Source organism: Uloborus diversus, unplaced genomic scaffold (assembly GCF_026930045.1).
Source record: "Uloborus diversus isolate 005 unplaced genomic scaffold, Udiv.v.3.1 scaffold_519, whole genome shotgun sequence".
Classification (NCBI taxonomy): domain Eukaryota; kingdom Metazoa; phylum Arthropoda; class Arachnida; order Araneae; family Uloboridae; genus Uloborus; species Uloborus diversus.
Genome location: NW_026558702.1, coordinates 8,389 through 80,477, shown reverse-complemented (window position 1 = coordinate 80,477; position 72,089 = coordinate 8,389). Strand labels below are relative to the sequence as shown.

The following is a 72,089-nucleotide window of genomic DNA, read 5'->3' as shown; positions in this document are numbered from 1 at the left end:
TCCTATATCACAAAAAAGTATATTTTTGATATGTCATTTTTATTTCAGAAAATAAATTATTCATCATTACAATAAAGTCATATTTTAAATGTTTTTGTTGTGTATAAAAGATCAAATAATGTATGGCGAGATATGAGAAGATTAAGAGAAGTTCAATATGAAATTCCAAAAAATCACGAAAACATTGTTGGGCTGAAGTGTCTTGTCCTACAATCCTTTTATCAGAAACAGCGTGACATTGCAACCCCCATCCCAAAATTCTGAGGAAGTCAGTAGACTATTTCTGAATTGGAAAGATTTTTTTTCACTTTCTACACGAATTTCCCAATCCAAAGCGAAATAAAAGTATACATAAATCTATGCTGGAGCTCTCAGTGGCTAAGAGATCAAAAACATGCTCCCGCAGCTATTTTTGCCCCAGTTTTCTATTTAATTTTGTAGCTTTTTATCCTAGATAATTTTTTAATTTAGCATTTTATTTTCAAGCATTCCTTTTTGCTAATGCAAAGTAAATCTTTCCACTAATCTAATGCTGGTCTTCCTTGCAGACAACTTTTTAGTTTTCTTAATCTCTATCGCAAACTACTTTAAAAAGTTCTGCTACTGGGTATAATGAATTCCTTTTTTTTTAAAAAATCCTAATTGACTTGGAAAGCGATTACAAATAGAAATCTGTTACAAAGTATTTTTGAAATATGTAGTTACAAAAACTATTGTGGGGACATTGGAAGCTAACTCCAGTACATCCGCCATACTTAATCTGTCCTGACAGACCAGAACAAGTCAGAGTAACGGCATGCTGAACTTAAAATAAAATTTCTCCTTGTTGCATTTTATTACATTCTGATTGAAAGTGTAAATACCATGCAACTACTCAAAATTTCATCTGCCTGATGATGTGCATTTATTCAGTTACAATTGTATTATACAATGTGAATTTTGTATGACTAAAGATAATTGAGTTTATTAATGTAGAAAATACAAATGATAGATAATGTGGATTGTCTTTGTATTCATATATTGATGTGTACTGCTTTTTTTTTGTGCTTTTTATCATGTAGTATAGCTTTCGCTGTGGATTATAAAAAAGACCAAAAGGTAGTGTGCAGTATTTAAAAATGTACTTTAAATTTTCTAATCAAAGCTTTGAAATTAAATATTCAGTTCTACATGATAACAATAAGGCATAATTCTTGTCCTAAATTATAATAAATGATGGATGTGAATAAATTATTGTGTCTGTGCATATTTATCTATTTACTACACGAATTTTAAATGTGTATATACTTTCATGTTATTTATTGTGAAGTCGATTGAACTGAGTGCAACCTGTGAAGTAATAGGGAATTTCAGCTAGATGCTTTCCTAAAAACTTACTCCACAATCTTATTTTAGTTTCTGTTGATTTCAATGTGCATGTACCTTTAAATGTGAATTTTTAAAAAAGTTTTTGTGTAATATAAAGCAACTAAATGTTTATTTCCTATACATTATTACTTGTGAGGCTTAACACTTTATTGAAAATTCACTCAATTGAATTATTTTTCACTTTCAAATTAGTCACCAGACTTACTTTCCAGGGAAGTAAATCTTATCTTACCCCCGCCAAGTTTTGATCAATTTCTGACAGCCAATTTCTGATGTTTTGAATTTTTCAAATTTGTTTCTTTAGTTGCCAATCCTACCCCTTGCTCTTAAAATTTTATCTCCTTACTAGATATTTTCTGAAATCTAGAGAAAATGTGGAGGGTGCAATTCCTTCCTCTTTTGCTCAAAGTTTTGCCACTATGCTGTATTCATGGGAAAGATAGATTGGATAAATACAAAGAAATGTGCCATTTGTCTGCATCAATCTCATATTTGGTTTGGACAGGAACAAATTTGGAGCTAAGAAGGTGGCATATGCATATAGAATTGGTTTACTTTTTTTTTATTCTGGAGAAGATCCCCAAAAGTGGCCAAGTAGCAAACATGCTGGCAACATCTTTGTTTGCATTTGGTCTAACAGAGTAGAGTTTTGTGGGGTCTAATGGTATAATTTTGAACAAGGTATAGTCTGATTGTTATGAGTTGGTACTCGGTCACATCTGGTTTGAGAAGAGAATATTTTATGAAAGGTTTATGCAATAGAGGGAGAAAAATGAGTGCGAAAGGGCCTGAAAACATGTGTTGTACTTTTGATATTCTTCTCTTTCTGAGACGGCAGCTTCGCTTGTTTGCCTGCCATTGGCAAATGAAAAGAAAAATTGATGACCCATTAAAATCTGGGGAGACGCTCCTGGCAAAGGCACCTATGGCAGGGTGCTAACCAAATAGGCTCGTTTATGACCCTTGTTTACAAACAGCTATTAATGGCCATTTAAATAGTAGATTGACTAAAAAACTTCATCTCCTCCATTTGCAGAATCGCAACTTAAAAGTTTTCAATTTCAACAAGTCAGGATCACACGATTACAAGTCAAAACTGCAATTAATTAAATTTGGTTACAATTACAATCATGCAAGAAACACTTGATTATCATTACAATTACAAGATTATGAGCATACCATTGCCAGATTATGATTACATAAAAATGTAATTGATTACACCGATTAAGATTACGTTATCCACGATTAGTCCAAGCCTGGTTGCAATGATACAATAGGACAAGTTATCTGCATAAAATAATGAAGCATTAAAATTTCAATTTTTTTAAAAACTAGTCTGAAAACTCTTCTTAAACTTGAATGCAGTTATACCTATTTATGATTTATGATATATATATATCAGTAGCTAGTCATAAGTAACTTGTAAATATTGTTGTTAACCAAATGTGTAGAAACTATAAATTCTTTGTTTTTTTTCAAACGTCTACAGGTATCATCGTGGTCAACAAGTGTACTACGAAGAAAAGGAAGCAGGATCTAAAAAGAGTGGCTCAATTTGTACTATAAGTTCATCTGAAGTAAGTATTTTAAAATTTGAATCATTAGATAGTACAAAATTCAAAAGTGAATACATTTCAGATTTTTTTTTTCGTCTTCTTCTGGCGTTATTATGATGAAGGATAATTCTTAATGCTGCGACAATTATTGAATGATGATTGATTGTTTTCTTTAGTTTCAATGTCTTATTTGACATATTTATTTATTTGTATTATTATTTCAGATTTGGATCAGGAGGACATCTGATTGTAATAAAGTTCGTATTCATATTAACCAACTGCAAAAAGGAAAATTCACAATTCGAAGGAGATCAGCCTAAGTTCATCCAACACCAGATGTGTATTTTGTATATAGAATGTAATGAATATATTATCATACTTACAAATTATGTTAAATGTAAATCTTGATAATATTTTGTTTTATTTATTAAATGTCATATCGTTGAGTTTAGTTTTCTGTTTTGCGGCTGGTCATATTTCAGGGTTCCCATGCCCTTTCAATAAGGGGGCTGATGCATAAATAAATAAGTCCTGAACTCAAAATAAATGTATTACAAATTAGAACTTTGAGTTTTTGAAGGTGACAAACAACATTTCCCCCCTCCAAAATTACATATTAGTTTTAAATAATACTCTGTATTTGCCTTATAACTTTTTAAAATTCCTTTGAAAGTTTTGCATAAATGTGTCTGTATTAAATAGTACATTTTTTAAATTTACACTGATATCACTTTATTACGAATTGTTGCATTCATATTGAGGAAAATAATTGTAAGACTTTGGAATACATGCATACAATGGCTCAGTGGTCAGAAGTAGCCAGCTACAAGTAGCAACTAAACTGTAGTACCTACATTTTTAGTAGTTTGTAGCATAGCACACTACTTTAAAAACAAAATAGAGTAACAAGTAGTTCAATACAAAAAAAAAGTAGTTTGCAGCGATTCTGGAAGTTACAATTACTTTTAAATTAAGTTGAAAAAAAATATATCCATAGCGTAAGAAAAGCGATGGTTACCAGACCCATAGCTTAAAGTTCAAATTTTTTTTTCTGTGATCCTACAAAATATAAGTTCCCATAAAATTAATTCCAATATAGAAAATTAAAATTTTTCTCCTCTGATTTTCCTTATCTAATCAATTTTATGTATATGTATATCGTTGTAAAATTCAAATCAAACTTGACAACTTCTATTTATGTTTTTCAAGTAGCCGAATTGTAAAAATTTGAATCTTACAACTTTTTAAGCTTTTCTTGCAGCTAATATTTGTAAACGTTTATGTGCTATAATTTATTATAGCAATAATGTTCAGCAAAAAATTTTCTACTAGTCTTTAAAAAAAAAAAAACCTGTATTTCACTTAAGAATTCAAAAAATTCCCCTAGTTTCTACAAAAAAAAAAAAAAAAAACTTTGATCAAAATAATTATTTTTCCCTTTATTGGAAATTTAAAACAAACCACAATTTAATATTCAGCAACCAGTAACAAAAATTATGTTGACCTGTTTTATTGTTCCCCAGATTTCTCGTCTTTTGAAACGCTGAAATTTAATTCCACTAATAAATTGCAATGAAGACGCACTTATCAGTTGAATGTTTCTACAATACATGAAAAAAAGTAGATGCATACAACCTAATCCATCAATAGTAACTTATCAGCACTCAAGTTGTAAGCCTAAACCATATGCGCATTTTCTATTGAACTGGTCACAATGCCCCGTTTCCTGTCAGTTTTTTTCTTTTATTCTGGTGCATTTAAAAGAATCACAAGGACCTGCTCTGTCACTTAATGATTTACTTACAATGATTTGATAGTGAACAACTTTCCCCAAGCATCCATTTTACTGTAGCAGAAGCATTCATTTAAATTTGAAATGGTCTAACTAAAGTATTGAATGAAGACATCCTATGTGTAGAAAGAAGGCATGCTTGGAAGAAACCATACTTTGAAAACAAAATCAAACAATTATCCCTCATCTGTCATTGAACCGATGTTTGATTATAAAACACTAAAATTTTCATACACATTATTTGATCTCTGGCTTTGATTATCAAAAATATTCATGAAAGCGAGCATTGCAAAACATACGCTTAAAGAAACATACATATGAAAAATTGCTTTAAAATAAAATGAAAATACTTATCATTAAGCAATAATTTTAATCTTAGCATTATTTATTATTTAAGTATTCGCAATTACATTTGAATATGAACGATAAGAGATTTTGAGATAATATTTCAATAACAATTTTAAATGCTCGATTTAGATCAAAAAAGACAAAACATCAAAAAAAAAATCAGAAAAATGAGGCAATAGTTTAACCTTCTGAAATGCAAATAAATTAATTACATATGATAAAAAAAGTAGCTTGGATTTTAAGAAAATACATATCCTCAAGCTGCAAAATATACTCAAAAAAAAAAAAAAAGATCTAAAAATAAAAAATATCTAAGTGAGGCCATTTAAAAAAGAAAAAAACACAGTAATTTTGTGTTCGACCTGTGTTTTTTTAGCCTATACGGTTTATTATCCAAGAGTTTTGGAACACACACAGAAGCGTTCTTTAACATATAATTCTAAAAAGCATTTTTATTAAAGGTGCACTGCTGGCTGCTTTCGTTTGAGAACATAAGCTGTTTCTTTAAAACCAAGAAGTTCGACTTTTCATTCCGATTTTGAACAGGTGGAAATAGCCGCTTAAATCATTTATAATTAGTGCCAAAGGCGTTAGAAGAATGAAATATTTAAAAAGTAGGATTTCTAACGTCTGGTGAAAAATATATAACAGCATTAAGTCGAATGAAAACTGACATTAATTCATAATCACCCTCTGATATTCTTATATTCAAACTAGCGTTTACATTACGTTAGATTTATCACAATTGTGCCATTCCGCAGCTGCCTTTTTATCCATAATATATATTTTTTACTTTACTTGCAGAGCCCGATCATTCTGATAGTGGACATGAGGCTCATTTGTATCTCAGGGCCCCCTAAGGCCCGACTAAGATTTTCAAAGACACTGGGCATAAAATTCATTCTGCCCCCCCCCCCCCCCCGGCTTCCTATATTTCAGCTTATTCTGAAGTTATAAAATATTTTGATACTTGCGTATTATCACAACCATGCTAAATTTGGTGGTAAACTTTTAATCACAAAGTTCAAAAAGTAGAAAAGTTATAGTATACGATAATTATATAATATGAGGTTAAACTTTGTCAGTTTAAAATAAATATCAAAGGTATTATGATATAACTTTTAATATTAAATACAGACTAAACTTGGAGTGGTTTTGAGATTTGCAAATAGATCAATTTTTTAAGGGGAATTTTTATCAATAAATAAAGAGATTTTTTCCTCGTCTTAGCATTTGCGGAAATATCAATGATAACATTGTACTCTAGATTCTGAGTGAAATCATTATTTATTTTTATTTTGCATGATATATTAAGGATATTCTGTCACCCTCCCCTGATATGTAAGAGGAGGGGCCTGTGCCCCGCATGCCCCTGCGGTAATCAGGCTCTGTTTACTTGATTAAAGAATAGGCTCTTTGGAATGCTGAAACATGTGTCTGCTGCTCTTTATTACTATTTTTTCATTTTTAACATCACTTATCGCATTATTATTTCACTTATCGCACGAATGAAAACATTTTATTTATAATGTGATGGTTTTTGTTTTCTGTAATTTAGTTTCTTTACGAGTGAAAACTAACATGAATATTTTCCAAAAACTTCCAGCTGCGTAAAAAAACGTGAAGTTTCACAACGTTTGAATTTAAGGTATATATATATATATATATATATATATATATATATATATATATATATATATATATATATATATATGTATGGTTATATACCTTTTTTACATTTTATTTATTTTTTGTTGTCAAAATTAAGCTTTTAAAAACGTATGGCGTAAAAAGGCATTTGAAGGCCTTGAAAATTAATCGCGCTAGCTCATAACATAAGCTGTCGAGACAATACATATTATGTGAGTATGTAGTGTGGTTACTCACACAATTTTTTAGACCAATTTTCTGATCATTTTGAAGATACTAGTGAAGTGTATGGAATAAAGTAAAAAGAGTGCCGGTATTATTATATAAGCATTATCCAGGACAGAACAGTATAAAAAGACATTTCTGATCTTTTCAAAGAGACTATTAAACAAAAGGTTACTCAAAACAGTCAAACATTGGAAACTTTCTGAATGGAACAAAAAAAAAAAAAAAAAATTAATTTGAATTCTGAAATTTTGAATCCAAATTATGTTTTTCGCAATCACGAACTGAGACAGGACCCTACTCATTGGAGTTATTGTTTCTAGAAACGGCTCCTGTCGTCCCCCCCCCCCCCCAAGCCTGCCTCTCCTCCTGGGCGGTTACGTGTGCATAGTTGTGTGTGTGCATAGACCTGTGTGTATGCACGTAGGCGTGTGCGAGTGTATGTGTGTGAACGTGCGTGTGTGTAGGACATGGACGCCTCCGACCAGGAGATCGGATAGCTCAAAACCGGAGCAGCCGCGCCGCGCCGACAGCAGAGGACGGTGAGCGGTGGTGCTGCAAAGGCTTCTGGTCCAAGTTGAAAAAGGCACGGATACCAAAAACTGTCAATGAGAACAATAAGCAATCGTGATTGCTCAAAAAAAAAAACTTGATTTATTAAAAATAACTATTGAATATTATTTTTTTGTCAATTGTTTGAGGTATTTCAGAGAAGTTAGTCATCAAATGTTTTTAATTTAAGCCAGTTTAAGTCTAGTTAAAGATATTGAAGTTAAAAAAAAGTCACTTATATCGTACAAATAAACCTAATGGACAGAAATTAAAGTCATATTTGTTCTCAATACATAAATATATGTACGATCAGTTCAATAAAATGTTGCGTCAAAATATGTGTTCCCTTGTCTCATTATTTTGGAGATATACATTCCATAATTTAGAAGAAAAACGAACTATCCTTATGCTTTCAAATAAGATCCATATTATGTCTCCTTTTTTGTTGAGCTAACAGGTTTTAAGTTGCAACTAGCAGGAAACTACTTTCCACAGATTCTCTTTTGTACTAGCTTTGATGAGCAGGTAGGCTGTCGCTCAGTGTCACGCGTCCCTAATGAAGCAGAAGGAACTCCTCACCCACTGCGGATTACGAGGGGGGTAAAATTCGTTTGAGAAAAGACTGACTCTTCATGGGTCCACCTGGTATTTCGGTGGTGACACGAATCAGAAATTCTAGAAAAACATGGCCGCCGCTTGGAAGGTTAATTCCGTCATGCATCATCAATAAAGTTCTCACGGATACATGGTGATAGTTTTCTTTTTAATTGATCTTCCATTATTTCTTTAAACTTATGGAATTCTGTTAATCTTTCTACCATTTTAGTTCACACATGATAAAAAATAAAAATGGTTTACAACTGACATGCGAAATCTCACCAAGGGTTCTTTGTCTATAATCGCACTATTTTGGCGATAAAAATTTTCAGCGTTAAACATTTTTCATTTTGTTCTACGATAATATATTCAAGAAAATATTTTGCATACTGTCCATTCCAACTAAATGCTGCAGTAAAATAAGGTTAATTAAATAGATTATTTTTAAACTATGCAGAGATAAAAGCTCAAATTTTTTTGCTAATGTCATCAAATCCTTCTTTCGAGCTTAAGATGAAAAAAAAAAAAAACCCATACTCTTACAAATTCACGCTAAACAATAAAAAAATAAAAATAAATAAAACCTGGTATAACGTTATCCTCTTTCAAAAAAAAAAAAAGCATTCCGAATACATAGCATATTTGTTGTTAATTGCTTGCAAAGGGTTAATAAATACTCATAACAAACTGCCTATGTTTACCAACAGACACACGTGGAATGCAATGTTTTACCTTTTTCTTTAGTTTTGTAAATCATCGCAAGGTAGCATATTCGAGCGCTGGAGTTGCGAATAATACTGTTCAGCTTTTCTTCAAGCAAAAATTAATCTCGTGCAAAAATGGAGGAAGAAATTTCTTTTTGAAATAAATTTTTTTACTTCAAGCGCTTATAACTTTTTGTAGTCATTTGTCTACGCCCACAGCTGCAGTTCGTGCGGATATTTTTGAAATGATTATATTTTTTATAGGCTTTCCAACGGTACAAAAACCGAAAAAATCGAGCCATTTCTTAGCATAGACGTATGTTCAAGTGGACGTAAAATTGAGTTTTCAATTAATATCTCTGGACAAGCTATTTTATATGTAGATAAACGTTCATTTATTTTTCGATTTGGAAGGTATCTTTTAACCATGCAGAAGTCCCATTCTTTACAGTATTTAGCCATTCCCAGACAATAGAAGATTATAAAATGTTTCGCAAAATTTCTATCAGCCAGTACACAAGTCTTATTGTTTTAAGTGTTACTTGTTGGACCTAATTTAAAATCAGATTTTTTGGAAACTTGGACCTAAATTGATCTGGATTTCAATGTTGCTCTTAGGTAGCCATTTCTTGATTTTAATTCACAAACTTAAAGCGAAGCCTTTGTTACTAACTTCATGTATCTTTCGACGGCTTGCTTAATAGCAGGGGAATAATTTTACATCCAAGTCTGGTGTAGTACCTGTTTTAATAAAATATTTACTGTCTTCATTAGTAACTTTTCAAAGAAATATGATGGAAGAGATAACTTTGTCGTGCTCCAAGCAATATTTTCTGTGTAACCGGTGGCGTCGAAATTTAGGGATGGAATGACAAAGTTTCTGATATTTTTGCCTTTAGAGGCAGACTCTGGCTTTTAAAACCTTTTAAAAACTCTAGTTCTCATATGTGACTCCTTTTCTAGAAAAATCATAGCCATCAATAAGTTTACGAAATGCACAAAGAAGGAGTTTCTTTCAATGACAGGGTAAACAACTTGGCTCAGGTTCTCAGGAAAGTATTCACATGTTTAAATTGTTTTGTAAACATGAATGAGGCCGTTCGTGAAGTTTTTTACAGTTCTTTATTTCAAACCATACTGAGACTGGCATGTAACATTTCAAGATAAAAGTAGCAAGGTGTTTTAACGCATCTGATTGGATCGTTACATTTACGTTAAGTCTGTCCATTTGTACAAGTGAGCCATTTGAAATGTGAGAGTGGGCTGGGGTCAAGATTTGACAAATCATTTGGACAATTGCAACTCTTTATGGCTTGAGATCTATGCAAAAGATACCTTTGATCTTTACTTAAGCATTTTCTGTTTACACTTCTATAGTTGTATAGTCACCTGAAAACCTATTACCGGTAGTTTTCCACAACCCCTGAGACGTTTTCTTATTGGTAATGATTAGTAAAATAAACTTGGATCTGTTGTTTCACCATTCAAATGCCGAAAAAATGATGATAAGCAACTTGATGAAATGGAATCCGGTTGTAATGGTCGTCCGACATAAATTTCGAATTGACGAATCGCGCCACTTTTACTCCTGATATAAATTTTAGTGCCATCATAAATAATGTCTAAGTCATTGAGTAAAATTTGTTGTTCATTTAGATATGAAACAATGCTATTCCCTATGTCTTTGGTTGATCCGGAGTTTGGAGACACATATGGCTTCGCTTAAAGTTTGAATTTAAATGAAAGGAAGTCTACATAAGAGCAACATTGAAATTCAGATCCATTATGCCGAGTTTTCCAAAAAATCTGATTAATTAGATTCAACAAGGCACACTTAAAACAATAAGACTTGTGTATCGGATTCTAGAAATTATGCTAAATATTTCATAATCTATTATCTGAAAGTGGCTCATTGTTGTAAAGAATGGGAGTTCTGCATAATTAGAAGATACCTTCAAAATCCAGAAAAAAATATGTGTAATATAGTTCTTTTTAAAAGGCTTTTCCCTATAATGTTTAAAAAAAAAGAAAAAATTAAAATCATAACAAAAAGATGAAAATTCTCAGTTTTTTCGATTTTTCAGGCCATAGGCGGATTTATGGGGGTGCGCCGCACCCCCTACATTTTTGATTATGTTTTGAAAAAATTTAGTACATATTTTACCCAGAAACGCAGTTGGATTTTTTTTTTCTTTTCATAGTACAATGCAAGTAAATTTACTTGAAACAAATCCAGTGTATCACCACAAGTCACCAGTGTGAGAATACAGTTATATATCATAACTGAGCTCATATTAAGAATCTAAGTAATTTTATCCATTTGAAAAAAAGAAAAACTTAATAAATAATTTCATGCAAATAAAGAAATTTCTATTATTGACTATTTTTTGTTCAGTGCAGTGTTATAGAATCATTGTACGCTTTGTAAATTGGGTATTATTGGTATATCATTACAATTTCTTCTATTTTAAAACAACCATGGCTGATCAAGTTGAAAAAAGAAAAACATGAGTATTGTAACAAACTTAATCAATAAAATCTTCTCCATAATCAACTAAAAACCAAAGTTTTTAAGGCAAATTTTCAAACTTTTTCGAAGGAAGACTCCCGGACTTCTTGCTGCATTCAGGGGGGGCACAATACCAGTGCCCCCCCCCTCCCGCAGAATGATGAGTATATGTTTTTTAAAATATATTCTTTATCATTGCAGAGAAGAAAAGAACGCATCCTGTGAAAACGCAATGATTTTAAGAAAAAAAAATAATGTTGGGAAAAAACCTTTTTCTTTCAAAAGGAGAGAAATTTCGACAATTAAATTTTTCAACATCTTCAGATTATTGGCGGTAAATTGTGTGCATCATCCCCCTTCTCCCTCTTTCTTTAATTTCCCCCCTTTTTCCTTCGTCTGAAAGTAAGCAAGTCTTCGAAATTTTTCTTCTCCGAAGCCCTCTCCTCATCCAAAGTTATTAAGGAGTATCTCAAATTTCGTTTCCTGGGTTTTAACTTCAAATTTTCCAAGGAAAATCCCCCAATCATCTAAAAACATCAAAAATCGTTTAAAATAGCGTTTTTGGAGCTTCCGTTTTGAACAACTGCAGTGTCTCTAACGTTACCAAATATGGCCTTACACTCATGCGTTTGAGATTTTAATTTTGGAAAATATTCGAACAAAGAGCCTTCGACCCCCTTTCTCTAATACCGTCAAAGATTGTTAATATTTGGTTTTCAAAACTACAATTTCGTAATATTTAGGGGGAGAACCTTTTGGGACATCAGCCTTTGAAATCCTCTTCCTAATATAATGGGATGTTGCATAAGAACTTCATTTTTAGAACTTCAATTTCGATAATTTTCAAGGGGAGAGCTCCAGAACTCCCTTTTCGGTAACAGCATCAAAAATTATCTACATTGCGATTTTGGAACTTCAATTATGAATAATTAAAGAGGTAGTGGGGGGATATATTTCTATTTGTTTTTCAAAAAATCGATTGGTGACAATCCCCGAGTCTCATTCCTTACCCAAGCTATAAATATGGACTACAATCACATTTATAAGACTTAAATTTCTAAATATAGCCATGGAGCCCCTCGTACCTTTCTTCCCCCTATCACCCATTCTAAAACTGCGATTTCAAAACTACTTCTTCAAATTTATTTCGGGGGGGGGGTGAACCCCTCTCCAGGCTCCTTCCAAACCTGAAGCTGGATCTTTGCTTCTAACAACATCGAAAATAATTTAAAACTTTTTCTGCAGTTTCAAATGTTAAGAACTGCCGAGCCCCTAATGTTACTAAGCACGGTCTACATCGCGTTTTTAAGACTTAAATTTCGAAAAATTTTCGGGAAAGAGTCTCAATACCCTTTCCTCTAATATAATCTAAGATTGTCAAAAACTTTTTTTAAGACAAAAATTGGATGAGACGCTTAGCACACCGTCCTCTTGAAATTAAGCGAGCGGACGCTTCCATATAACCCTAACGTCAACAAATATGGCCTATAATCGCGTTTTTAAGTCTTCAATTCCTAAAACTTTTCGTAGTAGTCTCCGAGAACTTTTCTTTCCCCTATATCACCAGACACACCATAAAACTGCGTTTTCAGGATCACAATATCAAAATTTTTCCGGGGAGAGAACCACCTGGAGCCGGTTATTTGATGGGGGGGGGGACAGTTTTAATAGTGCTCCCCCATTCCAAAAATATTTTCTGATTTTGCCACTGCCTTGTTGTCCTAGAAATCCCCCCCCTCCCAAGATCCCTGTTATTGTTGCACCCCCAAAATTTTTTGCCTAAATCCGCTTATGTTTCAGGCTTGTTTCTGAATCAGAAGGTAGTATTCGATTTCAATATATCTTTTTGATTTTTCAAGGCTTCCCCAATCGTAGCTTTCTCGTCTTGGAGAATTAAAAAAAACATTGAAACAAAATTTTTAACAAATCAGTAAAAAAACATAAAATTTTCCATTTTTTTAACGAATTTTCAGGCTTGTTGCGCGATTGGAAGATATTATCCGATTTCAATGTCTATATTTTATTTTTTTCGTCTTCACCAATCGCAACTTTTCCGCGCTATAGCAACACGCAAAAGAATTTTTTTTTCGCTCCATCCTAATATACATGCTACTTTCTGCTATATAACACGTTCGGATAAATCTGCAACGGTCTACCTCTGACGTCACAAGAATGGGTGGAGCTACGTAACCTTCTGACGTCACATCGTTTCTTTTGCTAGTTGATTTTCGCGTTTGATAATTTTTCTTTTCGCTTTTCGACCCCATTTTTTTTTATTTCTCTTTTTTATCTTTATTTCCTTTTTGTTATTGTTATAAAACAGAAAGGGAATTTATTTTTTAAAGCAATAACGGTTTTACTTCATATTTAATTAAAATATTATTTTTTTTAAGCTATAAATTTGGAGTTCTAAAAGATATGATTATTTTATTCGAAAAATGGGAGGGGGGGGGGAGGAAGTATCAAGATTAGTTTTTCAAGTTATTTACCAAAATATGTTTTATTTTAGCTGTTTAAGGGAAACATTTTATGGGGGAAAATAGGTTTTACGTTTCTGTAAAATAAAACGGTATACGAAAGAAGAATGGAAAAAAAGTTCGAATTTTTTTGTTAAGAAATATTTTAATTCCTGTGAGCCGAAAAATAACAGGAAATATCTAACGTTTATTAGCACAAATAAATAGATTGTTAAATACACGTGTTTCGGGGTTTCCAGGAACCCCTTTTTCAATAGGGAAGTATTCGATTTTCTAATTTTCTTTTTATATGATAGAGTAACATACATGGACATCATCTGCAAAAAAAATTTTACGATACGACTAATACTTTTTTTTAAAATAATTTTTTAAAGTTCACGCGCGAGTGACGTCATTTGCTTGTAAGTCCTTTGACTGACGTCACTGCCGCGCTGCGAGGCGGCGGGGTTGGCTAGGACAAAGAAGTGCTTGGCGATCTTTGGGGGAAGGCGCGGGAAAACAAGAGCCTTCTAACAGCAGCGCGCATAAAAGGCTAGTGAAAATCCTTTGCTGTCTGTAGGGTTTAATGCATTCTGCGATTGTTTTTAATTTGATTTTCTTTTTCATGACTAGCAGAATCAATTACAAGTATTGCTTCGTTCCTGGATGCGTATCTACATCTAAAAAAACTCCTCACAAGCGATTTGTTATTGTTCCGTCCCAGCAGGATCTTCGAAAGAAGTGTTTTCAAGTGTGTTTATTAATTAAAATTTGAAAATGAAAATTTGCACTGCATTTTAATTAAAAACTATGTCAAGTGAGAAATACAGTTTGAAATATATGTTCACAGCTGTTCGTAAATAAATGTTTAATAAGCATTTGAGATATTTTTTAAAAAATGCAAGTAAACAAAGGAATTTAAACCCTGCACAATAAACTTAAATAGAAAGTAATAGATGCATTACTATTTCCATTTTAATAACAGTGCAAAAACTATTAATACTTTCTTTTTAACATTCAAACTATCTTAAAATTTTAACTATTACAAATTGATAATTTAAAAATACATTTTCAGTTTATCACCAGAAGCGTTTCTATATATACAAGACCTTTCTCACATGCAAAATGGTACTTATTTTATGAAATGAACACCATTTTCAAATTTATTATTTTTATCAAAAGAGCAAAAAAAATATATTTTTCCTTTTTTTGCTAAGTTGCACAAAAACTCAAGGATAATTAACATGTATTAATGGATTTAAAACAATTTTCCACAAAAAAAAAAAAAAAAAAAAAGCAGATCATATTGAAAACAAAGGGAAAAAATTTCATGCAAAAACTACTCTAAAACTTAGTACTGGAATCACTTGCAGTAGGGTTGTTACAAAATGCGCGCCTCATTAAAAGCCGCCAAGTAAGAACTGGAATAGCGCTCTTACATTGTAATTTATATATTCAGATAAAAAAACCATCGACACACAAATGGAAATGATCAATCTTGATAAGGGAAACTAATGCGAATAATATGAACTGCAAATATAGACAGATATGTACGTACAATTTTAAAGACTAACAATGGTGAAACTTTGTTGTTTCACTCCCCGTACTTCTAGGACATTAAATCTCTCTTCCTTTCGAAAAAATTCAAACACCATGAATGACTTTACTTGAGGAAGGTTATTGGATTGACCTTTCGTGAATCCTAGCTCCATGATGGAAAAAATACTGGTTAAAGGCTTTAAAAAGGCTGAAAACGACAGTGCTATTCACCTCCTGGTAGGCGTAACACGGCATGGAAATGGAGCTCTGATCGGAACAGGGAAATGACGTCAGTTGCTGACGTTTTAGGCCACACCTCTTTTTTGCGCATCGCTCTTTAAAAAATTCATAAAAAATCAATCGTTGGTTTTAAAAATCCGGCCATGGTGAATTTTTGTGTTTTGTAAGCCTGTCAACAATGTGCAATAGTTAAAATTGGAATATTTGATAGGTTGATACTTCCCTATTCAAAGTTGTGAACTTTTGGATGTAAAGACATCCGGTAAAAATATGTTTATTTGTATTAAAAAACATTGGTTATTTCTTGTTAATATTATCATTAAAGTTTAAAATAGGGGGGTGGCGATTGTCGAAATAAGTTTATCAAGTTACTCAACCATTATATTTTTATTTTAGCTATTAAATAAAATTTAATAGTTAAATGGGATAATTTAAAGCTAAGTTTATGGGGAACAATAGGTTTTAATAGCCCGTGAAATAAAACGGCTGACAAAAAAAAAAAAAAAAACAATGAAAATGGAAGAGCAGGGGGGGGGAGGGCAATATTGTTATACAAAATCCAAATTATTTCTAATGAGGAATAAGAGGAAACAGAGGTATGGATTAAAACGAAAAATATACATTATTGAAGTTTAGTGCATTTGTGCTCAGGCATCCTAACTTCTTTAAATGACCGCTTTTGACAAAGTTTCGTTTCTTCTGTATTATTTTATGGAATAAACTAGGATGACTTGAATAAGAGTCCCCTGCTCGTTTCGTACGCCGCAGACCCGGGTTCTATGCTAAGGTTGGACACGGTCAACTCGGCCTTTCATTTCTTCAGTGGATCGATAAAACGAGTACCAAGCGTGCTTGGAAACTAAACTCTGGGGCTCCGCGTTCGGCTGAACGGAACGTCTGATTTTAGCACCCCAGTGCCAAATGTTAGTCCATAAGTTTTGGTGATTTTTATTTCAAGGATGTAAAGCTAGCAATACGTTTTTTAAATAAATAAACTTGTAAATATAGGATCGAATTGAAAAAGTTTAAAATTTCGGGGGAGGGGGAATGAAATGAAATGGAAGTGTAACTTTTTTTCTCTAGCAAATACTTGGTAATAGGTTAATAGCAGATTAAAGTAGCAGAAATAACAACACCTCCGTAGTCAACATGTTAAATAACACTAGCCTACACTCCAGGGTCCCCCGTCAAGGGCGCCATATAGGGGCAACTGGGAGCTCAAGCCCCCCCTCCCTAGATATTAGAACCTCCTTGCTATTAGTACTTTTTTCTTTGCAAAAGTGTAAAAACATTTCTTCTCTAGCCATCAATAAATAATTTATTGAAAATGTCACACTTCCCTAAGTCTAATCTGCACTGAAATCGGTTTCTATGGGGAAAATATCCTGCTGAACCACGAAGAAAATATCTGAGCCCCCCTCCCCTTAAAATTATGCATATGGGTGCCCATGTTCCCGTACCTACCGCTTACACATGGTTTCATTGGTCAGATGGGACCCTGAAAACAGTTAAGTTTTTTGATCCAGACCAGGAGCCGGACAATCCCTGATCCAGCACCCTCGGAGATATCGATTTGGAATGGAAACTTTGGAATGGAAAATGGAGGTCTTCGTGATCACGACTGATTAAACGTGACGTGAACCTGTCACCATTAGCATACACGGAGGATCTCCGACCAGCTGCATCGAACCCGCGACGCTGCAGTTGCGACTCCAACGCCCTACTGATCAGGCGAATACGGCCCGGTGTTGAGAACATGCAAAAAGGTAGCTGTATCATTTACCTGGGGACCCTACTCAATGGGCTTCTTTTTTCCTACCAATGGATTTTACCGCAACGCTGTAATGTGAATTCTTGACGTCAAAATTCAAATGAATGCCTGGGGCTGGATACTGGATGTTATGTGTTGGATGTTGCGTGCTGGATACTGTTTTCGCTTAAAAAAGATGTGTGAAGTCGAAAAGGTCGTTAATAAATAATTCGATTTCGAGGTGCACGGACGCTACCATCCAATGGAAGGAACATGCTAGCGGGGGCCCGTGGATCAGAGGACATGGACGTGCTACCACCTAAGGAGGAGGGACATGCTCGCGGAGGCCCGAGGACATGGGTGCCACCTATGAAGAAGATGGACACGCTCATGGAGGCCCGTGCACCAGAGAAGTTCGCATCATAAGCATAGAAAAATGAAATCAAAGGAAATCAACTATTGTCAAGTAAAAACAATAAACAACCGCGATTGCGAAAACATGTTTATATTATATTAACTTTTTTATTTTGCATTTTTTTTTATTCAGCAATTGCGAATTGCTTATCGTTCTCACTTGACCGTTTTGGGCGTCCGTCCGTCCTTTGATTTTATTTTTGCCACCACCGGAGGATTTTTGGAGGGATTCCACCTTGGCCACCTCCTCCCTATACTGCTACTCCAGCGGGCACCGTCTCCAGATTGCACCCAAATCCTACACACGCACAGATATCTACACACACGCGCCTGCATACAAGCTCACACACCTACATATACACGCCTGCACACAACTACATGCCTGCAGATAGGCTTACACGCGCACACCTACATACACACACACACAAACTCGTGATTGCGAAAGAAATAGTCAAAATTGAAATTAATTTTTATTTATTTATTTATTTATTGATTTTCCAATTTTTAAAAAACTATGTGAATAATTATTTATTCATTTAATTCTATTCAATTATTAAGTTCAAAAGTTACATTTTTCTGATCACAGTTTTTCTTGCAGTTTTGTATTTGCCCTTGGCTTAAAATGCAGTTATTTTTACGTTCTTTCTTATTTAGTATTAATAATCATTAAAAACATGTTTAAAAATATTTTAAAAGTATTAAAAAGTTTTTGTTTTTAAATTATTGCAATTTTATTTTTTAAAGTCGACGGGGTGGGGGGGGGGGGGGGGGGGGCACCTTCTTGCCAATTCAGGTAAACATAAGCGAAAGAATAATACTAATCGTGATGTATTTTGCCGTTCTTTAAGATATTTTGTAATTTTTCAATATGTTTAACTAATCCAATTTAGTTTTTAAAAGTCAAGGATGAAGAATGCCCCTAAAAATAATATAAACACCTAAATATAAAAGAAAACCTAGTGATCCTTGCCGGCACCCTTTTGCACATCTCTTACTTCCTGTGGAAATAATAGGTATCACATCATTGTCGTATTATTAAAATTACAAAAGTATAAGAAAAAGAAGAAAAAGAATAAGTAAAAAAATAGCGAGAAAAACAACTTAAATCTACTTATTTCAGACCGGCTGAAGAAAACGTAGCTCCACCCATTCCGATGACATCAGGAGGCAACGTAGCTGTGACGTCAGTGGTAGACCGTTGCAGATTTATCCGAACGTCTATATAACAACCACATTTGTCGTTTTTTTTTTTTTTTTTTGCAAAGTAATTATCGTGATTTAATGGTTTGTGTCTCTCGTTTTCAAAACCCTACCTCAGATCTTGGTTTTTCAATCGTTCAGTCTCTGCTGGCTGCCCAATAATATCTTAAACGAAATATAAAGTTAGCCTCCTTCGCATTTCTACCTATGACGTTAATAAATGTTGTGCAGGTGTGACCAATCTTGATAGAAGTGTCTGAGTACAGAAAAAAATCAATACGCCATCAGAAAGAGCAAACAATAAATCATTAAATCGAAGTCCGTATTGAATTTCTTGCTTATTTTTTAGAATTTTGTTCTTTGTTTTCTTTGAACGTTTTTAAAAGTATAAACTAACATTTTTGCCGCAAAAAATATAATATTTTTTGTTTCTGAAAATTTTTAGAGAAAGGAATGCGGTTATTTAACCCCCGTTTTATATAAGAAAAGTTTAATAACCTCATGAAAAAAAAAAAAAAAAAAAAATCCGTCCTTTATCCCGCACGTGACGGTTCATTTATTTCATTAAAAAGTTCTAATTTTAAAAGGTAATAACGAAATTATTTGCATAAGAAATCACACATAAGTTTGTAATTTGTTAAGCAGAAAAAACATTAATATTTTAAAGTATTATTTTTAATGAAATATACAAGGCGTCACGTGCGGGACAAAATGACCGTTTTCTGTGAAATGGCCCCATACATTATACATGAACTTAATGCAGTGCTTAATTTCTAACGAGGAAGCCATACGTTAGTGTCATAATGAATTTTTTTCAAACAAGTTACAATTGAAAGAGCACAGTGATGCGTGTTTTAGAGGCATAAACCATTTTCCCCCTCCCTTATTGAAATCATATATTTAAAATAAACCAAAAAAAGAAAAAAAAATGTATCTCAAACAGTTGAAGAATAGTAGGGAGGGGGGGATACCCAAACCGATTTTTTTTTACTTCACCAAAGGGTCTAAAGTCTAATTGCGTTTTAAGAACTTCAATTTCGAAAACAATTCAGTCTTGTCCATCTAACTTCATCGAAGACAGCCTGATATTTCATTTTTAAAATTCAGTCCTGAAAAATTTCCCGAGAGATTCCACGAACATTATCTCTTTTCTCAAACGTCATCAACTGCGTTTTTAGGGTTTAAGCTTTGAAAAATTTCAAAGAGATCACTCCTGAACCAACCTACCCTGTATCATTGAATATTGTCTTTAACTTATTTGTAGGTCTTTAATTTCATAAAAGTTTGGGGGAGAGCTCACATTTTCCGACCATCACCAAAGGTAGCTTCATTTCAATAAATTTCTGCCAAATTCAATAAATTTCCATGGGAGCTCCCTCCCGGTTCATCATTACAAAATGACGAAAGCTTCACTTTTAGGAGTCAAATTTCAAAAAATTTACAAGAGAAAGTTCGGAATCTCCCCTCAGCCTAAAGCTTGTTTCAAATTGCAGTTTTAGAACTTCGATTTCGAAAAGATTCCCGAAGTAGCCCCGAATGCCATCTTTTCCCTTTGTGTCATCAAAAATGGCCTACATTTGCGCATTTAGGACTTGAATTTCAAAACAAAAAGGTATATATTGAACTTTATTCTTTCTCCTGTCATCAAAGATGTTCTGCAAATGCGCCTTAGGACTTTAATTTCGTAAGTTTTTTTTGGGAACAGCCTTGAATCCTTCCCTTCCCCCCGATATCATTAAAGATATACATTTCATTTATAGGACTTCAATTTCGAAAATATTTTGTTGGAGAGCTACTAAACCCCATTTCTCCCCGAGCCCTACCTCCCTCATCCAAACCACCTTCTCTAACATCATCGAAACTCATCTAAATTTGCGTATTTGGAGATTGAATTTGGAAAAGTAGTTGGGGAGAGGCCGTGAACCCCATCTTTTCTCCAGCATTCAAATTTGATTTTAAAAAAACAGCATTCAGTTTTATTGAGCAATCCCGATTGCTTATTGTTCTCATTTGACCGTTTTTGGCGTCCGTGCCTTTTTCAACTTGGATCAGAAGCCACTGCAGCACCACCGCCCACCGTCCTCTGCTGGCGGTGCGGCGCGGCTGCTCCGGTTTTGAGCTATCCGCTTCTCCTGGTCGGAGGCGTCCATGTCCTACACACACGCACGTTCACACACATACACTCACACACGCCTACGTGCATACACACAGGTCTACGCACACACACAAGCCTACACACTTACACACACGACTATGCCCACGAAACCGCCCAGGAGGAGAGGCAGGCTTGGGGGGGGGGGGACAAGAGCCGTTTCTAGAAAAAATAACTCCAATGAGTAGGGTCCTGTCTCAGTTCGTGATTGCGAAAAACATATTTTGAATTCAAAATTTCAGAATTCAAATTAATTTTTTTTTTTTTTTAATTAATACTTATTACTTTTTACCAAAGTTTTGAACTTTGCCATTAACGTCACCGATAAGCGATATGTTTCAAACTTTACGCTGTTGAAATCAAAGAATTTTGTTCAGTCAAGCAAATGTAATGAATTGGATTTTTGAAATAATTTGCCATAGCAGGTCAAGTATGCTCTAAACCTTACACGATAAAAACACCGACAAGAAGTTGTTTAAATATACAGCAGATAATTTATGAGCTAAGATTTTAGGGTGTGAGCAAATGTTAACCTTTGCTCAGATAGGATCATGTGTTGAAATTGAAAACAATTTCCTAATTATGCTTTCCTGTAAAAAAAAAAAAAGTCTTTGATTTTGAAGAAGTGCAATATTGTATGTATATGTATCCTTACATCTATATATATAAAAATGGACTTTGGTAAATTTGTTCCCTAAGATCTCAGAAACTACCCGGCAGATTTGGTTGAAACTTTCGCCGTTTGTTCTTTTCGGTACTGGGGAGGTTTGTAGACTAGTTCGATAAAATTCCGATTGATAGTTAATTTTTTATTCTAATTTGTCCAAATTTTCGCATAAATGCCCCAATATGACGGTAAAAAAATACGTGCACATATTAAAATTATGTGTCCATCGAAAGCGCTTATTTTTCTGCTGAAGATGGCATCTGTTAGAAAGTTAAGTTGTATGAAAAACGAGTTACGGGCTTTTTTTGTTCCATGTTCGAAGGCTTTCCTCAACCCAATTCATTATTTAGTGTATCATCTCAACTCCCAGTTCATAGTTAGAATTCTTGAATGTTTTTGTGCTTCGTCTGACTGTTTGAGGCTTTTCTCAAGTCGAATCTTAAAGTAACATTTTCCCCCCAAGATTGGCTAATAATAACTATAGATTTGGTTGATTATTTTCCATTCAAACGGAACTTTAGTGTAATTAATGGTTTTTTTAAATTATTTGTACTGATTAGATTTTTTAATCATTATCCAATCTGACAGCAGAAACCTCGCCAAAATTTATGCAGCAAGATTTCAGTAGCGGATGCATTTGGCAGTTTTTCAACTGTCACGGTTTTTGAAGTCAAAGACTACGTAATAATGTTTATCAGCTTTCACCATGTAAACAAAATATCGTAAATCAAAGAATTTTTAAAAACTTTTTTTACTGTAAAATAATCCAACAACTAAATTAGGCAAATCCATAAACAGCACAAAATCTTAAATTAATGAGACTTTGTGCACAAATTCAAACCATCGCCAAATTTTACTACTTATTTTGGAAACATTACAGATGAAATTGTTTAGCGCCATTTTATGGTGACCAAAAGTATTTTAGCATATGGCGACAATATCTCTTTAACAAAAATTAGTAACATACCGTTTCACAAAGTAAAGAGGGGGAGCATTATCCAAGGTATCCCAAAACGATTCCCGCAAAATTCGGTAACATTTTAAATCGCACCAAGAGCCCACAATAATTAAAAATTTCCAAAATAACTAAAGCAAGTTTAAGAGGATCACCTGCGCGCGGCTACATTTTGTTTAAACAGTTCGTTCTTCAATAGACATACAGAGAAGGTAAGATTCCATGTAAAAAAAAAAAAGTATTAACTGATAAATCTTTAAATCTTTTTAAGCATGTGAAGTTTACTTTCATATTTCGGAAATTCTTCAAATTTGTATACGCTTAAATTTCGTGTTTTCGTTTCTAAATGAATACTATTTCGCTCTTTTTACTTACTGCTACTTTAGTTTTATGAGTAAGGAAGAAGCTAGATTTTAAATCACGTCAAAAAGGTGTGTTTTAAGTTCTTTCACTTAAAACAGAAAACAAATGCAAGTAACGATTGTTTCTCATAATTATTGCTAACCCAGGCAACGCCGGGTAATTTTGCTAGTATGTGATATAAAATCTTTATACTGTAGTCTGTAACGATATCTCTTTCTCATTAATATTTGGCCCCCCTGATAATGCATACCCACTTGTACGTCAATATATTTTCTCATGCTTATGTTTTATTCTTCAAATACAATATCAAAATATTTAAAAGTATGCAATCAAATATGTTTATTTCCCTGAAACACAGTTGAATTTGCTTCAGATTGTTGATTCTTGTCGTTTCTCGGTAATTTATCTTCATTTTCCACCGATATCTGTACTCAGTTCCGGAGTAGTTGTCATAGCACCCTGAGTTGTCTCTGAGCTCGTGCATCTTCTTACGTTGTCTCCAGTCTAGAAAGTGATTGTGAAAGTTTTTATAGTATTTGACGTATTTTATATATTTGGTCCTTTTAGATTATAAAAACTTTATGAATGCCTTTGTCTGTCTACTAAATGTCTTGAATGACGGATTTTAAGCACTCCTAACATTCATCGATTATAAAGGTATTTTATCAAAATTTATGAATGGCAGTTGATTTTTTTATTCTTTACTAACAATAAAGCTGAAAGTCTGTGTCTGGATGTCTGGATCTCTGTGACTCACATAGCGCCTAGACTGTTCGGCCGATTTTCTTGAAATTTGGCACAGAATTAGTTTGTAGCATCGGGGTGTGCACCTCGAAGCGATTTTTCGGAAATTCGATTTTGTCCTTTTTCTATTAATTCTAATTTAAAGAACATTTTACAGAGCAAATCATCATAACATGGACGAGTACATGAACATAGCATATTGGAAAGAAATTCATCATCCATTATTTGTAAATATACAGGAGAACCAAATGACCTTTTAATTTTCTATTACGGGCAAAGTCGTGCGTGTACCACAAGTGTATAATAAACCTAAATGGAGTTGTTTCCTTCAGTCAAAAGTAGTACTTTTTGTCACTGACATTGATAGAATAAGCCAAAAAAAAAAAATACGGACTTAGAAAATACTTTCATTTTCCCAACAATTATTTTTTAAACAAGGCGTGGTCTTGATGACGTCACAAATGATGATGCTCTTTGGCGCATCTTTCTATCGCGTTTCCACGTTATGATAATCAAGAAGCGAATTAAAATTGCGCTCTACGCCAGTGCTGCCAGATTGGGGGAATTTTCCCCATTTTGGGGAAATCTGGTGCTCTCTGGGGAAATGGGTTTTGAGGGGGATTCTTTGAGGAAAAAATTTTTTCTTGGGAAAAACCTGGGGGGAAAAAACTTCGGGATTTTTTTTTTTTTTTTGTATTTAAATTCGCGTCTTGACATCTGTTAGTTATATTGTTTGTATCAAACAGCATTGGTTTAGCTTTGCTCAATTTTATGGAATTCGCATTTTGCATTATGTGGAATATTATGCTATGGAATTTGCATTAATAGTTCTGCGTGAGTAACTAGTTGATACGTGAAACAGGCAAAAATAAGTCTGATGAAGAATGTTCTTGGATAAATATTTACAAAAATCATAGTTTAAATGTACATACAGAAGCAGAATAGTAAATGCGAGTAGAAAAAAAATATTGGTCTTTTTCTTATCTCTCGGTTAGGCGCTTGTATTAATGACTAGTGGCACCCGCACGGCTTTGCCCGTAGTAGAAAATTAAAAGGTGTTTTTGTTCCCCTGTATATTTACAAATAATGCATGATGAATTTCTCGCCAATGCCCGCGTTACGGTTCCACATTATGATAACTTGGTAATTTAGTCGTCCATCTTATGATAATTTTGCTCGGGAAAATGTTCTTAAAATTGGAATAGAAAAAGAACAAAATCGAATTTTCAAAAAATCGCTTAAAGGTGCACACCTCCATATGCTACAAACTAATTCTTTGCCAAATTTCATGAAAATTGGTCTAACGGTCTAGGTGTTATGCGCGTCACAGAGATCCTGACAGAGAGAGAGAGAGAGATCCGGACAGAGAGACTTTCAGCTTTATTATTAGTAAAGATAAAAAAAGATTAAAAAAAAACAAAAACAAAAAAAAAAAAAAATGGGGGGAAAAAAGTTGGGGAATTTTATAAGAAAATTTGGCTATTTGGGGAAAAAAAAAATTTCAAGAGACAAAAATATCAGAGGAAAACGATTCATTTTATGAAAATATTAGTGAAAAAATAATTTTTTAATTTGGGGAATTTTGATAGAAAACATCCTTTTGGGGGAAAAGTTGGAAGGGAATTGGGGAAATCTGGATTTGACCATCTGGCAACACTGCTCTACTCTTGCTATCAACCTTATCATTGCCAATACACGTGAGTAAAGATGCGAATTAAATATTTTATTCTGTGAATGGCAACCCTGAATGGCATTTCATCATTTGTGATGTCATCGGTAGAAACGTTAAACGATGAAAGAGCACCGATTTAAGTAATTTTATTAAACAAATTATTCAAAAAATGTTCAGATCCTATGCTTTTAACCTTTTACCTGCCAATGATCCCAAATGGGAACATTTTTTCGTGAATTTTTTTAGTAACCTAGTTATTTATTTAGACTTGTCATATTTCCTGAAATGACACATAACAGTATGAATTTATTTTAGGTGTTTTTAATTTTTAAAGAACGTTTAACCTTTATCTTGAAATTAAAGTCAAATTTATTGAATTTCTGAACTTAGAATTTGTCTAAGATTTTCTGTCTCTGCTTTTAAAGAAAAAAATGTAAAAAATATTTTATTGGCGTTATTTAGTAGCCAGAGGACATATATTTTATTTCAACTTTACAAAATATTTCCAAGTATTATTTCTTGTTAGTTATTTCCGTAAGAACCGACACGTTCCCATTTGGGAACATCGGCGTTTAGAGTATAGTATTTGAGGGGAATTTTCGTCAATCGCGGAATTTGAGTGTGATTCCTCTTTATTTCAAATACTTTTGTTGTGGAAGATCTGTTTTGTGTTGCATACACGTGTTCTGTTCTTTCATTCACGAACAGACATCTGTATCAATCATCTTGCCCTTCACACCACTATTCTATTGTAAATATGACCTTCACACCCGCCTTCATGCACTCTCTCTATTATAAGTAAATCGCGTTTTCGGGGTTGGAATTTTTGTTTTCTATCCTATTCACTTTCTAAGAATTGTACGTGTTTCACCCTTTTGAAATGTATCTCGTGACGGACATTTAAGTAAAGATAAGGGCCGTTTATGAACTTTGACCAGTCTCATTTCATCATTTCATTTCACTACTCGACTCACGTGCGTTCTGTTTCTTTTACCGAGTCTCATACATACCAACGATTTTGTTTTTAGACTCAGAATAATGTAGTTTTAATCTATTTAGTGTTTTTGAATTATAATTCCGTATAAACAGCCATCTAGAGATGCCTCGCAAGTTTTTAACGTTAGAAGCTGCGTTAGATTATTTCCACAGCTTATCCGACAGCGAACTTGAGGACGAACACGAGCATGATCTTTGTATTTTGTCACCTGATGAAGACGCGAGTTTGAGTGACATATAAACAATGAAGCCTTAAATGAAGTTTTTCCTCAAGATGTCTGCGGCCAGGTTTAATTGATGTTTAGCGATGAAGATAGAGGTTCAAATAGTTCAGATGACCAGCTTCACAATTCAGGAGATCAAAAGGGAAGCACAACCTCATGCTCGGCTCCAAAAGCAAAGAAGCGGAAAAAAGAACCCTATCCCAGGTGGAAAAATTATGCAAAGTTTTCCGGGGGAAAAACTCGAAAAATTGACTGAAAAGTTCCCCGAGCTTCAGGCAATGAATCCTCTGCAGTTATTTTTCAAAATATTTCCTCTGGATTATATGCAACATCTAGTTGATATCATATTAACTCTCAGATGAAGGTGTCAAGCAGACCTGAAACTTAATCGCATCTTCCTGTTCTGAATAGAAAAACAGATAACCATTATCTTGTCCCCTTCACTCAGAGACGTTGCACGGTTCGTCAGAAGAATGTGCGAAAGCGGGCATTGAAGGTGAAAAGAGTCTCCGTTCATCTTGCTTCACCCAATACCATAGACAATAAGGAAGAAAAAGTGTAATTCAGAAGAGAAAAGTATAATAGTGTGTAAAATAAACAAAAATATTCATATTTTTTCATTCATTTCGAAGTAATAAAGTTTCGAGATCAATCCTCCCGTTTACTTCATTCCAAATGCCGATGTTCCCAAATGGGAACATCCTGAAAACCCTATTTAGAAATTTTTTTTCGCCAAAACATGTTTAGGTTAGCTATACTAGAGGTAAATTGAGACATTTAAGCAAAAAATTAAATTTAAAAATTAAAATTTTGAATTACGGCATTTAAAATCTTGGCCTTTCAGAAAAAAATACTTTTAAAATTTTGGAAACGACCTCATTGTAACGATCGTTAAACAAGAGACTGAAGAAAAAATTCTGAAAAATTCTTATGCAGCCGCAGTGCCTTTGATTTGATGCAGCTGCATAAGAATTTTGGGATAACAATTGGTTTTTGATGTCTAACGTATCTTAAATGTAACGACAAAAATGAGATTGAAGAGCGTTTACATTTTTTACTAATCAATGTTGAAACAGTATGATTTATATAACAAAGGCAACCACCAAATTTTAGATTGCAGCGGTAAACAAATGTTGTAAAGAATCAAAAGTCAGAGAAAGTTTAATTTTTGTTATTCAATGATTATGAAACATAAACACAATTCCAAAAAGCCAAAAGAGATTTTTGCTCTGCAGTAATAAGCAATGAAGTAATGCAGTTTTCAAAATCGACCAGATAACACGCTTGATTTGTTAGAGGAAAATCTGTAGGAGTTTGAACGTGGTTAATTGGTGTTGCAAAAAGTTGGTAGTTACTGTTGTCTTTGGGAAAACTCCAGGAATTGTCCAAAAAATTTACTTAAATGAAAATTCCATTGATGGTTTTATATGTTTTGCTGAATATTTTCAACGTTAATCTTCTGAATGCGATAATTGCTAGTTGACTCGAAGTTTTCTAAAAAAAATCATGCTACAGAAAATATGACAGCCCTTTGAAAAATCAACTGAATTACTTAAATGACTGTTTTTATTGGTTTGCAATTAAATGTCTAAGATTAATATGGATGTTTAATTTTAATTTTCTCATAATTTGAAGTTAGATGACTTTTCATAAGCATCTAATGATGTAAGAAATTATTGGATATTTTTACTAGATAAATTATTTTTAAATACCGTGCAAAGAGCAATCATTTTTTACTTACCAAAATTAGAAAGAAAAAAAAAAACTACGTCAATTAGGGTTGCTTCATCTTGTACTTAATTTTTATTGTGCAGCACTCTGTTATTAACTTTTAAGAAGTTAGTAGAAAATCTTATACTCACGTATCAGGTCATTTGTACAAAATCTTGTTACTCATGTACTAGGTCTATTACTAATGTGATTCGTTTGCTGTGTTTTTTTAGCCTACTTTCCCAGTAAAAGTCAGAAAAAGAAGAAAAAAGCATGAAAGAAGGCTTTTAATGCATCTTAAAAATATCGCAAAAAACAAAAAAAAGTCAAAAATAAATAAAATAATTAAATAAATATTGAAAAATTCAAAATTGGAAAGTAGGGTATTGAGATGGGGAAATATGTCTGTCGGTCTGTCTGTCCCCCCCCCCCCTAATAACTTTTGAATGAATAGTCCGATTCGAACAAACTTTTTTTTGTTCGAAAGATTTTGGCAAGGACACTTCATTCCCATATTTCACTTTTTGATTTGAACTATTTTTTGTTCAATTTTGAACAGTTCAAAAAAACTTAACATTAGCGCCTACGGGGAAATTCAAGGCAATTCCGAGCTGTGAGACGAATTTGCTTCAAACAAACTTCGTAGGAAAAAGCTTTTGATGAAAAACTTGTATAAAAAATATCTTTTTGATTTGAACAATTTTCCATTTTGAACAGTTCAAATCCCTTAACATTAGCGCCTACGGGGAAACTGAAAGTCAATGTAGATTCCGTACTTAAAGGCGGATTTTTTTCAAACAAATTTTGTTGGAAATAGCTCTTGACGCCAAACTTCAGACTTCGACTCCGAGAATTTAGGGGCACTTGACTCCGACTCCGACTCCTATGCCCGACAATTAATCGGACTCCGACTCCCGACTTCGACTCTGACTTCGTAGCCTTGCCAAAAATTTATACACGGAGGACAAATGACTGACTCCGATTCTTAGATATTCGACTCCTCCTTTACCCCAAAATGAGATTGACTCCGACTCCGCAGCTATGGTTTTGACTGTGAAATAATTATTGTTGATTTGATTTGTTTTATTCGCAACTCCAACGAACTATAGGGGCACTGCAGTCACTGTCTAATGGCCGACTTAAAAACTAAAACAAACGCATGTGGTAACGAAGAAAATGCTAAAAGTGTTGTGATTTTTGTTCGTATGTATGATGTCTTTCGCTTTATTCTTTTTAAATTAATTTTCAAAGTCTTGTGGATATTCTGGCCCACGTAGAAAGAAATGAGAATTCAAGAAGCATTACTAAACGTCAAAGATTAATGCAAACTACTTAATTCGTAGTTCTAAGCAGCTATTTCCACGATGTTGAATTCGATATTTATCAATTCTTGATAAAACTAAATAATAATTGTGGCCTGACAAGAACAACAATTAATGCTAGAAAATTCAATATGACATTACAAATTATTATCGAAAGAAGATGATACTTCTTTGCCTTGCTTGGCTAGCGCTTATTGTTTTGCATTTGTTGCTGAGTTATTTCTCTCGAATTCTCGAATCGGTTAATTTAAAATTTTTCTGTTTCGATTTTTCTAATTTCTGAGTTACGATTTAATTATATCAAGTTATGCAAATCATCTACAGAATTCTTACGGATATATGGTAGTAGTTTTCTTTTCAGTTGATTGACCATTATTTCTTTTTACTTATCGAATTCTGTAATCTTACTACCATTTTATTCCATTCATGATAAAAATTAAAAATGGTTTAACTAAAAACGCGAAATCTCGCCAAGGCTACTTGCTCGCACAATACTAAAACTATAACCCTAAACAAATTTGGCGAAACCTTTCAGCTGAGAATAAAAGGAATAAAGTAAATTCTTTCTCGGTGAAACATTTTTCATTTTGTTCTACGATAATATATTCAAGAAAATATTTTGCATACCGTCCATTCCAACTAAATGCTGCTGTAAAAGATGGCTAGTTAAATTAATTTAAGATTAAAAAAAACTCATATTCTTACAAATTCATACAAAACAATGAAATTTTTTACCTTGTATAACGTTATCCAAGTTTGTTAATCCAGTTTTCGTTTTCACCATTTTCAATCAACTCATATTTTAGAAGGAAATAAGGAAAACTAACATTATTTTGAGAAGCTCGAGAATACTACTAAGGGACAAATTAATTTCTGTAGCTGAAAGCAAACTAAGACTCATCGATTGCGTTAATAAATACTCAGAACAAACTGCCTTTGTTTACGTCAACAGACACACGTGGAACGCAACGTGGCAATGTTTTAGTTTCATTGGCAGTTTTGTAAATCACCGCAATCAAATTCGAGCGCTGGAGTTCCGAATTCAGTTTTCGGCGAATAGTCATTTATGTTTCTACATAAAGATATGCGCAGACGACTTTTTTTTTCTTTTTTTTTGACAATGAAAATTATTTCTTTAAGTTGACATTTTATTGTTTATATTTATTTTGGTAAGCGCATTAATTCATTTCAAAAGTTATTTTTGGCAACAGGGGAAAAATAAACGATTTTTTTTTTGATATGATGTATTTATTTTAATGAGCTTATTAATTTTAATTATTATTTTTTCGTTTTGAAAGCTGTTAAAGATTTTTTTTTAATGGAAAAAAAAGTGTATTAGCTGCTTTGTTTAAATGTTGCTGTTTTTTTTTTTTTTTTTTTTTTTACGCATTTAATTTTTTTTTAGTTGAGTGAGAAATATTTTATTCCTAGAAATCAGCTTAAAGTATTTTTAAAATATGTTTGAAAAAATTTGCGATTTTAGCTATTTTTGAGAATATTGATGAGGTACTAGAAAGTAGTATGGATGTACGGGAAAGTAGGCTCGTCTAGTTCTAGACAGTACTTCTTGTTTTTAATGATTGGATTTCTTTCCTGCAGAACTAAAGAAAGAAGTGAAATGCTAGAAAACTTACACATTCAAGGCCTGCACTGCATGGGCAAACTGGCAATTCACGACCTTCCATACCACAAACTCCCCCTGAAGTAAAGAGAAAATACATTTGAATAAAAAGCGTAAAGACTCATATCACACTAAGCAGAAAAAAAAAAAAATGCAGAAAAATATTCTCACTACCAATTTGTTTATTAGAATGTATAACAGCGGTGAAAAAAATATTGCATCACTTGCAAAGAATCAAATTTTAAATGTTTTCTCGAGACATAAGAGAACAATTGTTTCGTAACTTTCATCACATGAAAGGTATGCTTCAGCTGACAAGTTTTAATAAAAATTACATCACCCATGCATTTAGGATAACAAATTGAAGAACAGAAAACGTTTTTTTGAACATACCTCATCGTAAATCCTTCATCGTTTCATGTTTTATATTTTCGACTATTCTGGCACCTATCCATTCGATTAACAGTGAAAAAAATTGGTTCCAATTCAACAAGGTTGAAACTTTGAAATGAGCAACTAAGTCTCCAGATCATAGCCTAATAGACAAACTTATGGAAGGACTTGGCAAGACGAGAAGTTCAGTACGCATATTGTTTATCATTTCTGTGCATGAAAAACTGAATAACACAAACTAAGGATTTATTTTCAAATATTTTCTATATTTGCATCAATATTTACTTTACAAACGAACTGAAATACTCCATACCAAAATGCATGTAATTGATACTCGGATCGCTGATAAACGTAAAAACTAGACTGTAACGATATTTTGAATTCACGCATTATCTTACAGGCGGAGGATACCCTCCCCCAGTCAGTAACCCTCCCCCAAACTCCCCCCTATCGTAGTGAAAACACTACAAAATTATGCTGATTTTGTAGAACATCTCACGCAAAAACTTCAAGAATTTCTAAATTAGGAATAAGAGCAATAATGAAAGTGCCGTTTTCGTGATGATCCCACGACACAATACAGTGTTATCACGTATTTAAAATCTGTTAACTTTCAATTCTACATTGGTATACCCTTATGGTCAAAAGATCTTAAAATTTGTAATTAGAGGACTGCCCTCAACAACCTCCACTTCTGACCTGCTTGAAAAACTTACCGTTCAAGGTTTTAAAATTAACAAGGTAGCACAACTTAAAAGGACAAAACCCCACTCCCTCTTTTCCTGGTCCAACTCTTCCATTCCAAATATTCGGCCGCTTTTTCGGAATTACAAAGTATTTTGAACACAAAAATTTCTGTCAAAAATATCATAATCGTAAATCTATTCTGCAATGTTATGCCTGCCAAGGGTTTAACCACCTGGCAGAGAATTGCTTCAGGCAGGTCAGATGTTGTGTGGTGTGCGGTGAAGCACACAACAAAGTAGATTTCCCTAACAGGCAAAATCAGGAAAAATATTGTTAAGCAAACTGCGGGGAAAACCATGATATTTCACTTTAAAAAGTCTTACCTTCTGTAGTTAAAGGCCTGCAAAATCTGTTTCTGATGCAGCATTGATCTTCGGTGCATCTTCTGCGACCACATTTCTGTTGGGCCTCAACAGCAAGAACGACCTGAATGGGGAAATGAAGTATTTAAGCTTCTTGGTATTTGATAGGTTTAACGAAAATAAGAGAAATTTAAACTTAAACATTATTTTCATCTTTTTCAGGTTGGTTTTTCCAAATATCGTTCGAAGATGATATCTAATCGGCCCCTTAGCAAATTTTTCACATGGCATGGCGATCAATTATATATTTCAATTGTCTTGCAGAAGTAGCTGTCCGATATTTCAATGTGAATTAGCGAACAATCTTTAAAAATTCTGACGCAATTTTAATGAACGCTAGACTAATGGGAGTTACACTACAGCAGCTAGTTCGTTTTACTTTCTTCTATATCTAATATAAGGAAGAAAATATTGGATTCGTGAAAATTTCCGAATTTCGAATTTTGACGGATTTGAACGTTTTGAAGTTTGCTGAGTCCGTTTCGACCATTTTTGGAAAATGTCTGTCTTGTCCATTAATTTTATAAAAATACATAAAAATAGTTACTTACAATAGGAAAAAATCGATCGCTATAAATGATGAAAAAAAGATGGCGCAATATACGAAATATAAGTGAAACAAGTATGAAAAATACGCAAAAGCACATTTTTTGAGCAAAATGCTCAAATAATAAATTGCTGAATATTTAAGATATGCTTAAAACGACGGGGGGTGGGGGGGGTCACCCACTTATTTTGGAGTAACTCACAACATTAAACTTCGGCCCCAACTTCGGTCTCATTTTTTTAGTACAGAACCGCTACCACCAACGCCTCGGGAGAGTTTCTGAATCTACTTCAGCACTTCCGAAGAAAAAGTTCAAAAGTCCCTTTTATTTCCGAATTACGCAACCATTTAAAAGTCTTTAATCAATTTCTTACATTAATGCTCTAAATTCTTCCTAAACAATAGATAAAGTTTGAAAAAAAAATCACTAATTTTATGAATGATCTTAGTTTTAAATAACGCGAAAGCACAACTAGAGTTTAATTTCAGAAATAGAGGGAGGGGGAGGGGGGGGGGGGCACGGAAGTGTTCTCGGAAATACAAAAAATAGCTGTAAAAAATTGAGTTCAAAATAATCATAAACATTAAGCAGAAAAACCCTTTCAAAATTTGCACCCGAGTTTGTTGTGAAGTGCAGTGGCGGATTTTAAATATAACAAATGTTTCAAATGCGCGAGAGGCCCCATAACCATAGGGGCACTGTACGAGTTACAAAAATGCTTATGATAAATGTTTTACAACTTCCGTGATAGAGAAAGAGGGCCCCAAAATGTATTTCGAGGGACCTAAAACTTGTAACTCCGCCGAAGCGATACAGAAAAGACTGCATTACTGTGATTCATATTACAAATAACGAAAAATTAAACTAGTATGTTGTGGTCATCACGAAACTTTCTTCTATATTTTTCCTTTTTCTGATCCCTCCCCATGCTTGACGAGGAAGCAATATTCCCAACAAAAACAAAATTATACATGCAAAAACTTGACGACCATCCCAATGTCTGAATTATTGCAAAAGCAAAGCAAAGAGCGAAAATTGAAAGTTATTTTAAAAGCCTTGCTTGAATTAATTACAAATATTTTATTTGTTAACAAACATAAGTTGGCAACAGTTAAAAATTTTAAATCATTGAGATAATATTTCCGATCATTTCCATACAATTAAAATCACGAGAAATACGCAGACGACAATCTATTACGATTTATCTTTCTTATTGTTGCAGTAATAAAGCTATTTTTATTCGCTAAAAAAAATTATGATAATAAAAATAAATCAGCACCTCTTGGCGCGATTGGCGCCAAAGTTGAACCAAAGCCTGTTTACATATGGATTCACATATATTCCAAATTTCAACCAGAACGTAGCATTACTTCTTGAGATAGGGCACTCACAATGGAAAAAAAGAACGGGCGATTGCGCTACCCCCCCTTTTTAGCTGTTGACACCAAAATAAAATCAGCTTTTATACCCACTAAGGGCTACTTGCCGATAAATTTTTCTTTCATTCCGTTCATTATTTCTTGAGATACAGCAGTCACAATTGACGACAAAAAACGTTCTATAACTCAATCCTCGTTTGAGCTATCGACACCAAAATTGAATCAGCACCTGTTCCTGTTAGTGGCAACATATGGACCAAATTTTGTTTAATTCCGCCAGTTACTTCCTGAGGAATAGCAAGCACGCGTAACTCAAAAAACGTCCCATTGCTCCACCCCCCTTGGAGGAATTCGCGCCAAAAACCAATGGGCACAAGTTCACATAGGGGCACATATGTGTGCCAAATTTCGTTCAATTTCATGCGGTAGTTTTTGCTGTAGAGCGGCCACAAAAAACTGATCACACACAGACGTGACACACATACACACACACACACATACCCACACACACATACACAGACAGACAGACATTTTCCAAAAATAGTCGAAATGGACTCAGCACACCTCAAAACGTTCAAATCCGTCAAAATTCGAAATTCGAAAATTTGCACGAATCCAATACTTTCTTCTATATATTAGATATATAGAAGAAAGTAAAAATACCATCGGTTCAACGGGAATCTAACAAAATGATACAAAACCCGGTTTTGCCATCTCATATTTGTTTCCATGATCTCCAATTCAGCAATATATTGCCAAATGATCGTCAGTCTGAAACGCTATATTAGTTTTGCATTGAAATAAGTAATGTAGACCGGGGCACGTTTACACATTGGACAAATTTACGCAGTGCCCTTTTTCGAAAACGAGTTATAACTGGAGAGCCAACAATCATATCAGATTGATGCTACTCCCTAAAAAATACTCTCACAAGTTTTTATGCACCAGTCGAACTTTGGTTTAGCATGCGTTTAAGAAAATATGTTTTCTATCAAGTCGAGTAAATTTTATGTTGAACGTTTTGAAGCTTATTGTGAATAAATAATAGTTAAGAACAAATAAATGTATAAAAATGAGCAAAATTTTATCATTTTCTGCGAATTATATTTGTGTGGACAGAAAAGTTATTAAATTTTGTTGCACATTAAAAACAAATCAAAACTTGCCGTCGGGGCACATTTACGCACGTTCTTAATGTGTTTTACTTCTAAATGGGCCTCGGACGCTTTATTCGCTCTGTACTGTTTCAAACCTTTAGTACATTTTCAGGTTATTTAATTTTAAAAATAACCATTCATTTTAAATTAAGTAAAAGATTCGTATCTTATAGCTTACAATCATAGAGTGATGTCTTCATGCTTGTTCAGTTTTAAATTTATACACTATTCAGCCTCTGATACATTTTCTTTATTTTAAAGATGGTAAGACATTATGTTCAAACAGAAACACGTTAGATGCCAAAATAATGAAAAGGCTTATCAAAAAAATTGTATTTTCCCTAGTAAGCGTTCCACATCATCACATATGGACTACCCCAACTGAGAACATTTGAAAAAGTTGGACCAAAGCTTTGGAACCAGGAAAGAAATAAAAAAAAAATTTGAAAAAAAAAATAGAACCGACTTCAAAATTGCTCTAAAAAGTGAAAAATAATTTTATTCTTTAAACACCATCGATAATACTTTTAAACATAATTTTTGAAGTTGGCGCAAAAACAAAAAGTAAAATCTATTGTAACCATGCTTCGTTCATATTTTTATCAAAAAATCATCCAAAGTTAGTAAAAAAAAATTAATATCGTTACTGAAATATGCTGTCATCAATGCGTAATGCATGTGGTGGTGAAGAAACTGGGCCTGGTTAAATTTATAGTTATAGTTGAGATATGGCTGTGAATGATTTTATCGATCGTTTTTGCGCCAACTTCAAAAATTATGTTTAAAAGTATTATCGATGGTGTTTAAAGAATAAAATTATTTTTCACTTTTTAGAGCAATTTTGAAGTCGGTTCTATTTTTTTTTCAAAATTTTTTTATTTTATTCTTTTTAGTGTAAATGTATTTCAGAAATATTAAGAAGTTACTATAACGAAACTTTACCTTATTTTTTTTTATAAAAATGCCCCATACTAAAAAAAACTAAAAACACGCCATAAACATTAAGCGATTGACACTAAAAATTTATCTTTGTTCTTTCCTGGAATTCGTGTGTTAATTTAACTATAACCATTTAATTATTAAGTTTTCCCTAACTAATTTACATTTCACAGCATAGTTGCTTTTTATGCAATCCTGTATCTCCTTACTTATAACAGATCATCAATTATTGGCATACATGATAACGATAAAAATGCTACTATAGTTGAAGCAAACCTAACCTAGTAGCATTGTAAAGGCTAAGCAGATCCTAATCACTGCATAAACCTCGCTTAAACGTTAGGTTTACCCCCACCATAGAGCAATAACACTGAAGAAACTTGATACTTGCTTCAGAGAAGCCTTCACTCAAAATTATCACCACAATTACTATTAATATTATTGTTGTATGGCACCAAATTTTTGAAACAATAGGCTTTATATTTAATCATTTAATAGGAAAATTGCATGAAGTTTACTGTTTTTTGGCCATAACTTTTTTTCTAAAGAAGAAATATGGTCAAACAAAGTAATGGGACCTAAGTTGAGCCATCCCATATATATTAAAAGAAGAATCATCAAAATCGGTTCAGTAGGCGAGCCGCTGTGAGTGGACAAAAAAAAAAAAAAAAAAAAAACATACATACGGTATGAACTGATAACCGCCTCCTTTTTGAAGTCGGTTAAAAAGAGGATGCTCTCAGTCCTGATACTCCGATTAAAGAAGCCCTCAGACAAGAGCAGTTAGAAGCAACAAAGAAAAGAAACTAAATGGGCGAAACAAAACAAACTAGTATGTTGTGGCCATCACGAAACTTTCTTCTATATTTTTCTTTTTTTTTTTTTTCTGATCCCTCCCCATGCTTGACGAGGAAGCAATATTCCCAACAAAAACAAAATTACACATGCAAAAACTTGACGACCGTCCCAATGTCTGAATTATTGCAAAAGCAAAGCAAAGAGCGAAAATTGAAAGTTATTTTAAAAGCCTTGCTTGAATTAATTACAAATATTTTATTTATTAACAAACATAAGATGGCAACAGTCAAAAATTTTAAATCATTGAGATAATATTTCCGATCATTTCCATACAATTAAAATCACGAGAAATACGCAGACGACAATCTATTACGATTTATCTTTCTTATTGTTGCAATAATAAAGCTATTTTTATTCAAAAAAAAAAAAAAATCAACACCTCTTGGAGCGATTGGAGTCAAAATTGAACCAAAGCCTGTTTACATATGGATTCACATATATTCCAAATTTCAACCAGAACGTAGCATTATTTCTTGAGATAGGGCACTCAAAATGGAAAAAAAGAACGGGTGATTGCGCTACCCCCTTTTTAGCTGTTGACACAAAAATAAAATCAGTTCTTATACCCACTAAGGGCTACTTGCCGATAAATTTTTCTTTCATTCCGTTCATTATTTCTTGAGATACAGCAGTCACAATTGACGACAAAAAACGTTCTATAGCTCAACCCCCGTTTGAGTTATTGACACCAAAATTGAATCAGCACCTGTTTCTGTTAATACCAACATATGGACCAAATTTTGTTTGATTCCGCCAGTTACTTCCTGAGGAATAGCAAGCACGCGTAACTCGAAAAACGTCCCATTGCTCCACCCCCCTTGGAGGTATTCGCGCCAAAAACTAATGGGCACAAGTTCACATAGGGGCACATATGTGTACTAAATTTCGTTCGATTTCATGCGGTAGTTTTTGTTGTAGAGCGGCCACAAAAAACTGGTCACACACAGACGTGACACACATACATACACACACACACACACACACACACAGACAGACAGACATTTTCCAAAAATGGTCGAAATGGACTCAGCACACCTCAAAACGTTCGAATCCGTCAAAATTCGAAATTCGAAAATTTGCACGAATCCAATACTTTCTTCTATATATTAGATATAGAAGAAAGTAAAAAGAGAAATTAATTTAAAGTTTATAAGTTTCTATTGAAGCAGAAATAGAAGAAGAGAAAAGTAAAAAGAGGGAAAAAGTAAAAAGAAGAAAAAAGTATTAAAGAAAAAAGAATCAAACCGAAACCTGCGACAGTGGAAAAGTTAGTACACTCTGTAAAAAGGAAATTAGTGAACGGTTCTGTTTACGAAATGGAGAATTGCACTTGCATTAAAGCACTTAATCGAAAAAAGGATAAGACAGGGTTCAACGTCTTAGATGTCAAAACGCAGTCCCAAGACACGTATGCGAAAAGAAGTACTTTCATTTTGTTAGTAAAATCTAACAGTGGTGAAGAAGATGACTAAATAATTTCTGCTTTAATTAGCAATAAGTCCTATGATTTTAGTTTAGCCTATAAAATGATCTTTAATTAATTATTTGTGTTTTTCTTATTTTTAAAGTGTTTTATGATAAATAAAATATTTAAATTTGGTTAAATATCTATTTCACTTACTATTTGGTATCATTTTTAATATGCGTAAACGCATCCGACTTGGACTTAAAAAAAAAAACATTTTTTCTACGGTTAGAATCACAAGCTGAGCAACAACTGAGTATACTGAATATATAAATTTTGACTTCATTAATCGCTTCATGTAACCACAAAGTCTAAAATCTCCGAGGTTCAAACATAAAAATTAGAAAATTCATTGAAAAAAATCCTCGTAAATGTGCTCCGGTCTACCCTAATTAATAGCAGCAAAAAATGAGTAAATTGGCTTTATAGAACACCTGATCGAAAACAAAAAGGGAAGTGCACAACTGGAACGTACGCACACCCCACATGCGAAAATTTAACCTTCTACAGCTTACCATTTTTACTTTCTTCTATATCTAATATATAGAAGAAAATATTGGATTCGTGCAAATTTTCGAATTTCGAACTTTGACGGATTCGAACGTTTTGAGGTGTGCTGAGTCCGTTTCGATTATTTTTACTTTCTTCTATATCTAAGATAGAGAAGAAAGTATTGGATTCGTGCAAATTTTCGAATTTCGAATTTTGACGCATTCGAACGTTTTGAGGTGTGCTGAGTCCATTTCGACTATTTTTGGAAAATGTCTGTCTGTCTGTGTGTGTGTATGTGTGTGTGTGTGTGTGTGTATGTGTGTGTGTGTGTATGTGTGTGTGTCACGTCTGTGTGTGACCAGTTTTTTGTGGCCGCTCTACAGCTAAAACTACCTCATGAAATCGAACGAAATTTGGTACACATATGAGCCCTTATGTGAACTTGTGCCCATTGGTTTTTGGCGCGAATTCCTCCAAAGGGGGTGGAGCAATGGGACGTTTTTTGAGTTACGCGTGCTTGCTATTCCTCAGGAAGTAACTGGCGGAATCAAACAAAATTTGGTCCATATGTTGCCATTAACAGGAGCAGGTGCTGATTCAATTTTGGTTCAATAACTCAAACGGGGGTTGAGCTATAGAACGTTTTTTTGTCGTCAATTGTGACTGCTGTATCTCAAGAAATAATGAACGGAATGAAAGAAAAATTTATCGACAAGTAGCCCCTAGAGGGTATAAGTGCTGATTCTATTTTGGTGTCATTAGCTGAAAAAGGGGTGGCGTAATCGCCCGTTCTTTTTTTTTCCATTGTGAGTGCCCTATCTCAAGAAATAATGCTGCGTTCTATATGAAATTTGGAATAAATATGAATCCATGTGTAAACAGGCGTTGGTTCAATTTTGGCGCCAATCGCTCCATGGGGGGCTATTTTTTTATATTATTATTTGTGTGACTAAAAATAGCTTTAAAATTGCAACAATGAGAAAGATGAATCGTAATATACTGTCGTCTGCGTTTATCTCGTGATTTTAATTGTATGGAAGTGATCGGAAATATTATCTCAATGATTTAAAATTGTTAACTGTTGCCATCTTGTGTTTATTAACAAATAAATGTTTGTAATTATTTCAAGCAAGGCTTTAAAATAATTTTAAATTTTCATTCTTTGCTTTGCTTTTGAGATAAATCAGGGATTGCGATGGTCGTCAAGTTTTGTCATATGTAATTTTGTGTTTTCTTGGGAATATTGCTTCCTCGTTAAGCATGGGGAGGTATCAGAATTATAAGAAAGGTATAGAAGAAAGTTTCGTGATGGCCGCAACATACTAGTTGGAAAATGTCTGTCTGTCTGTGTGTGTATGTGTGTCACATCTGTGTGTGACCAGTTTTTTGTGGCCGCTCTACAGCAAAAACTACCGCATGAAATTGAACGAAATTTGGTTCACATATGTGCCCCTATGTGAACTTGTGTCCATTGGTTTTTGGCGCGAACTCCTCCAAGGGGGTTGGAGCAACGGGACGTTTTTTGAGTTACGCGTGCTTGCTATTCCTCAGGAAGTAACTGGCAGAATACAAAAAAAATTTGGTCCATATGTTGCCCCTAACAGGAGCAGGTGCTGATTCAATTTTCGTGTCAATAGCTCAAACGGGGGATGAGTTATAGAACGTTTTTTGTCGTCAATTGTGACTGCTGTATCTCAAGAAATAACGAACGGAATCAAACAAAAATTTTTTGACAAGTAGCCCTTAGTGGGTATAAGAGCTGATTTTATTTTGGTGTCAACGGCTAAAAAGGCGGTAGCGCAATCGCCCGTTCTTTTTTTTTCCATTGTGAGTGCCCTATCTCAAGAAGTAATGCTACGTTCTGGTTGAAATTTGGAATATATGTGAATCCATACGTAAACAGGCTTTGGTTCAATTTTGACTCCAATCGCTCCAAGAGGTGTTGATTTTTTTTTTTGTTTTTACTTTCTTCTATATCTAATACATAGAAGAAAGTATTGGATTCGTGCAAATTTTCGAATTTCGAATTTTGACGGATTCGAACGTTTTGAGGTGTGCTGAGTCCATTTCGACTATTTTTGGAAAATGTCTGTCTGTCTGTGTGTGTGTATGTATGTGTGTGTGTGTGTGTGTGTGTGTGTGTGTGTGTGTATGTATGTGTGTCACGTCTGTGTGTGACCAGTTTTTTGTGGCCGCTCTACAACAAAAACTACCGCATGAAATCGAACGAAATTTGGTACACATATGTGCCCCTATGTGAACTTGTGCCCATTAGTTTTTGGCGCGAATTCCTCCAAGGGGGGTGGAGCAATGGGACGTTTTTCGAGTTACGCGTGCTTGCTATTCCTCAGGAAGTTACTGGCGGAATCAAACAAAATTTGGTCCATATGTTGGTACTAACAGGAACAGGTGCTGATTCAATTTTGGTGTCAATAACTCAAACGGGGGTTGAGCTATAGAACGTTTTTTGTCGTCAATTGTGACTGCTGTATCTCAAGAAATAATGAACGGAATGAAAGAAAAATTTATCGGCAAGTAGCCCTTAATGGGTATAAAAACTGATTTTATTTTTGTGTCAACAGCTAAAAAGGGGGTAGCGCAATCACCCGTTCTTTTTTTCCATTTTGAGTGCCCTATCTCAAGAAGTAATGCTACGTTCTGGTTGAAATTTGGAATATATGTGAATCCATATGTAAACAGGCTTTGGTTCAATTTTGGCGCCAATCGCGCCAAGAGGTGCTGATTTATTTTTATTATCATTATTTTTTAGCGAATAAAAATAGTTTTATTAATGCAACAATAAGAAAGATAAATCGTAATAGATTGTCGTCTGCGTATTTCTCGTGATTTTAATTGTATGGAAATGATAGGAAATATTATCTCAATGATTTAAAATTTTGAACTGTTGCCATCTTATGTTTGTTAACAAATAAAATATTTGTAATTCATTCAAGCAAGGCTTTTAAAATAACTTTCAATTTTCGCTCTTTGCTTTGCTTTTGCAATAATTCAGACATTGGGATAGTCGTCAAGTTTTTGCATGTGTCATTTTGTTTTTGTTAGGAATATTGCTTCCTCGTCAAGCATGGGGAGGGATCAGAAAAAGGAAAAATATAGAAGAAAGTTTCGTGATGGCCACAACATACTAGTAATTGTATGGAAATGATCGGAAATATTATCCATAGACTAATAATAAGAGTAGACCGAGCTTTCTCATTCTTGCTGATGAAGAAAATTGGTTCATAGATGTATCATGTGACTGGTGGAAGGGCTTGGCGAAGACTTTGGCAGCATGGTTGCTAGATGGAAACATTATCTATAGTTTGGCACTCGACATGTATTTTAAGACGTAATGTGTTTTCATTATAATTTTTTTCCAGGTGCTGAAATTGAACTGTTTTTCTTTTAGTTATGCTTATTTTGACATTAGTAATTAATTTTTGATCACAGTTTTCAGTAACTTTTATTTCATTCGGAACTGCTACGTCAGCGTTGGCGTAAACGTAATGGCGTAAACGTTTTGCGTCAAGGTAAAAATGTACTAATCGGTATCTTAAATTGAAATTGTAGGTAAAAATCTTACCGTTTGCCGATTCTTTTTGGGCACTTATATCTTTAATTACTTAGAGAGTTATTGAAATTGAATAAAGAAAATGCACAGTACTATCTAAACGAAAAACTCACTATATTGACAAAATTTTTACAACTTAGAATAACAAATTGACAAATCGGACTCCATTAAAGATCATTCTTCCGTGTTCCATCAATTCAATTTATTTTATTTATTGTTGATCGTCTGCTGCGATCAACGCCCGCTGTTGCTAGGAAATCCACTAGTCACATGATTTGGTTTATGAGCAGCAAAAGGGTTGCCATAGCTCGGTCTACTCTTATTATTAGTCTATGATATTATCTCAATGATTAAAAAATTTTTAACTGTTGCCATCTTATGTTTGTTAATAAATAAAATATTTGTAATTAATTCAAGTAAGGCTTTTAAAGTAACTTTGAATTTTCGCTCTTTGTTTTGTTTTTACAATAATTCAGACACTGGGATGGTCGTCAAGTTTTTGCATGTGTAATTTTGTTTTTGTTAGGAATATTGCTTCCTCGTCAAGCATGGGGAGGGACCAGAAAAAGGAAAAATATAGAAGAAAGTTTCGTGATGGCCACAACATACTAGTTTTATTTTTGCGAATAAAAATAGTTTTATTAATGCAACAATAAGAAAGATAAATCGTAATAGATTGTCGTCTGCGTATTTCTCGTGATCTTAATTGTATGGAAATGATCGGGAAATATTATCTTAATGATTTAAAATTTTTAACTGTTGCCATCTTATGTTTGTTAATAAATAAAATATTTGTAATTAATTCAAGTAAGGCTTTTAAAGTAACTTTCAATTTTCGCTCTTTGTTTTGTTTTTACAATAATTCAGACATTGGGATGGTCGTCAAGTTTTTGCATGTGTAATTTTGTTTTTGTTAGGAATATGCTTCCTCGTCAAGCATGGGAAGGGATCAGAAAAAGGAAAAATATAGAAGAAAGTTTCGTGATGGCCACAACGTACTAGTTGTGTTATGACTTATGAGAGATACATACGTAATATCCAGCCGCAAGAAACAACGCAATAATTAACTTGTTTGGTACCTGAATGCAGAATTAAAAACTCTTTCAGGGGTGACTAAAATGCAAATTCATACTGAAATTTAAGCAAACAATTTTATATGAAAACAATAACTTTCTTTACTTTGCACTAAAAAGTAAAAAACCAAAGGTCTTTTTTTTTTTTCGAAAATATCGGCCAATTCCTTCGGTTTTTCGACGTTTTTTAAAGCCGATGGGCAGATGTTTCCTGCAAGTTAGCATCGGCCGCCGATGCCGATGGCTAAATTGTTGAACCATCGGCGCCCAGGCATCGGTCGAGTCCTACATATGGATTCACATTTATTTTAAATTTCATCCAGAACGTAGCATTACTTCTTGAGATATGACACTCACAATGAAAAGAAAAAAAAAAAAAGAATATTCGATTGCACCACCCCCTTTTCAGCTGTTGACACCAAAATAAAATCAGCTCTTATACCCTCTAAAAGGGTACTTGTCGATAAATTTTTGTTTGATTCTGTTTGTTATTTCTTGAGAAACAGCAGTCACAATTGACGAAAAAAACGTTCTATAACTCAACCCCCGTTTGAGCTGTCGATATCAAAATTGAATCAGCACCTGTTCCTGTTAGGGGCAACATTTGGACCAAATTTTGTTTGATTCCGCCAGTTACTTCCTGGGTAATAGCAAGCACGCATAACTCAAGAAACGTCCCATTGCTCCACCTCCTTTGGAGGAATTCGCGCCAAAAACCAATGGGCTCAAGTTCACATAGGGGCACACATGTGTACCAAATTTCGTTCGATTTCATGCGGTAGTTTTGCTGTAGAGCGGCCACAAAAAACTGGTCACACACATACGGGACTCACACACACACACACACACACACACACACACACACACAGACAGACATTTTCCAAAAATGGTCGAAATGGACTCAGCACACCTCAAAACGTTCGAATCCATCAAAATTCGAAAATTTGCACGAATCCAATGCTTTCTTCTATATAATAGATATAAAAGAAAGTAAAAAACGTTATAATTCGGATTCTATCTAACATGGAAGTTTCAAACAGACTCAGAAAAAATCTATCAGACGCAGAAAAAAAAATCTTTATTTTGGTAATAAATTTTTAAATATGTTTTCACTGAGAAAATCGCGGAAAACCTTTTAGAGAGTTTTAATTAATATCTTCGTTAATTAATTTCATCCGAAGACGCAACCTAGCTAAGAACACTCTCGATCAACTCTCCTTTCGAACAAGGTTTTTTTTTTTTTTTTTCAAAATTGGTCCATCCATTTAGGCCGGTTTAGGCCCTAGAGTGCCACGGACAGACACACAGATATGTCAAACTTATAACCCCCTTTCTTTGTGTGTCGGGGGTTAAAAATACCGCCAAAGTTAAAAATGTGACACATCACATACCTGTATAGATGAAAAGTACTAAATTAGTAAATACAGTAGACCTTCGTTTTACGCGGGGGTTACGTTCCTCGAAAATGCCGCGTAAATCGAAACCACGTAAATTGAGTCCTAATACTAGCGTTAAAATAGAGGGTTTGGTTCCGTATAGATAATAAAATACTTCATTCTGTTGATGACTAATTGTGTTATAAGTTTACATAAATTAATTTCGTGTTCTGTTTATAAAGAGGAGCTGGCTATGATAGTCTTTTGGCAGTCAAAAAGAATTTTTCTCTGTAATTCTTCGCAGAGCATTAACGCATCCATGATCACTTGCGTCATTTCCATGATAGAATCTTCCTTCACTAACAAGTCAGAAAGATCATTTCTATTGTCTAGGAATAGCTTAAAATTTTCAATGTGAACGTTTTGTTTGTGCGTTGCCGACGTCGGTGTCCTCGTTGCTTTTGTCCGCCTAAAAGCTCTTCTTCCAGTGCGTACTGAACTGTGTGAGTTTAATAACTTTACTTCTTGAAAGAGCTCTGAAACCAATCGAATAAAATGTCTCCAGTGGTCCAAGCTCGATTATTAGCATGCCAAAATGCAGTTGATTACGCGTAATCTGCAATCTTTAGGAGTTTGGATTTTGAAAGAAGGGAAAATTTTATCTGTTTGCATTGCCGCATCCGCGTAAAACCGAAACTCATCTGCGTAAAATAAAATAAAGGTGTCGAATCTTAAATCGCGTATAATCGAAACCGCGTAAAATGAACTCGCGTAAAACGAGTATTTACTGTAGTCTTGATTTATATATTATTATTTGCTGAGGTAAAAATTTTAAATTTCAGGAACTTGGAGGTACTCTCTCAATCAAAGAATAATTTCAAAATCGGTTCAGAACTACGATGTAACACAGGTACACACAAAGACACGTCAAACGTATAACCTTATTTCTATTAAACCTCGACGCAAGGTGTAGGCTGACAAATCTAAAGATAAAATATGTCTTTAGGTTATTGTTTACGAATAAAAAAATATCTTTTTTTCACGGTACTATATTAAAAAGAAATAATAGAAACCAAAACTTTATTTACCAAAATGGCCATCAAGAAAGCTGCAACAAGTGAGTTCATTTTAAGTCTCATAAAATAAGCTGATGTTCTTAGTTCGTTTACCATTTCTTTTTATAGTCATCATTCTGATTATCACACAGATGTTTCTTTATTACACTGTTGATAATTTTGACTAGCAATCATTACTTAAGTTGCTCATTTCCGCTTAATTAAACATTCTTTTGTTCATGCACACCTCTACGATGAGACGTAGGTAGTGTGTTGTACTCTTATTGTTGTTTCCCAGATGTCTTGCCTTTCGAAATACTCTGAAACTCGATTGATAACAGTGTTTCTTTTTCCAGAAATTTCGTCTGAGTTACATTTAACGTTGTGTAAACACAGTATTAAGTTCAAATGTTTATGATTTTCCAGCTAATCTGTTGCTTTGAAATGTTCCACATCTGTTTAAAACTAATTCGCAACTCCGGCGCTCGAATACGCTACCTTGCGGTGATTTACAAAACTGCCGAAAAAACTAAAACATTGCCACTTTGCGTTCCATGTGTGTCTGTTGACGTAAACACAGGCAGTTTGTTAGAAGTATTTGTTAACGCATTCAATGTGTCTTAGATTGCTTTCAGCAACAGAAATTGTTTCGTCCCCTAATGGTATTCTCAATCTTCTCAAAATAATGTTAGTTTTCATTATTTCCCTCTAAAAAGGGTGATGATTGTCTTAAATGGCGAAAGCGTAGACACAAGAAAACGCTGGGTTAACAAACTTCGCATTTGCTCTGTTCGATGCATTTTTCTTTTCTCTTTTTTTGAAAGAGGATAACGATATACCAGGTAAGTTTTTTTTAAATTGTTTTGTGTGAATTTGTAAGAATATGGATTTTATTTTAAAAATCTTAAGTTCGAAAGAAGGATTTGATAACATTAGCAGAAGAATTAGGGCTTTCATCTCCGCCTAGTTTAAAAATAATTTATTTAACCAACCTAATTTTACTGCAGCATTTAGTTGGAATGGGCAGTATGCAAAATATTTTCTTGAATATATTATCGTAGAGCGAAATGAAAAATGTTTAACGCTGAGAATTTTCCTCGCCAAAATAGTGAGATTATAGTTTATGGTTATAGTTTTAGTATTGTGCGAGCAAAGATCATTTGGCGAGATTTTGCATGTCAGTTAAACCATATTTATTTTTTATCATGAGTGGAATAAAATGGTAGAAAGATTACAGAATTTGATAAGTTTAAAGAAACAATGTTAGATCAATTGAAAAGAAAACTACCACTATATATCCGTGAGAATGTTGTTGATGATTTGCATGGCATGACATAATTAAATCATAACGCAGAAATTAGAAAAATTTAAAATTAACCGATTCGGCAATTTGAGAAAAATAACTCAGCTACAAATTCAGAACAATTAGCGCTAGCCAAGCAAGGCAAAGAAGTATCATCTTCTTTTGATAATAATTCGTAATGTCATATAATTAAATTATCTAGCATTAGTTGTTCTTCTTATCAGGCCACAATTATTATTTAGTTTTATTAAGAATTGATAAATATCGAATTCAACATCGTTGAAATGGCTGCTTAGAACTACGAACTACGTAATTTGCATTAATTTTTGACGTTTAGTAATGCTTCTTGAATTCTCATTTCTTTTTATACGTGGGCCAGAATATTCACAAGACTTTGACAATTAATTTGAAAAGAATAAAGCGAAAAAAATCATGCATACGAACAAAATTTACTAGGCTTATGATCATTTACGCTACGGCGTGTGTTTGTTTCACCCTTTTCATCCGCCATTAGAAGGTGGCTGCAGTGCCCCCTATAGTTTGCTGGAGTTGCGAATAGTGCAGTAGAAAAAGGCCAAAAACCACCTTGGGGTCAAAAAAATTGCAACAGAAATGATTCTCATGGTAAAGGGTAGGTAATACACTACTAATGAACATACTAAAAATATACATCCGTACTGTTGGGACAAATGCGTTTTTTGGCCGCCATCTTGAAAATCCATGAAAAAATTAAAAAATTAAAAAAAATCATGCGCCGTATCAAATGAATGGAAATTTCATGCTGAAAAGGAACATCATATGGAATTCTTAAAGTGAAGTGAAGATGCGAAGAGTATACATCTATATTGTAGTGAAAAAATGCGTTTTTTCTTTTTTTGGTAGCCATCTTGAAAAAACCATGATTCTTTTTTTTTTAATCGTGGGTTGTATGAAATGAAAGGAAATTTCATTTTGAATGCGAATATGAAATGCAGCGTTGCCAGATGGTCAAATCCAGATTTCCCCAATTCCCTTCCAATTTTTCCCCAAAAAACGATGTTTTCTACCGAAATTCCTCAAGTTCAAAAATTATTTTCCACTAATATTTTCAGAAAATGAATCGACTTCCTCTAATATTTTTGTCTCTTGAAAAAAAAAATTTCCCCCAAAAAACCAAATTTTCTTATAAAATTCCCTAACTTTTTTTTCTTCCCATTTTCGCTTTTTTTTTGGGGGGGGGGGGGGGGGGGGGTCTTCATCTTTATCTTTCTTTATCTGTACTAATAATAAAGCTGAAAGTCTCTCTGTCTGGATATCTCTCTGTTGCATGTAGCTGCTGCTGTTTGTAGCATGGGGGTGTGCACCTTTAAGCGATTTTTCTAAAATTCGATTTTGTTCTTTTTCTATTCCAATTTTAAGAAAATTTTCATGAGCAAAATTATCATAAGATGGACGAGTAAATTGCCAAGCTATCATAACATGGAACCGTAACGTGGGCAAGCCATTTGGCGAGAAATTCATCATGCATTATTTGTAAATATACAGGAGAACCAAAAGACCTTTTAATTTTCTACTACGGGCAAAGCCATGCGGGTGCCACTAGTCTTAAATACAAGCGCCTGACCGAAGCATAAGGAATAGCCAAATGTTTTTTTTTTCTACTTGCATTTACTACTCTGCTTTTGTATTTACATTTAAACTATGATTTTTGTATATATTTATCCAAGAACATCTTCATCACACTTATGTTTACCCGTTTCACGTATCAACTAGTTACTCACGCAGAACATTAATGCGAATTCCGTAGCATAATATTCCACATAATGCGAAATGCGAATGCCATAAAGTTGAGCAAAGTTAAACCAACGCTGTTTGATACAAACAATGTAACTACTACTTCTTGACGCAAATCTAAATACGAAAAAAATTCTTTTTTCCCCGAGGTTTTTTTTCCCCCTGGTTTTCCCCAAGAAAAAAATTTTTCCCCAGAGAATTCCCCTCAAAACCCATTTCCCCAAAATTTCCCCAAAGAGCACCAGATTTCCCCAAAATGGGGAAATTTCCCCCAATCTGGTAACTCTGATGAAATGGGATAGTTAAATTAAGGTGAGCAGGATTAAAATTTACACGCGTACTGAAGCGAGAAATGCGTTTTTTCTTTCGGTCGCCATTTTAAACTCTACTACTCTAGCTGGTTTTGCAATCCGTGCTGCACTTTCTCAGTTTTTTCTAAAGTGCAAACTTTTAGGTGAATTTTAGTGACGGTTTTCGAAAACGTTTACAATTCCTACGCACTCTCTCACTTGCTGAACGTATGAAACTGAAACCTCGAATGAGAATATAAATTCATTCTTATCGTTCATCATATTAGACACAAAGTTTTTCTTGCTATTCTTGCAGAAATACAAGGAAGGTGATTCAAACTTCAAATGATGTTAGTGAAAACATTTGTTTTATGAGCGGCAAAAGTTGGAAAATGTTTGCATAAAAAATCTTTGCGGGATTTGATATCTTGCGGCATTTTGCTCTCGATCCCGCAAAATATCAATAATGACCCCGCAGGATTCAGGATCGGGATTTCGGGATTGGAAACCCTATTTCTAACCAAGCCACATGGCCTTGTTATTATTATTATTTTTTTTTTTTTTGTGAAAACCACGGAAATTTAGAATAAATGCGGTAGACCTATATATTGTTTATGATAGTTTCTTTCCCCTTACTTTTTCCTCCGACTCATTGTGTACATTTTTCAGCTCGAAAAATTATTCACATATTTTCTGCTACTCAGAAAAAGAAAAGAAAAAAATTGATTTTTTTTGAGGAAAATTATGAACTCTTCAGGCCTCGTGCGGGATACCTAAATATTTCTTGATTCGGATAAAAACTTTTATGTAATATGTGGGTCGGTAGAGGCAACTTTTTATCAATTTGACAAATTGAATTACAAAAAAAATTTTTTTTTTCCGATACACCCTAACGCATATCCGCAAAAAAAAAAAAAAAAAAAAAAAAAAAAAAAAAAAAAAATTGACATCTTGAATTTAAATTATGTTTTTAACAATCACGAGTGTGTGTGTGTATGTAGGCGTGTGTGTTTGTGTTTGTGTGCAGGTATGAGTGTGTGGGTAGTTGTGTGTATGAGTGTTTGTGTGTGGGGGGGGGGGCATGTGTATGTGTGTATACGCATATGTGTTTGTGTCTGTGTTCAGGCATGAGTGCGTGGGTAGTTGTGTGTAGATGTATGTGTATGTGTTTGTGTATGAGTGTAGGTGTATGTATGTGTGTGTATGTGTTTGTTTGTACGTGCGTGTATTTATGCTTGTACGTGTAAGATATTGACGCACCCTGGAGATGGCTTTCGCTAGAGGAGCAGCATCGTGAGGAGCCGGTCGACGGTGATGCTGCAGAGGGTGCTGGCGGGGAAAATAAAATGATAGCACATCAAAACAGTAAAATGAAAGCAATAAGCAATCGTGATTGTTCAAAAAAAAATATTGATTTGAATTTTTGGCATCTTGAATTCAAATAATGTTTTTCGCAATCACGAGCGTGTGTGTGTATGAATGCGCGTGTTTGTTTGTGTAGGCGCGTGTATGTGGGTGCGTGTATAGGTGTGTATCTATGCATGTGTGTGCGTGTTGTGTATGCAGTGCTGTGTGTGTACACGTGCGTGTGTGTGTAGGCGTTCGTGTGCGTGTATGTAGGCATATGTGTTTGTGTCTGTGTGCAAGCATGAGTGTGTGTATGTGTGTGCGTAGGAGTGTGTGTTTGTGTCTGTGCGCAGGCATGAGTGTGTAAGCGTGTGTGTGTATGCGTGTGTGTGTAGGATATGGACGCAACCTGGAGAGGGTTTTCGCAAGAGGAGCAGCATCGTGAGGCCGGCCGACGCGACGGTGGTGCTGGCAGAGGGTGCTGGTGGGAAAATAAAATCAGCGTAAAAAAAAATTGAATTTTGACATTTTGAATTCAAATTATGTTTTTCGCAATCACGAGTGTGTGTGTGTGTATGTAGGCGTGTGTGCTTGTGTGTGTGGGGGGGGGGGTATGTGTGTTTGCGTGTAGGGGTATGTGTATGTGTGTGTAGGCATGTGTGTTTGTGTCTGTGTGCAGGCATGAGTGTGTAAGTAGTTGTGTGTATGAGTGTTTGTGTGCGTGGGGGTTGGGTATGTGTATGTGTGTGTAGGCATATGTGTTTGTGTCTGTGTGCATGCATGAATATATGGGTAGTTGTGTGTATGGTGTGTGTGTATGTGTAGTTGTCTGTATGTATGCATGTATGTATGTGTTTGTGTGTGTATGTGTAGGTGTCTGTATGTATGCGTGTGTGTGTATGTGTTTGTGTGTGTGTGTGTATGTAGGATATGAATGCAACCTGGAGACGGTTTTCGCTATCGGAGCAGCATCGTGAAGAACCGGTCGACGGTGATGCTGCAGAGGGTGGCGGTGGGAAAATAAAATGATAGCACTTCAAAACAGTCAAATAAAAGCAATAAGCAATCGTGATTGCTCAAAAAAAAAAAAAAAATAATTTGAACTTTGACATCTTGAATTCAAATTATGTTTTTCGCAATCACGAGTGTGTTTGTGTATGTAGGCGTGTGTGTTTGTGTGTGTGTGTGTGAGGGGGTATGTTTGTCTGTGTGTGGGCGGTTTGTGTATGTGTGTGTGGGTAGTTGTGCGTATGTGTGTTTGTGTGTGGGGGCGGGGGGGGGCGGGTATGTGTATGTGTTGGTACTTGTGTGTATGTGTAGGTGCGAGTATGTGTTTGTGTGTCTGTTAGGGTGGTCCAAAATTTCGAAGGTGAACATTTTTTGAGTCCTACCCTCCCATTTTGTTCCAATGCATTAAAAAATAAATCAGACAAAATTTGAAAACATTTCGATAATATTTAGAGGTAGCTCAACACAGATGAAGTTTTCATCATTGCTGAATAGAACGCGTACGACACATGACCATTGAACTCACTAAGTAAGGTAAAATACAATTGCTATTTTTATTAACAAGAGAACAATTGATTTATAAAATTGCTATTTTATATAGAGACTTAACAATAGCCATTATAAAAATACTTTTGTAGATATAAATACATAAAATCTATTCCTTTAACAGTCGTGATAGAATAAATTTTCAACTTGTTGTTGCTTATGTATATATTCCTAACTGTAACCATCAAATACGCTCTTAACTGTAACTGTGACTATCAAATATATTCATAATTGTTTCGGTTTTGTTTTCCCCACTATTGGAATGGCAGCTTGCACTTATTTTTGAAATTCATGTTTCTCTTTATTTTAAAATAACTGAGCATGGCAAATACATCAACTACATCAAAATCAGAGGTTTATCTTCTTAGTTCAACCATAAGTGAGCTGACAGGAAGTAAACTAAATTCAATTCGTATGGCGTTGGGTATGTTTCTTCATAACCATACTGAATTAAAGAAAACTGTAAGAGAATCTTCAAGAAACACAATAGAAGAAATAACAAAATTTTGGCAGAAAACCAGAATACCTATACAAAGACCCCGAAACTGTCAGCCCAAATTAGAAAAATTTTATGAACAATGGAAGTTATTGAAGGAAAAAAAAAAAAAAAAAAAAACAGAAGTACAATGACAAAAAAAATAAAGAAGGTGAGTTGGTTTCCAACTTGGATAATCTTTTTGATATAGCATATGCTAATGCTCTGAACATGATAAAAATTTCTGAAGATAGAGAGTTCTTGGTAGCTCAGCGTGAGAAAGAAAGGCGAGGATCAATGCTAGGCGTAGAGAAGCTGCTTGAGAAAACTGAAAAAATGGTAGATCTAAGGAAAAAGGCAGGGCTCAAAAGATCGCAACAAATGAAACAAAAGTGTGAAGAAATGGAAGTCACTGTGCAATTGATTTTTCCTAATGAATCAGAAGAGTTATCATTGAAGAACAAGTACCATTTTTAGCAAAAGAATGTAAAAAGCGAAAGAAAGTTATGACATCACATTCGGCAGCAGCTTTGGACAGGACAAAAGTTTCAGATCGCAGTGTTATGTTTGTAGTTGCTGAAGGAGCAAAGAGCTGTCATAGTATCTGGGGAAAATGCCATCAGTTACTTACAGTATCTAAATTTGCATCAGGAACTGGATAAAGTCAAGCTGTTGCAGTTTATGAAGCTTTGCAGGACTGGGGCCTAACTGACAAAGCTTTTGCTTTGACACAACGAGTGTCAATACTGGGGAAAGCACCGGTACCTGTGATTTACTAGAGCAAAAACTAAAGAAAAAGTCACTATATTTTCCATGTCGACATCATATTATGGAATTAATTATTGTTGGGGTGTTTAATAAATGTTTGGGTTTTTCTTCCGCATCAGATGTACCTCTTTTTAAACGATTCCAGGCCTACTGGGAATTCATAGACAAAGACAAATACATCATAGGAATAATAATAAGGACATTTTAGCACAAGTGACAGACGTAAAGAATGGTACAATAGTATTTGCTGAAAGATTACTACATGACACACCCAAGCGAGAGACGACTATTGAGAATGTCTTGAACTATGCTTAATATTTCTCAATAAAGCCCCTCTGCGTGGAATCAAATTTGTAGCACTTGGGGCTATGCATCATGCTAGATGGATGTACAAACTTTTGTATTGTTTCAAAATATGGATGTTTAGCTGTCAATTTATCATCACATCAATAGAAGAAAAGGGATTGCAAAAATATGCATATTAGTTGTACCTGTGTATTTAAAGGCTTGGATGACTGCTTCTATGCCTCAAAATGCACCGTATAACAATTTTAATTTAATGAAATATTTATTGAAGTATAAAAAGATTGATAAAGACAGAATTAAAATTGCAATGCAGAAATTTGCCAGTCACCTTTGGTATTTGTCAGAAGAGCTCGTGGCATTAGCCCTTTTTGACAATAAAGTGCCACACTGATGAATGAAGTAAAGAGAAAAAATAATGTGGTGAAGCGCCTTAAGATTTTGCTAAAACATTTCATGGATATGAAATTTGAAGAACTTGTTACAAAGGGGTCAATTTCATTTTTTCACAGCATGGGTTTACCTGATACCTTCATTTACATAGATCCAGAAATCTGGGAGCTTCAGGAAGATTTTAAGAAAGCAAAAAGGATTATTCAAGGAATTTCAGTGGTTAATGATAATGCTAAAAGGGGTATAGCCCTTATGAAAGAGTTTAATGGAAAAATGAAACGCAATGAAGAACAATTGCAATTCTTGTTGCAAGTTGTCGAAGAACATCGACGAGCTTATCCCGAATGTAAAAAGCAGATTTTGTAATGTGTACTAAGGAAAGCCATATACATAACTGTTGAAATATTATTATTGTTTAACTATTTTTAACTTGCAAAACACCGGCAATGTTTATTAAATAAAATTATATACTTTTCCTAGTGTCAGTTTTATTTCTATCTGCATTTATTGCATAAAATGGTAAAACGCGGAACTTTGAGGCTGTTGAGCTACCTCTAAAATGTTAAAATTATGAGCTCAAACTTCACAATAATTAGTTTTTACTCAGATGGAACCAAATGAGGGGGTAGGACCAATAAAAATCAGAATTTTTTTTAAAAGGGCCATTTTTGGACCACCCTAGTGTCGGTATGTATGCGTGTGTGTATGTCTTTGTGTGTGTAGGTGTATGTGTATGTGTAGATGCATGTGTGTGTAGGTGTATGTGTGTGTAGATGTATGTGTGTGTGTAGGTGTATGTGTGTGTAGGTGTATGTGTGTGTGTGTAGGTGTATTTGTGTGTGTAAGTGTAAGTGTAGGCAAGTAAGTGACGCAACCTTTAGACGGTTTTCGCTAGAGGAGCAGCATCGTGAGTAGCCGGTCGACGGTGGTGCTGCAGAGGGTGCTGGCGGGAAAATAAAATGATAGCACATCAAAACAGTCAAGTGAGAACAATAAGCACAATCGTGATTGCTCAAAAAAAAAAAAAAAAAAAAATCCCTTTTAATTATTTTACTGCACGATAATCCTAATTTACTTGTAAATGTAATAAAATATTTTAAAATACTTTAACTTCTAATAACGTGTAATTACTTGGTGGATACAAGGGAAGGATCATGGAGTCATGACCCCTCCCCCCTAAACCATCGACTATATTATACGTCCACATTGTGATCAAACAATGGGTGAATGAAATGAATAAAATGTAAACGATTTCAGGTGTCTTTTCAATTCATTAATTATTTTTGAAATTAAAGTTTCGAAATTTCTTCTTTTATTGCTTATGAAATTAATTTGCAACGTTTAGCCCTATTCCTGACCGATTAGGTGCTTTTTATTGACACCTAAGCATTTTAAGAAATGTTTCGTACCCAAACCGTAGGTTTGTTCGGAGGGGAAGGGGGGGGGGGTATCATTCGTTAGCATGACCTCCCCCTTAGAATGGTAGTCTGGGGGGGGGGGGTCTCTATTACATCCCTGATTATAAAATAGATTAGGGAGGGTCGATTTCAACTTTTGTTAAAACAAATAATATTTGTGGAAGGAAAAGTTGTATATTAGGGATGTGTCGTTCATGATCGAACGAGTCAAAAAGAACGAATCCTTAAAATGAACGGATCCGTTCATTCACATAAAAAATGAACGACCATTTTTTTGAACGGTGAGCAGTTTGGAGCCCTGAATTGGTACACTTGTGACAAAAATCGCTTTTTATTTCTGAACTAGTGATACCTGCACGACTTTGCCCGTAGTAGAAAATAAAAAGGCTTTTTGGTTCGCCTTTATATTTACAAATAATGTATGGTGGATTTCTCGCTAATTGGCTTGCCCATGTTACGGTTTCACGTTATGATAACTTGGTAATTTACTCGTCCATCTTATGATAATTTTGATAGGGAAAATGTTCTTAAAATTGGAATAGAAAAGGAACGAAATCGAATTTTTGAAAAATTGCTTCTAGGTGCACACCCCCATGCTACAAACTAATTTTGTGCCAAATTTCATAAAAATCGACCGAACGGTCAAGGCGCTACGCGCGTCGCAGATATCCAGACAGACAGAGATCCAGATATATAGACAGAGAGACTTTCATCTTTATTATTAGTAAAGATTACATTCATCTTCAATTTTTGAACTTTTTGGCAACCTCAAATTCTTTTTTCTCAGTGCATTACGATAGTCGAACTTTTTTACTTTCTGTTTTATTCATATTTTTTCTTTTACCGTTGCAGTTCATTTGCAATTTTCCAATGTATCCACTAGAAATGTTTTCTTGTTTGGGTTACTAACAAAATGTTTGAAATTTCCACTTTCTGTCCACGCACAAGCTAAAATTCTTCTCACGCTTTCTGTCGCCAAAATTATTTCTAAAGATACCTTTCATCACTTTTCTGGCGATATCCTTTTGTCTTCCATAACATCCTTGCTATCAATTATCATCCACATGGTCTAAGATAAAGGAAGCCGAAGGAAGCCGCCCTAAGGAAACCTAGGCTTGACCTACCCTCATCGAGTTTCATAAAATTGTTACCATATATGAAGAGTAAAAGTTGTAAATAAAACGTGAAAGTAAGAATCTCTACTCGTTTCACGTGAACTAATCAGGGTTGCCAGGGGTTGAAAGGTGCCTAGAAATGAGTAATTTACCCTCATCGAGTTTCCGAAAATCGTTATCATAAACGAAGAGTAAAAGATGGAAATAAAACGCTAAACTAAGGTTGACTACAGTTTTCGGCTCCCTAATCAAGGTTGTCAGGGGATAAAGGGAAATAATTTACCCCTCATCGAGTTTCCGGAAATTGTTGTCATAAATGAAGAGTAAAAGATGTAAATAAAACGTTAAAGTAAGGTTGTCTACTTTTTTTCCGGTTTCTAACCAAGTTTCTTACCATATTACAAAACCGATGGTAAAGGTTGCAAAGTGATCCAATCACAGCGTTGCCGCTTTTCAAAGTTTCAATATTGAAACTTCGAACAACTTCCATCTTGTACTCTTCGTTTATGATAACGATTTTCGGAAACTCAATGAGGGTAAGTTACTCATTTTGAAGCATCTTTCAAACCTTGGCAACCCGGCCTAGTTCACGTGAAAGGGGTAGAAATTTTTACTTTCACGTTTTATTTCTAACCTTTACTCTTCATCTATGGTAACAATTTTTGGAAACTCGATGACGGTAGGTTAATTTTAGTGGGATCTCGCCCTATATTGATTCGGCTTTATTTCTAACTTGGCGATTTCCATGTCGCTTATTTTACATTTTAAAACCAAAGATTTTTAGTAAGGATTAATACTTATGAGGCTCTTATTTTTTAAATTAAATTATCTGGTAGTCCGGCTGAGTTATCAATATATTTGTTGTTACCTTTTTTTTCGCTATTGGTAATATTATATGTACGTATACAGTGCTGAAGCTGGAAAAAAAGTTTTTCAAGGAACGCACCTCTCTTTTTTGGATAGTTGTCATGGTTAACAGATGTTTGTTTTGGGGGAAAAAAGGTCAGTTTCGACAACTTCCTCCAGTTTTCATTTAAAAAGCAGACGTTTTATGAAACAATATTTTTTTTAAGTTTATGTATATTTAACGTACATAAACAAAAACGTTTAAAAAACATTTCTTCATACTCGTGTTTTATGTTACAGACTGTTTCTTTTCTTTCCTTTCTTTCTTTTTTTTGCAGTTCTTTTTTATTTATTTCGTGATTTACATTTTTTAAAATGTAACCGAAAGTACGCATTCAAAATTATTTTTTGTTTTATTTTCACCTGTGAACATACTACACTTAGAGATATATTTTTATTTTTCACGTAATTTCACGTAAGTTCAATTTTGAAAATTTTCTGACATCACAAACAGTTAATCAAAATTTTTAATAACTTAATTTTGTGAAATGCTGAAATGGAACCTGCGATTTTTGGAATGAAAAACCTATCTTAGCATTCGGCAACTGAGAAATGTCTTAGGAAATGAATTATAATTGCTTTATACATCTATTGATTCATTTTTCATAGGCCTATTTTCTTATTTTTAGATGATTTTAGTAATTTTTCCTTCAAAGACTAGTACTGATCTAATGAAACATTTCGAATGTATGTGAGTATGTCATGCAGAGAGATCTCCTGCAACAACTTTTTTAAATGAACGAAGTCGTTCAAATGAACGAGTTAAATGAACGGATCAAAGAATGAACGAACCTCTGATGATCGGATCATTCAAAAGAGCGACAGTGCCCACCTGTAGTATGTAAGTACGTATGTGCGTATGTATCTCGCATAACTCAAAAACGGTATGTCCTAGAAAGTTGAATTTTGGTACGTAGACCCCTAGTGGGTTCCAGTTGTGCACCTCCCTTTTTGGTTGCATTCGGATGTTCCAAAGGGGGTCTTTTACATCTTTTTGTAGGGAAATCATTGCTAGTTTCATTGCAAACTGAAGTGATGTTATAATTTGGCAAACATTTGGCGATATATCGCCAAGTTTTTTTGCCAAGTTTTTTTTTAGAACTTTTGGTTTTTGGTTTTAATTTCGTTTTATTTTGGCCACTATTGGTGATATTTAGAGAGTTAACCATTGAATCAAATTAAAATGTCCAACATTGATAAAATGAATCTGTATAAAATGTTTTTTATGTTTCAGTTCGCATTAAACTTGGGGTACAAGTATTTAAAGTGTTTCTTTCCTTACTCTAAGGCACTATTATCATTAAATTGGCCTAAAATGGAGTCATGTGATGGCTCGTCAGCTCGGTTTTTGAGAAGCACAGGCTTCCTTGACCTTACGGGCCCCGGTACCATGGCAACGGTTGCACTAGCTACATAGGGTTTGATGCAGTTGTTTGGAGCTACAGGGAACTTTTCGGTCTTATTGTGATTCACAATTACTTACTGCTGCTTACCGTCTGGAAACTCAAGAACTTTCCAGCATTGAGAAAGTGGTTCCTTGTGACACCGAAAAGCGTGCATGAACGTTTTTCATTAATATGTGCTTTAACCAGTCGGTTTTAGAACTTATTGTAACCTACTCTTTAGTTATGGCTCCGAGAACAAGACCTCCAAGTATCTTAACAGCTGGAGTTATCATCAAAGATTAAAAAGAAACAACCCTTTCAGTTGGCCGCCTCTCTACGGATACCTAATTGTAAAGTTGAACCCAACTCGCTTAAATCCTGCAGATGGTCTCCCCAGGGTTTACTTTTACTTTAACTTAAGTTCTCTTGTTAAAAAGAAACACTACATCCTAGAACATCTTAGACAACTGGCCTTGGAAAACCTGGACCACATTCTTAACAATGCCATTAACATTTTTTACTGACGGTAGTAAAATTGACAACCCTGCCTAAAACACGAAAAGGTAAGAAACGAGGTAAGTGCTGTTTGATATCATTGTCTTATTGAGTAAAACAAACCATTTGATATGTTAGATATTCCTATTTATTTAGTTCTATTGACATCCTCTGTAACTTTTACATCAATAACATTATAGTTCAGTTCAAATTCCGTAGTTATGCGTAGATTTAAAAAGAAAAATCTGTAGTTGACAACGCACGACAACGGCATTTGGATTGAATTGCCATGCTATTAATGTGAAAGTGACAGATGATTTAAATAGAAATAAATTAATAAGAATATCTAACATATCAAATGACTTTTATAAGTTTTCCTCAATAAGACGATGATATCAAACAGCATCTACCTTGTTTCTTACCTTTTAATGTTTTTTGCCATAGTCGGGTTTCAGTTTTTAAACTTTTTTCCTAAGGAAAGCTGGTAGATAATTAGTGACAGTTGCAACAATTTAAATTAAAAAGAAATAAAAGTAGATATCTAAAGTTTAAAAAGACAAAGCTCATTAACAAAAAAAAAAAAAAAAAAACACTATTTGAAGAAATCGAAATGTCTATATCACAGAAATAGTGCTGAAAATAAAAATGCTAAATGGGAAATGCTTTACAATAGGTTTGGACTGTGCAATAGTTTATATTTTGGAAATTTGTACGAAGGTTTTTAATTAAATACCGGTACGTAAATATTTTTGGAGAAAGACTCAATTTTTTCCCCCAATACGTTGCAACAATCTGCGTAATGAACTTAATAGAATAATAATCTAAAAGAAAAGTGTTAAGATTCTAAGATTCTTGAATAATTTTCTGCCAAATATCATTTATGAACTCTTAAAAATAAATCCAACATGGCACTTTCAGAATTTAATTCTGTTTAAAACAGAATTTTGCACAAAGCAATTCTAAAAAAAAAAAAAAAAAAATGTTCTAATTGAAATAATCAATATGTTTTCATGAACATTAAATGCCATTGGAAATTCAAAGCAACATATTTATTTATTTATTCATGTATACAAAATTTTGAGTGCTGTTTCTCTATATTGCATCAAAGGCTTTATTATTTGAACTAACTTTATCGACGAATCACTTGACTTTTTCCATTGCAATCCGTTCAAAATTAAAAGTAGCTGAATTTCAAAATTTCCTTAGATGCTTTTCTGAATGTTTTAACCTAGTTTTGGACTCTAACGTATGCTGCCATTGCATGTCCCTAGTTTTGTATGCGTTAGATTATCCAGAGGATGTTGAATTCGTGCCCGGTGTTGTCGCTTCCGGCTTAGCGCATCTTCTGATTACTCTTCCAGTCTGAAAAATCAAAATATTACCATTCTGTTAAACACTTTAAATGTTTAAAGCTCTTTTACATAATTTTGATTATCCGGCATGCCGCAAAATTCGAGGATCACCAGGTTTTCAATAACACTTGCCTGGTTCTTTCCGGCATGCCGGAAAAATCGAGGTTAGAAAAAAAATACTATAAAAAATATATGTTCACCTTAAAAAATATTATAAGTTCTATACATATCTTATTAGTATTAATAACCAGTTTAATTTTGTAAAATATTAACTAACAATGTCATTTGCTATTTTAACAAGAAAAATATTATTAAAGGACGAATAACTTTATAAAAATTGAATTAAAACTAAGCAAACAGTTAAGCAGTAAGTTAACGCCTCTAAGCCAGTGCTAAAGAACTTACCATAGCTATTCAATAAATAAAAGTTTAATTCGCCTCTCTAAAAGGAATCTAAAATTATTCATTAAAAAATAATATGAACGAACTGCAGTAACAATGCAGGCGATCACAGGCGACTAACGTAGAAAATATATATTGCTGTAATTTTTTTCTTTTTTTTTTTTAAAGAAAAGAACACTTACGCATTCTAATCCTGCAGCACATTTGCAGCGTAATGTGGATTCTTGGCTACCGATACCACATATTTGTCCTAAAATAAAGAAATACTCGTTACGAATCACGAAACAATGAGGCATGACAAGAGAATTGCTACTTAATTTTTTGCAAACATGTAGCAGAAAATACTCTTTTGAATCAAAACATCAAAAAACTGCTCATTAGGAGGCTGTGTTTATGTATTAGATTATGAGAGCAAATCAGTGGGGGTGGAAAAACTATTTTTTTTTGTAGCGAAGTACACTTACAACTACTCTATTACAAATGTAGTTAACTACAACTACTTCTTTCAAAAGGCAGCAACTACAAACTACTTTTAAAAAACTTTTTAAAAAACAAATAAATGAAAAGCATACACATACACACCGTTTGGATATTAATAACAATTATTTACTCTTTCATTCCTTTACTGAGCCAATTTGTCATTCCAAACATTTTTTACGGTTTACGAATATTCGTTGCAAGAAAAGATTGAAAATTGAAATGCCGGTCTTTCGTGGGGTGAATCCTGAGTCTTTCCAGCATAAGAGAAATGTGTGTAAAACATTAAAAAGGATGTTTAATAGTATATTTTATAGTTTTATGCCAGCTTAAGAATTTTTGAAATGATATAACTTTTACTTTAAAACTGGTATTTTAAAACTGGTATTTTAAGTCCTTCTGCTTGAATTCAAATGATCGATAATGTGCCTCCAAGTTTTTTCTACACATTTCGGTAACTACAAAGTGTATTTTTATACTATTAGAAATGAAATAAATTATTTTATAAAAACATATACGTCTTTAAAAATTTTCTCTATGTTTTTTCAACTTGAGGGCTCTTGCGCGATTTCAAAAATTATTTATAATTTTTAAAAATTTTTTTTCATGTTATTAGGTATCAATGTGCAAGTTTTCCGTTCCGTAAGTACAGAAGAAATCGTTAACAACTGCTAAATTAATCATCAGCAATTAAGCAAATATCGTTCAACACCGTAAACTCAACGGTTACACACGTATTTACTTCCAAATACGAAAACAACACAGCGAAAATGGCTCGCAATAAACAGAGCTAATACACTCTCAGTTCGAATTCTCAATCGAAACTAAACTTTTTATCACGCGGGACGCTTTTATAAACATCGAAAAGATTCCACAACATTCGAAATGTTTCTCGAAATGCGTAGACCGTTATCAAATTTTATCAATGAACGAAAAAGAAATAGGGGGATCGTATACTTCAGCCGAATGTATAGGGGCTGTATATTCATTACGGGAAACTATTTACAGGTTACGTTACTACAATAATTACTATTTACAGAATTTGTAAAAATATGTTGAACGAAATAGGCATTTTTTGATTGCAGTAAAACATGGCAGTTCCTTTAAAAATTAGTATTAAGTTAATCTCTTATTAGATTGATTCAGAATGGGGTCGTTTCCAAAATTTTAAAACTACTTTTTCTGAAAGAGCATGCTTAAAAACATAGGATCTGACCATTTTTAAAATAATTTGTTAAAGTTTAATATTCTGAAAAAAATACTTAAATCGGAGTGCTTTTATTGTTTCCGACTTCTGTCCGATGACGTCGTCAGATCACAAATGATGAAATGCCATTCACTGTTGCCATTCACAGAACAAAATATTTAATTCTCATCTTCACTCACGTATATTGGCAACGATATGGTTGATAGCAAGCGTAGAACGCAATTCTAATTCGCTTCTTGATTACCATAACGTAGAATCGTGGTGGAAAGATGCGCCAAGTGCATCATTTGTGACGTCATCAAGACCACGCCATGTTTGAAAAATCGGATATTTTAAAATATTAATTAAAAAAAACTGTTGGAAAAATGAAAGTATTTTCTGGGTCCATGCTATTTTTTTTGCTCATTCTATCCATTTCAATGACTAAAAGTAGTACTTTTGACTGAGGGAAACGGAAACCACCCCATTACGAGCGTCCTTGATTAACTTGGTGAGTAAGAGTTGATGCCTTACCTTCTCTTAGTAGTGGTCTACATCTTCTGCCTCTGATGCAGCATTCATCTGCCTCACACTGAAATCTTCCGCAATCCTCTTGAGATTCAACAGCCAGGATCACCTGCAGTAACGATGAAAGGGATCAGAAGAATGTATAAGTACGTGCTCTATGCTCTTGCTCAAACTTTTAAGTACTGTATATTGAAAAATCATTGCGAGAAATTAAAGGAATCGTATGAGCAGCACGCTTTGCTGATGCATAACTAAAAAAAAGTGTTTGAAAGCATGAATTGAACTACATGTTTGAAAGTATGTAGACTTGCATATTAAAGACCGATGAATACGTTCAATTTTATGGAGGATGGCAGTTAAGTAAAACTCAAGGGAACAAAAGTTGAACTTTTGTCTGTAATTAACGCATTGTGGACAGGTGGCTAGAATTCTCGAGATTTTCTCGTTTTTACAAGTGACAGTTTACGAGCATTACTAGGTGACGCTGTATAATGTACACTGGTAATTTTCACGCCCCCTCTTACATTTCTTTCGTGAATTTCTTATCGGTTTTAAAGACTCATAGCCCGTTGATTTAAAAGTCTTCGAACAGTTTAACATGCTAAAGCAGTAAGTTAAGCCTTAAGCCAGGACTAAAGCAGAACTACATGCCCCTTCGACAGACACTCTCAGCTTCAGTGACACGACATTTTCCTCCACATTTGTATTCCAGATTGATGAGTCCATAACAAGGACGAAACTGCCTTCTCTGGATGGCATATCCGGGCTGTTGGTATACTGCAATGTGTTACACCAGGAACATCCATTCATATTTCACCTGTCCACAGTGTGTTAAAGAGCTTCTTGTACAATGTCAGGGGTGATTGTGAGTTCATCAAAAAATACCTGAAAGTTTCAAAGCGAGAACGGGGGGGGGGGGGGGTAATCTTTGGCCCCTATTACTTAAGTGCACCTATGCCATAGTATTAAATAGTTCAATAGTCAGAGTCAAAATAGTGTGTGTACATTTGATTAAAATTTTAATGGGTTACAAAGTTACTTTTGAGCTGGTGTTATACAAAATTATCTTGACATTTGTCCATCTTAAGGCTCTTGCAGGTATATTTGATGAGTATTATATAATTTTTTAAAAAATTGCGGAGGTAGGGAGATAAAAGCATAACATAATTCCGGCATTTTCGGACATAAAAATACCGGAAATACGTCCGAAAATACCGGAAATTCGGTAAAATACCGGAACACAATCACCCCTGCATTGTTGTCGAACGAATTTTCAACTGTCTACGCATGACTCTGTAGTACAAAATGAAAAAAGGAACAGCGATACAATATTCACTTTGAGTATTCTGTCTTTTCGTCTATGAGACTATGAACATCGTTCTCAACTGAAGCTTCTGTTCTTCTAAATGGTATAGCAGCTGATCACACATTTATATAAATACAACAAATGATATATTCTGTACCTCAAAGCCAGAAGGACGTAAGTCCAAAATTTCGATTTTCTGTTTCTTAGTGCATTGTATGTAGAATCCTATTCCGCATCGAGCCATGTGAAGACAGTTCTTAGAAAAACAAATCCTTTTCAATTTCTTTAACAGGGTTATAAGAGCGCGCTTCCCATTCTTTGCATGCGCCAGAAAGAAGTTTTTCATTTCTACTGTAAAACTATCATAATGTGTCTTACGTTCCTCTGGTTCTGAGCATTTATATGTATGTATGTTTATATGCTCCCTATACAAATCCAGTTTTCGTCGGATCTGGGCCAAATTTGGCATTGAGGTACTCGAGCACCCGAGAAGGAACGAAGGGGGGGGGGGGTTCAAACGCCAAAAAAGAACCGAACCATTCGAATTTTAATTTTATGGCCCGAAAATGGCATTAAATGGCTCTTTCGCTACCCGAAATAATTATTCAATCAGTTCAATTTTCAAGCCATTCGAAAGCCCGTGAAAAATACCCACACAGTTCATTCACTTCCTTCAAATTAAAAAAAAAAACGTTGTAAAATCACCGGGAAAAAACTAAAAAGCACTTTTAAGCCTAATGGAACTTTGTTTTCATATCAGAAAACTATCCTTTGCGCAATCTCATTTTAAATCAGTGTTCAGAAGGTTGCCACTTTTTTTTTTCAGCTGTGACTAAATAAAATTTTGTTTTTGTTTTGAGGTAAATTTTCCATTTGATTATTATTTAGCGATTTATCTTCTTTCTTTTTACTTTCTTCTATATCTAATATGTAGAAGAAAGTATTGGATTCGTGCAAATTTTCGAATTTCGAATTTTGACGGATTCGAACGTTTTGAGGTGTGCTGAGTCCATTTCGACCATTTTTGGAAAATGTCTGTCTGTCTGTGTGTGTATGTATGTGTGTGTGTATGTATGTGTGTCACGTCTGTGTGTGACCAGTTTTTTGTGGCCGCTCTACCGCATGAAATCGAACGAAATTTGGTACACATATGTGCCCCTATGTGAACTTGTGCCCATTAGTTTTTGGCGCGAATTCCTCCAAGGGGGGTGGAGCAATGGGACGTTTTTCGAGTTACGCGTGCTTGCTATTCCTCAGGAAGTAACTGGCGGAATCAAACAAAATTTGGTCCATATGTTGGTATTAACAGGAACAGGTGCTGATTCAATTTTGGTGTCAATAACTCAAACGGGGGTTGAGCTATAGAACGTTTTTTGTCGTCAATTGTGACTGCTGTATCTCAAGAAATAATGAACGGAATGAAAGAAAAATTTATCGGCAAGTAGCCCTTAGTGGGTATAAGAACTGATTTTATTTTTGTGTCAACAGCTAAAAAGGGGGTAGTGCAATCACCCGTTCTTTTTTTCCATTTTGAGTGCCCTATCTCAAGAAGTAATGCTACGTTCTGGTTGAAATTTGGAATATATGTGAATCCATATGTAAACAGGCTTTGGTTCTATTTTGACGCCGATCGCTCCAAGAGGTGTTGATTTTTTTTTTTTTTTTTTGCGAATAAAAATATTTTTATTAATGCAACAATAGGAAAGATAAATCGTAATAGATTGTCGTCTGCGTATTTCTCGTGATTTTAATTGTATGGAAATGATAGGAAATATTATCCCAATGATTTAAAATTTTTAACTGTTGCCATCTTATGTTTGTTAACAAATAAAATATTTGTAATTCATTCAAGCAAGGCTTTTAAAATAACTTTCAATTTTCGCTCTTTGCTTTGCTTTTGCAAAAATTCAGACATTGGGATAGTCGTCAAGTTTTTGCATGTGTCATTTGTTTTTGTTGGGAATATTGCTTCCTCGTCAAGCATGGGGAGGGATCAGAAAAAAAAAAAAAAAGAAAAAATATAGAAGAAAGTTTCGTGATGGCAACAACATACTAGTTTCTTTTAGGATATTAGTTGCATTTATGGAGAGTTGCGTTTGTTTTGATCAGGCGACGCCGAAGGCTCAGTTATTATTTATGTGTTCACAACAATTATTATTCGCTCATTTAACCCTCCAATTATTTATGAAGCTCAGTGACTACTGAGGGCTATTTGTTGCACGATGATTTGAGCAATTGCTTGACACACTTGAGGCAATGGGTTTGAACTAGCAGGGGCGTAGCTAAGGGGGGGGTGGTTTGGGGACAAAACCCCCCCCCGAAATGTTTGTCTCAAAAAAGGGAGAGAGAGAGAGAAAGAAAGAAAAGAGAAGAGAAAGAAAAGAGAAGAGAAAAAAAAGAAAGAAGAAAAAAAAGAAGAGAAAAGAAAAAGAGAAGAAAAAGGAAAAAAAAATCAAAACAGCTTTTTTTCTGAATAACTATGGTAAAAAATTCACTTCGCTCCCCCCCCCCCCAGTGTCATTGAAAATCAGCTCCATGAGTGACCCTCAAGCGTAAAGACTCCTCACTCTGCTGCGACATTTTTTTTTGATAATTGAGTGAAATTTCACACTTCGCTTTAGAAATGAGATTGATTTGTTAAATCCACGCATATTTAGCCTTTTTACTTTCTTCTATATCTAATATAAAGAAGAAAGTATTGGATTCGTGCAAATTTTCGAATTTCGAAGGATTCGAACGTTTTGAGGTGTGCTGAGTCCATTTCGACTATTTTTGGAAAATGTCTGTCTGTCTGTGTGTGTATGTGTGTGTGTCACGTCTGTGTGTGACCAGTTTTTTGTGGCCGCTCTACAGAAAAAACTACCGCATGAAATCGAACGAAATTTGGTACACACATGTGCTCCTATGTGACCTTGTGCCCATTGGTTTTTGGCGCGAATTCCTCCAAGGGGGGTGGAGCAATGGGACGTTTTTTGAGTTACGCGTGCTTGCTATTCCTCAGGAAGTAACTGGCGGAATCAAACAAAATTTGATCCATATGTTGCCAGTAACAGGAACAGGTGCTGATTCAATTTTGGTGTCAATAACTCAGACGGGGGTTGAGCTATAGAATTTTTTTTTTGTCGTCAATTGTGACTGCTGTATCTCAAGAAATAATGAACGGAATGAAAGAAAAATTTATCGGCAAGTAGCCCTTAGTGGGTATAAAAGTTGATTTTATTTTGGTGTCAACAGCTAAAAAGGGGGTAGCGCATTCGCCCGTTCTTTTTTTCCATTATGAGTGCCCTATCTCAAAAAGTAATGCTACGTTCTGGCTGAAATTTGGAATATATGTGAATCCATATGAAAACAGGCTTTGGTTCAATTTTGACACCAATCGCTCCAAGGTTTTTTTTTTTTTTTTTTTGCGAATAAAAATAGCTTTATTAAAGCAGCAATTCGCAACTCCAACGAACTATAGGGGGCACTGAAGTCACTGTCTAATGGCGGACTTAAAAACTAAAACAAACACACATGGTAACGAAGAAAATGCTAAAAGTGTTGTGATATTTGTTCGAACGTATGATTTTTTTCGCTTTATTCTTTTTAAATTAATTTTCAAAGTCTTGTGGATATTCTGGCCCACGCAGAAAGAAATGAGAATTCAAGAAGCATTACTAAACGTCAAGGATTAATGCAAACTACGTAGTTCGTAGTTCTAAGCAGCTATTTCCACGATGTTGAATTCGATATTTATCAATTCTTGATAAAACTAAATAATAATCGTGGCCTGACAAGAATAACAATTAATGCTAGAAAATTCAGTATGACATTACAAATTGTTATCGAAAGAAGATGATACTTTTTTGCCTTGCTTGGCTAGCGCTTATTGTTACTTTCTTCTATATCTAATATATAGAAGAATTGTGACTGCTGTATCTCAAGAAATAATGAACGGAATGAAAGAAAAATTTATCGGCAAGTAGCCCTTAGTGGGTATAAAAGCTGATTTTATTTTGGTGTCAACAGCTAAAAAGGGGGTAACGCATTCGCCCGTTCTTTTTTTCCATTATGAGTGCCCTATCTCAAAAAGTAATGCTACGTTCTGGCTGAAATTTGGAATATATGTGAATCCATATGAAAACAGGCTTTGGTTCAATTTTGACGCCAATCGCGCCAAGAGGTGCTGATTTATTTTTATTATCATTATTTTTTAGTGAATAAAACTAGATTTATTAGTGCAACAATTCGGAACTCCAGCGCTCGAATACGCTACCTTGCGGTGATTTATAAAACTGCGAATGCAACTAAAACATTGCCACGTTGCGCTCCACGTGTATCTGTTGACGTAAACGCGGTCAGTTTGTTCTGAGTAACGCATTCAACATGTCTAAGAACGCCTTCAACAACAGAAATTAATTCGTCCCTAAGTAGTATTCTCGAGCTTCTCAAAATATTGTTAGTTTTCCTTATTTCTTTCAAAAAAGTATTAAATGGTGGAAGCGTAAACAAGAAAAATCTGGATTAACAAAATTGGATAACGTTATACCAGGTAAAATTTTTTATTGTTTTGTATGAATTTGTAAGAATATGAGTTTTTTTTAATCTTAAATTAATTTAACTAATCATATTTTACAGCAGCATTTAGTTGGAATGGACAGTATGCAAAATATTTTCTTGAATTTATTATCGTAGAACAAAATGAAAAATGTTTAACCGAGAAAGAATTTACTTTATTCCTTTTATTCTCAGCTGAAAGGCTTCGCCAAATTTGTTTAGGGTTATAGTTTTGGAATTGTGCGAGCAAAGTAGCCTTGGCGAGATTTCGCGTTTTTAGTTAACCACTTTGGCGGCTCTAATTCAAAGAAAAATTGTAGCCATATTGCAGCAGGTTTTCGCACGTTAGTTTCACAGCAGCACATATTGGAACTCTGCTTCTCCCCCTGGAAAGTGTCAAGATTATCTTCGACCACGCCTGCCTTTTAGTTCGCACGAGTGACTTCCAATGCTCCCCATTCCTGGGCGTGATCGACGGTCAGTTGTAGAAAGGTGTAATGAGAAGGAATTTGAAACGCATTGAAAACAGATACTTAAACGCTTGGCTTCGTTCTTCTGAAACAACATCGTGTTACTATGCTTTTCCACACAATGTGTGTATAATATTACACATCAACACTTCGACACGCGCATACACTATATGACCAAAATTAGTAATTCGGTATTAGGAAACTTTGAAAAATTCAGTTTTACGGATTTCTCCAGAAATAAGAAGCTAATTCTGTGTAATTTTTTTCAAATAAAAAGTATACTCCAGTTATCATTTTCCAATAAAAATTAAGTCTATTCAGTTAGGGGACTAGCAACAATATGAGGAAACAAAAAAAGGTTTTTGATCTTCTTTTACTGTAAATAGCTTAGAATACGCTACAACTTTCAGAAATAAGTTAAAGAACTATATAGAATTTATTTTTATATTTTGGTGAGAATATCACTTAAAACTACGGAGATATAAGCATTTCTTTGAAAAATAACAAATTGTTTTTGACGGTTTTCGGCTCATAACACGCAGTTTTCCGTCAAAGGTTACTAAACTTTCAGAATATTTCACAGCATACTTGAGAAATATAGTAATAAAATTTGAAGTAAAAGTATTGAAAATTTGATGAAATATGAACGTTTAGAGCAATTATTTTTTCACTGTGCATGCGCGAACTATAAGAAAATTATAACTTTCATAATCCAAATTCCAGACAGATCCTTCAACTATTGAAAAAATTTCACTCGATATCTTTAAAATTTGAAAAGTTGTCAGCGATCTAATAAGCCGAATTCTTGGATAGGCGACGAAGCATGAGGGATCGTTCGCAAATAATCCGTTTTTATCATGAATCATTTTGCACGATAAGAGGAAAGTTTTGCCAGTTTGAGAACGACCCCTTATCATTCGTTGCCTAGCCAAGAATTATTGAAATTCGGCTCATTTGAACACTGATAACTTTTTAAATTTTAATGATATCGAAGTGGAATTTTTTTTATGAGTTGTAAGATCTATCTGGAATTTGAATTATAAAGGTTATAAATTGTTATCTTTCGCGCATGCACAGTGAAAAAATAATTGCTTTAAACGTTTCTATTTCATCGAATTTTCAATATTTTTGCTTCACATTTTATATTATGTTTCTCTTGTACGCTGTCAGATATTATGAAAGTTTAGTATCGTTTGAAGGAAAACTCTACATGTTATGTCAATGGGAGAGAAATATATAAAAATAAAACAGTACGGTACGTACAGTATGTAGTAATAACAAAGCACTTCACTGTAATAGTACTGTACAGTAGATACAATAAGTTACATTTATATCTTAAAAATTGAAGATGATTTATCCTGCGAAGTCTGATCGTCATCCTAATATATTTTTAAATACAGTAGCTTCGCATTTACTTTTATAACATTTACATCTATGGTACTGGAACCCCTTGGACTTATATGGATTGCCTTCTCTTGACTTCTAATTATACGTATGAAAGATTCGCCATACCTAATTGTCGTGCTACTTTCGACCCACTTTCTAGTTGTTAAGCTTATCAAGAAT

The 72,089-nt window shown here is 34.2% G+C and overlaps 2 protein-coding genes and 1 long non-coding RNA gene across 5 annotated transcripts in view; 1 reads left to right on the top strand and 2 right to left on the bottom strand.

Moving 5' to 3' along the window:
- Positions 1 to 3,370, top strand: part of LOC129233552 (sin3 histone deacetylase corepressor complex component SDS3-like) — a 52,239-nt gene extending 48,869 nt beyond the window's left edge. For 2 of the 3 annotated variants that reach the window (XM_054867563.1, XM_054867562.1), the window contains exons 10-11: positions 2,858 to 2,945; positions 3,149 to 3,370. In XM_054867563.1, coding sequence (XP_054723538.1) covers positions 2,858 to 2,945; positions 3,149 to 3,244 — 184 coding nt within the window. In that variant the 3' untranslated portion in view covers positions 3,245 to 3,370. The remainder of the gene's footprint in view (positions 1 to 2,857; positions 2,946 to 3,148) is intronic. The other variant, XM_054867564.1, reaches the window with a different exon arrangement.
- Positions 3,371 to 23,304: 19,934 nt separating this feature from the next.
- LOC129233554 (U33-theraphotoxin-Cg1c-like) lies at positions 23,305 to 46,857 on the bottom strand. Its single transcript, XM_054867565.1, has 4 exons — positions 46,775 to 46,857; positions 32,790 to 32,892; positions 31,340 to 31,404; positions 23,305 to 23,541 (listed from the first exon to the last, which is right to left on the bottom strand). The coding sequence occupies exons 1-4, from the start codon at positions 46,823 to 46,825 to the stop codon at positions 23,446 to 23,448; spliced, it is 315 nt and encodes a 104-aa protein (XP_054723540.1). The 5' UTR covers positions 46,826 to 46,857; the 3' UTR covers positions 23,305 to 23,445.
- Positions 46,858 to 61,300: 14,443 nt separating this feature from the next.
- On the bottom strand, positions 61,301 to 64,331 carry LOC129233555 (uncharacterized). The gene is made up of 3 exons (XR_008581470.1): positions 64,218 to 64,331; positions 62,203 to 62,270; positions 61,301 to 61,628 (listed from the first exon to the last, which is right to left on the bottom strand). It is a non-coding gene; the product is annotated as an uncharacterized LOC129233555 (long non-coding RNA).
- Between the last annotated feature and the right edge of the window lie 7,758 nt (positions 64,332 to 72,089).

What these genes read in the sequence shown, in the direction of transcription:
- LOC129233554 (XM_054867565.1), bottom strand. Translation starts at nt 46,825, where the DNA reads ATGAGACTTAAAATGAACTCACTTGTTGCAGCTTTCTTGATGGCCATT. An exon ending in CTTTCTTGATGGCCATTTTG is followed by an intron (nt 32,893 to 46,774) that starts GTAAATAAAGTT and finishes TTCCCCATTCAG; the next exon opens with GTCGTTCTTGCTGTTGAGGC. An exon ending in GCAGTGCAGGCCTTGAATGT is followed by an intron (nt 23,542 to 31,339) that starts GTAAGTTTTCTA and finishes ATCACTTTCTAG; the next exon opens with ACTGGAGACAACGTAAGAAG.